Genomic DNA, 72089 nt, shown 5'->3' on the forward strand with positions numbered 1-72089 from the left:
AACTGCCAATCTTAGTTGGCAGTTAACTGCCAATCTTAGTTGGCAGTTAATTTGCATATAGCCCTGATTAGCCAATGAAAAGGGTATCCTTTTACCATTTTTCTCTTTTATTAGTGTAGATGTTACATTACATACACATATCGTGTTAGGTAGAAAAATATATACACTTTTAAGGAGATTTTTCAAAATAAAATATCCTTTAAAGTTTTCTAAAAGTATTTCTAAACTTTTTAAAAATTGCATTAGCTTATTTAGCTTTATATTTAAGCAAGTTCATCACTGGTAATTACAACTAGAAATGGCCAAGCTGTTGTGTTTATAGCATTGCTATATATAATATATCTTTGACTTTTACTGAGTCTGGCAAATTTTACAAACAAGTATGCTAGGCACATCTTTTCATTACTGCCTAAGGCATACTAATATGATTATTTTGTCAAACATCTTGACTGACAACTTAAATATTACTGTCACATACATGTGAGAATACAGCAGTGAAGGGGGAAGTTCTTTCTTTTGTTCTAATTAAACAGGATATTATTTTACCATTGTTGTTTTCAAGGTACTACATGCTTTTCAGGGGCAGTAAAGTAATGTCCAACTGAAAATAGCATGCTTTACTCCATGTTTAAGCTCTATGTGCAAAGAGAATATGAATTATTTCTCCAGCCACAACCACATTTTATTGTGTCAGATGGTCCTGGGATCAAAGCTATATTCTTACTAATAAACACTCACAGGTCTGCTATGGTACGGATGTCAGATAGTAACTTATTTAAAATAAACGAAAATCAAGATTCAGCTTAAGTCTAAGAAAAATGTCTATAGAATTATGCTCTATAAAAAATGTCCTATTTAAGATCATGTATTACACGGTGTACAGCAATGATCTACTTTGGAAGAATGATCAGTTCTTTAAAAATCAATATATTAATGTATCTTGTAAATGTATTGCTTCATTTAGAAAATATAAGAAAATCTATAATGATTTTTGTTAAATATGAAATTATCCATATATTACTAAAAATATTAAATAGAACAAATCCTATCTAATAAAAGAGAAACATGGTAATTAGCGTACGACCGCTACCCTTCCCATAGGCTAATCAGGGTGATATGCAAATTAACTGCCAGCCAAGATGGCGGCCGGCAGCCAGGCAGCTTAAACTGAACATGAGGCTTGCTTGCTTCAGTGACAGAGGACTCCAACGTTCCCCGCCTGCCTTGCTGGCCTCTGAGCTTGCAGTTTAAGAAACATTGTAACAAATATAGAAGCTAAACAAAATCCCCAGAAACCTGCTTTCAGCTGGCCAGGATCTCAGAGCAGGCGTTGATACAGTGTTTCAATTATAGAAGCTAAACAAACCAGATACCTGCTTTCAGCAGCTGAGGCCTCAGAGCTGGAGCCAGAGCTATAGCTGGCCCAGAATAAAAAAAGAAAAAAAGGAGCAGTTGGGAGCTTCAGTCACCCACCAGCCTGAAAACAGCCCTCAGCCCCTCACCCAGACTGGCCAGGCATCCCAGTGGGGACCCCCACCCTGAAGGGTGTGTGACCAGCTGCAAACAGCCATTATTCCCTCATCGAGGCTGGCCAAGCACCCAAGTGGGGACCCCCACCTTGATCCAGGACACCCTTCAGGGCAAACCATCCAGGCCCCACCCATGCACCAGACCTCTATTCTATATAGTAAAAGGGTAATATGCCTCCCAGTCCCGGGATCAGCGGAGCTGCGAGGCCTCCCGGCACCGGGATCAGCATGACAGGGGCCAGCGCCCAAACCCCCTGATCGCCCTGCGGCTCTGTGTGTGACAGGGGGCAGGGCCATAACCTCCCTATCGGCCCTACTCTGTGAGTGACAGGGGGGAGCTCCTCAACCCCCTGATCGGCCCTGCTCTGTGCCTGATAGTGGGGAGCTCCCCAGCCCCCTGATGGGCCCTGCTCTGTGTGTGATAGGGTGCGGCACCCCAACCCCCCCCCCCCCCACGGGCCCTGCTCTGTGTGTGACGGGGTAGAGCAATAACCTCCCCATCGGCCCTGCCCTGAGTGTGACAGTGGCGGCACCCCAACCCCCTGATCGGCCCTGTTCTGTGGGTGATAGAGGGCAGCGCCCCAACCCACTGATCCACCCTACTCTTTGTGTGATAGGGTATGGAGCCCCAACCCCCCTGATGGGCCCTGCTCTGTGTGTGACAGGGGGCAGTGCCCCAACTCCCCTATCAGCCCTACTCTGTGAGTGACAGGGGGGAGCTCCCCAACCCCCTGATTGGCCCTGCTCTGAGCCTGACCAGGGGCTGCCCCTAGGGATTAGGCCTGCCTTCTGCCACCCAGGAGCAGGCCTAAGCCACCAGGTCGTTATCTCCCGAGGGGTCCCAGACTGCGAGAGGGCACAGGCCTGGCTGAGGGACCCCCCCTCCCCCACGAGTGCACAAATATTTGTGCACTGGGCCTCTAGTTATAATATAACTATAGAATTTCAACTCCAAGTATGGAATAGAATGTGCCTTAGAGGTTTGAGTATACATTCCTATAATTTTGGGATTAAATAAACTAGTGGCACCAGACAAATCATTGCTAGAATTGGGCTCCTCTCCATCCTTTCTTGACATTTCTCTTTTTATTTTAGCAACACATTAACATTTACACATTATTATAAAATAAAAGTATGTAGTTTTATTTTTATTCAGAAGCATAAACGTGCATAATAATGTGTAAACCAAGCATTATTTAATTTTATGCTATCAGTGCCAAGGGATGGTTTTGAGGGGTTTTAGCATTTCATCAACATCAATCTTACTCAATCTCTACGAAACCTAGGTTGTGTTTCATGTGTAAACACAGTTCAGTACAAGTCATTTACTAGTAGTAGTGTTCCCACAACCATACTATTTCAACTGCATCTCCTGTGTGAACACCTGGAAATTTAACTGTTGTTTACTAGAAAACTGGTGGTCAAATGTGTCTTTGCAGAAAAGAGGGTATTGAATTTGGGTGGCCTTAGAAATAATCCCACAATCCCATTCAGCCCTATTTGCTGATGGAGAAACTTGCCACTTGTGTTTCACCTACCACCTGTTATATTTCAGGATACAATACTCTCTTTAATTGCAAATTAGAATTTTGTTTGACTAATTCTTTTTAATAAAACTAGTTTGATCCCTATTGTTACCAAACCAAACAAAACAATGCAAGACAAAAAATAATTAACTAAGTTGAAAGTTTTCCATATTGGAGTGTGGACAGAATAATACAAAGCTCTGAAATAGGTCTAAAATAAATACCAATGTTAAATTCAATTTTCATGCTTGAAACATATTATGCCAATGATACCATGATGTTAATCACATTAAATTTCTACAATAATAGCTGATATTTATTGTCAAGCACTGGTGGAACATTTTATGCAGATAGTATATTTTTTATTAAATGCATTAACATTGGTTAATACGATTATATAGATTTCAAGTGTACATTTCTATATTACATGATTTGTATATTGCATTGTGTGCCCACCACCCAAAGTCAAATCTTCTGTTACCATATATTTTACCAACTTTACCCGTTACTATTCCCTCACCCCCTTCCCTCTGATAACCATCATACTGTTTTCTCTATGAGTTTTTATTTGTTTTTCTTGTTTGTTCATTTGTTGCTTTCAGCTTTATATCCCACATATGAGTGAAATCACTGAATTATTTCATTTAGCATTATATCCTCAAGGTTCATCCATGTTGTCACAAATGGCAGTATTTCATCTTTTCTTATGGCTGAGTAGTATCCCACTGTGTATATGTACCAAAGTGTCCTTTAATAGATAACTGGGTAAAGAAGATGTAGATAGTATTTTTTAATCTGACCCTATGAAATCACTTCAATCATATTATGCATCTGTCAAAGGTTGTGCTTATTTAGTATTAATAGCTGATTTCTAATGCACTTATCAGTAAGCCCTCTTCCTATTTTAACTGTACATATACTAGCTAATCACCAGAACACCATGAGGTTAATACTATTCCTATTTATAATTGAGAATGCTGAAGCAAAATAATTTTAAGTGGTTTGTACAAGATCACCTAGCAAGAAGATGGCGGTCAAATTTGAACTCAAATTTCAAATTTCAATGTCACAGTGCTCAGAAACATCATTTTAGTAAAGTACCCTTGAATTCTATAGTCAGCCACAATTCACAGCCCAGCTACAATACATCAAAAGAGCCCAGAACTGCAATCATAGGGGCTGGGCAACTTCTCTTTGAGTCACATTCTAATTGAGTCATCTTGAATTAGACACTTTCCCCAAATATAATCTGGAGAACATTTTGATGAGTGAATGAAATTTTCTTTTATGTGAACAAGACCAGCACAGCATCATGAATGTAGTAGCTGCTTAACGATGTTTATTTATTTTAATCGATAATATATTTGCTTGCCCAAAAGGAAATTAAACTATTTGGATGGACCTGCTCACTTGTTTAGAAGACAAGATGTTGATTTGAGAGAGGTCATACACAAAAGCAATATAAGCAATTAGATGTCATGCTACATTATAAAAAATTAAATGTTGAAGCCATATCTTATTCCCTGTATACTAAGGCATGGAGCCTATCTGGCATATGAAGACATATTCAGTAAATGACCACTGAACTAAACTAAAATCTCACTATCATGCATGGAAGTTTTGTTATGTGCAAAATCTAATATTTAAACAAATAAAACATACTGCATTTATTTGATAAAATTAGAACAGGTTAAGTCTGTTCTTCAAACAGACATACATATACCTAAACTGAGTTAGTTTCTCTCTCCTTACAGCAGTCAGAACACATCCCGCAGTTCCCACAGAAATCTGGATTCTGGACATAGACAAAACCTGAGTGACAGAAGGGCCACCGGGGGAAACAAAGGGCAGAACTGGTCCTGGACTCCCTGTTCCCCTTCATTCCATGAAGCTAGTGTTGCCCCTGCAATGTCACAATCAACTAACTCCTACGTAATACTTACAGCTTTGTAAGAAATGTTTCTCTCCAAATGCCACACAAAAGACAGGTTTTCAGTCTTTCAGGGAGGAGATAAAAGATTTTCCTGTCTTTTTCAGTAGCCTATTTTTCTCCATCTATATATCATTCCATAGAACTAGAAAATAGTAAATGAGTGAATACATTTTAAATTACTAGTTACGTTTTCCTTACATTTAACCTTTACAAAATTCCATAGAACAGTTAACCCAATATGTGATTGTAATGGTCATGCTGGGTGGCCATGTAAGTACAATGTAATCCATGATTCATTCACTAGAAAATCCATTTTTGTTCATGTCCTACAACTTAGAAAATAAACTATGTATAAGTATAGTTGAATTTACATTTTAAAATACCTTCAATTTTGCTCTGATGTGTTGTTCCTTCTAATTTTTCTTCTCTAAATTTTGCACACACACAAAAAAAATAAATCAACATTTTTCTCCTGGTCAAATGCTTTTTTTTCTTTTTCATTACATCTTGCTTATTAGTATTTATTTTATCAATGGTTGTTCTGATATCATTTCATTCTTATGATTACAATAAAGATAAGCTAATCCTAGCCACCCCACCCCACCCCACCCCCCAATTTACTAGTACAGATGAGGATACTTATGTCAATGGAGTTTCAGTGATAATCGTACACTCACCAAGTTATTTGGCCAGTTAAGTATTTAGGTGAGTAATGGCAGAGGCATGACCAGACTCCATACAGCCTAACTCTCATTTTTTCTTAGATAATATTAATGATTAAATTTTATTGCCCTGGCCAGTGGGCCTCCGTTGGTTGAGCGTCATCCCACGCACCAAGCACCTAGAGGTTGTCCGTTCAATTCCTGGTCAGGGCACAAGCCAGTCGTGGGATCAATCCCAGAAGGGTGTTGGAGGAGGCAATAGATCAGTGCTTCTCACTCACCAATGTTTATCTCTCTCTCCCTCTCCTTTCCTCTCTCTTTTTCTCTCTTTCTCTCTCTCGCTCTCTCTCTCTCTCCAATAAAAACACATTTTAAATTAAAAAAGGCTGGGGTGGGGCAGAGGCCCAGTGGAGAGAGGCAAAAAGGGAGAAAATGAGAGACAACTGTAATAGTGTGAACAATAAAATAAAATTTTAAAAAATTACCAAAATGATCACTAAATTATAATACTTTAATGAAATCATGAGGCATGTTATATTCATTTAAAATATGAATACATGATTTCTCTCATAAAATTTGCTATGTTAAACATATTGTATTTTGAAGTTTTTATATTTTAATCTTCCCTAAAATAACAAATTGTAATCATCAAGATAGAGTAGAGTTAAATAGGTTCTCCATAATTAACTCTAAATCACTTTATGTGATTTTAATGAACACTTCTAAGAAAATATATCCCATGCTGACTTGATGGAAATTATGTTAATATATATTTAGAATATGAATCCACATAAGTAAGTTTGATAATATTACTTCAACAGCATTACACAGGGTATATGTGCACATGTGTATGTATACAAATGTATATATCCTCTAAAATTAAACAAATAAATAAGAATTGAGAAAATTATGATTTGAATGGTTATATCAAAATGTATTCAATTCTTTCCTTGCTCATATTAAATTATCAGAAAATTAATTGGAAAGTTTTTTTAATATATTTTATTGATTTTTTACAGAGAGGAAAGGAGAGAGATAGAGAGTTAGAAACATCGATGAAAGAGAAACATCGATCAGCTGCCTCCTGAACATCTCCTACTGGGGATGTGCCCGCAACCCAGGTACATGCCCTTGACCGGAATCAAACCTGGGACCCTTCAGTCCACAGGCCGACGCTCTCTCCACTGAGCCAAACCGGTTTCGGCGAAATGGAAAGTTTTATGCAAACTCTTTAGTGAAACTTTATAGAAAAATCTTAGGAAAATAGAAGTGAAGATAGAAATGAAGAATCAGAAATTGTCAATTATAAATTTGTATTGAAGACCATAGTTGTTATATGTCTACAAGGATTAACATCTGTGTACATTTGGGTAAACAAATAACAGAAAAATAAACAAAAACAACCAAACAAACATAAAAAATACCTCGAATCCTTCAGTAGGGTATGTGTTATTAATTCTAAGAGAATAATCAGGTGATTTATCAATACTGTTATCAGAAAAGTATAAGAAAAATCATACAACAAACCATACTGTTGGGTGTAATTTTTCTCCTTAAAAAGAGCATATCTTCCACTTGAACTGAATTCTGTAGAAGAATTGAGGCATCTGTTCACGTAGGGAATCTAAGGGGTGTTTAAAATGGCTTTTAAATAAGCCAGAAATAGCTACTATATACTCATTTGGGGAATGGATAGGTATAGAAAGATGGTGATCAGTGCATATGTTTAGCCACAAGTGTACAAATAAAATCATCCAAAATGAGAAAAAAAATTGCAATATATTTATTTTTAATTTTGGGATTTCAGCAACTATATTCAGTGTGTATTATCTTACACTCAAACACAATTCACTAACTTTAGCTGAGCAACCTAGGTAGAAGCCTACAACCAATAATGTTAATGCACACATTCATTTTAAGTAGTTATGGAATTTTACCCAAATAAGCTATATCTTAGGAAAAACAGGTCAAAGTAATCATCAATCTATGGTGACAAAAACCATAATAGCGGTTACCTTTGGAGGAACTTGAAAGGGAAGGAGCACAGAGGAGCCTATAAAGGGTCCACATTTTCTTATGAGTAGTGTTTATATATTAGTCTACAAAGGTATACATTCTTGACTTTGTGCAACTAAGATTTGTGTGATTTTCTGCATGTAACTCATACCACAATACCAAATAAACAAACTAGTTATTAGAAAACTCAACAAGAATTTAGAATTCCACCCACATTAAAAGAAGTTGTTCACGAGACACTGAAGCTGCCCCATCTCTCCCCTATTCTTAGATATTTATTTAAGAAACTAGAGGCCCAGTGCACAAAATTTGTGCATCGGGGGGGGGATGTCCCTTAGCCCAGCCTGCACCCTCTCCAATCTGGGACCCCTCAAGGGATGTCCAACTGACGTTTAGGCTTGATCCTGGGGGGATCAGGCCTAAATGGGCAGTTGGACATCCCTCTCACAATTCAGGACTGCTGGCTCCCAACCAATCACCTGCCTGCCTGCCTGATTGCCCTAACTCCTTCTGCTTGCCAGCCTAATCACCCCTAACCACTCCCCTGCCAGCCTGATTGCCCCTAACTGCCTCCCCTGCAGGCCTGGTCACCCTTAACTGTCCTCTCCTGCAGGCCTGGTCGCCCCCAACTGCCCTCCCCTGCTGGCCTGATTGCCTACACTGCCCTCCCCTGCTGGCCATCTTGTGTCCACATAGGGGCAGCCATCTTTGACCACATGGGGTGGCCATCTTGTGTGTTGGAGTGTGGTCAATTTGCATATTACTCTTTTATTAGATAGGATAATGAAATGATAGATGATATAAATAAATTAACTGCAACAAATTTTGACTAAAATAACCTATGTTATTTGAGGAGTCATCTCTTGAGCAAGGCAACTTTATGTGGTTGTCTATTACACTGTTGGCTCCAAATAAACCATACCTCTACAAATTCCCTTTGATTTGAACTGAGACTGTGACTTGCTTTAACCAACAGAGTGTGGTGGAACTGACACTGGCCTACGTAGAAGTTTCTTGTCAATGCTTTACAAGGGCCTGCTAGCTTTCCACTCTACATGTGTGAGAACTCTGATAAACCAAGGCCAATTGTTCTGCTGGGGAGACTATACGGAACAAGTACAGAGAGGACATTTAAAAGGGAAGAAGTCTGTAACCACATGGAGAGAGAGGGAAGTCCAGTTGTTCTAGAATCCTAGCCAAGTACAGTCTCCAGCCAACCCACAATCTCAATACAGCCACACAATAGACCACTAGCAAGCGTGCCAGCAAAACTACCATTTAGCTGAACCTAGACCTGATTGCAGGGTTGTGAGCACATAAAATAGTTGGTTTTTAAACCACTAAGTTTTAGGGTGGTTTGGTATGCAGGAATAGATAACTAAAACACTGTATCATTAACTTAGCTTGGGTTTGATATTAAGTATGATAATTAGGCAGGACTGAAATGGAATTAGCTTTGGGGTTGCCAAAAGAGTGACTTTTATGTTCACCTCAAGTAAGAGTGATGAAGCATATAATGGATTTTGAGTGTTTTAAAATCTAGCCTGAATTTCTATCAAAAGAATTCTCTTTATCTTAATTGGAGTTGAGTTAGTATTATGTTTGCAAAATAGCCACAGGGAGGCCTACTGACCCAGCTTTTGTATAGACTATCAAAGGGTGAATCTTAATTTCACAGGCATTGAGAATTTCCTTGCTTGTGTTTTAATCCAGAGGTTAGCATATTTAAAGAACTTTTATATGGTTTTATTAAGATAATTTAAATGAAAGTAAAATATTGTACATTCCACAAAGGAGAATTTATTTTAATTACTCAGATAATTCAGGGAGAAAAATAATCTCAAATTGCATAAATAAGAAATAGTATAGGTTTACAAGAAAAATACCTGGCACCCAGCTAAATTTGTTTTTCAGATAACAAAGAATTTTGTTTACTACAATATTTGGAACATACTAAAATCATTATTTCTTTTATATAATACTATAATTTAGATACTAGCTGGTATTTTTATTGGCTTAATCTGGAAACCTTAAAATAATAAAGTCAACAACTCAGATGGCGGAAGGAAGAATAGAATTAGGGGAAGTGGAGTTAGGTGGTAGAAGAGGAATTGGAGAGTGGTCAGAGTAAGGCTGGAGTAACAAAGTTTGAGAAGAGAGGTAGATATTGTAGTATCCTTATTTTAGAAGTGGGAAAATAAACATGTTAGCAAATCTTAATAATACTTTAGGCAAGGTAAAATGTGTGATCAGGAAGGTATAAAAGTATCTCTTGATTATTTTCTATCGATGATTGCCTTGTGTTCCCAGGTGATGGAGAACAGTCTTGACAATTCCTGGGATCTCATTTCTCCCCCATAGTTTAACCTGCCTATTTGGCTGAGAAAATGATGAATACTTCAGAGTCTATCTCTTATTCACCTTCCTTGTGATGGTGCTTAGGGAGATATGAGGATCAGAGATTGGTGGGGGAGGGGAGCACCTATACACTGGCCTTGACTTGAAACAACTATTTCCACTTATGTCTGCATTTGCACATTGGCCTTTATTCTCACCAAATATGCTGACAAAGCTAGGAGCCCTACCTAGAAAAGTGCATGGTACCACAGCAGCTGAGGTTTGGCTATCACCTGCTGCTTACCCAGTCACACTGTGGGATTCTCTCAAATATCTATACACAGTAAGAGAATGCGGAACCAGGATTTTTATATCCCCACATTAGAAAAGAAAAGATTTGGCAAGCAATTTCTGAAAGATAATTTATCTGTAGGCTCACTTTTATAAAATAGTATAAACTGAGTGGAATTATTTTGTATTCTTTATTTGAACGACATAATAATTCTATGAAGTAGGCAAAGATAAAATATTTATGAAAATGCAGGTAATTTTTTAATGTCTACTGACAGATGGCCTCTGTAGATTCTGTATTTACTATCTGTGCCTTGTTCTCACCAATCTTCTCCATTCCATACAAGCTTAGTGTTTACCTGGGGGTATATCAATAGTTCATGAGTTTGATTCTAAATGAGTCCCTGTATTGTGGCACAGTTAGACTTATTTTTCTGCTTTTTAAAATGTAATCAGTTCCCAAATCAATATCACTATTATTTTCAAAGGTTAAGTTGTTATGCTCAGAGAAAGTTGATGTTTTATTAGTCTAGAAAAATAACTGCTCCTTTTGAAACATTAAAAAACATAAATGTCTTAAAAATGCATTAGAAACTATTGATACTGAAGGGATATCTGGCTCCTATCTGTTTTGTATATCATAGCCTCTTGCTTCTTTTGTTCACTTTGTGAATCTGCACAAAATATTGCAGAATTTTTAGGTATGAAAGTTAATTTTTTTTATATTTAAGTTATTAAAATGTGTTTTCTTATTTAGTAGTGAACATGTATCCTCTTCATAGAGCTATACCTATGGTCTGCCAGAGTTACTGTACACACACTTTTAGGATATTTGATTAAATTACTGGGTTTATAAAAATTAAGTCCAAGGAGTTATTAAAGAGTAGATAAGGTAATGGTAATTATATTATTATATGGAATATAATTGAAATTATATTATTCTCAGGAGAGAAATTAAGTAGTAAAAAATCATTGAAATGTTAATACACTATTTTACATTTTTGCTCAAGAAACCAAATGAAATCAATTTTAACAAAATAATAGGTGATTTAAGAATGATAAGACTACTTTTTAATTGATTTCAAAGAACCTTTAAATTAATTATATTATTTGATTTTTACAGTAGCCCTACACTTGAAAAAGAGGAAGTATTTTCCCCACTTTAATCTATAAACTGATTAAACCTCAGATACATTAACTTTATAAGAAAGGCCAATAAATAGATATAAATGTTAGGGGTAAAATGGGCTCCAGCTTTACCTTGCTCTCTGCCTAGTACTCTAAACGCTACTTCTATTTTTATAATAGTTGTTAGTCTTAAGTGTCTCCACTTACGTCTTTATTTTGTTCAAGTCCCACCTATAGTGTATTGAGAGCAAGGGCTATACCTAATTCCTCAGGTCTAATCTCTACCAATAGATGTTTGGTGAATTGAGTTTCAACTTTAAGGCCAAGATGGAAATGATCTTATTATAGAAAATGTAGATGAAAGTTAGAACTTCCTCTGTTTGAACTTCAATTAGGAAGAACAACAACAACAACAAGGAAACTAACTTCCTAAGCTTGGTAGAGTATTCTTTTCAAACACACTACCTAGTATGCATAAAATATTAGCACAGGTAGAACCAACAGCCAGAAGTCACATCTGCCAAACTTGGTGAAATAACAGTTATGTCTTTCAAATCAAGACTAGACTCTGTAGTGGGAAACTTATTTTGAAATAAACAGAGTCCTAAGGTATTATGCAATTGGCAAAATTTACTATGCATTTGTGGTATTATGAGTTTACTGTATTTGGGTTTGTTCAAATAATTTCACATACCTCGTAGAAATTGTATCTTATGTGATGATTTAATCTAACCACAGCTGCAGCAATATAAATTACACTTAAGACTGTGCTGATTGATTATAATCAGTTGTAATCATGTCTTATAATCACATTTCATTCTAGAGGCAGAAGCTATTTAAGCTTACTCAGCACTGAGCTATATAAAGAAGATTATTTGTTATTTCTGACAGACTCAGTCAACATTCAAAATTGCCTGCAAACAATAAGTTTTATTAAATTTATTATCAAGGCATCAAATAAGTTTCTTCATTTCTTGAAGTTGAAAAGAAATTGCAAATCAGTCTAAAGCTTATTAACTATGATTTATGTAAAAAATAATTTCTTTTGTTGTTATTGTTGTTTTCAACTTCTTAACACATTCATAATTTAGGTATGAGTTACACGGATGTACAATTTTTCAGATACTCTATATTTCAAAGTATGTAGATTTTACCTAAAAATAATCGAGAAAGTGGAGAGCATGGAAAGATATAGGTAAAAAAAAAAATTGCAGAATATTTATAATGTATTGAAGCAGAATGATGGGTGTCTAGAGGTTTGTTATTCTAGTCTGTTTAATGTGTATGCTAGACATTTCTATGATTAAAAGTTTATATATAATCACCTCACTCCTGTCAGAATGGCTATTATCTATGAATCAAGAGGCAACAAGTATTGGCCAGGATGAAGAGAGAAGGATCCCCTCCTGCATTGTTGGTGGGAAGGCAGATTTGGTGCAGCAACTGTGGAAAGCAGTATGGAGTTACCTCAAAAAATTAAAACTGGCACTGCCTGATGACCCAGTGATTCCAGTTCTGGTTATACATGTCTGAAGAAATACCAAATACTAATTAAAAAGGATATATGCACCCCTATGTCCATTGTAGTGTTATTTACAATAGCCAGGATTTGGAAGTAGCCCAAGGGCCCATCAGTAGACAAGTGGATAAAAAAATATGGTACATTTATACAATGGAATACTACTAGGCTATAAAAAGGAAGGGAATTTTACCTTTTGCAACATTATGGTTAAAATATGGACCTGGAAAGTATTATGCTAAATGAAATAAGCCAGTCAGAAAAGATGAGTACCATATGATTTCACTTCTATGTGGAAACTAATGAAAAAAATAAACTAACAAACAATAAAATATCCAGATATGTATTATAGAATTGTGCACCTGAAACCTATATAATTTTATTAACCAACATCACCCCAATAAATTAATTAATTAAATAAATAAAGCTAAAACTAAAAACTCACTGAGATCAGGGCTATGTCCTGCACTAAATTTGTATGCTCCACACTGCAGCATGTGTAAAAGGTCTTCAATAAATACACAGAGGATGATGAAAAAAGGCTTATTTACATATATATATATAATAGATATATTTCCTATAATATAATTGAACTGACAAATGTGTGTGTGTGTGTGTGTGTGTGTGTGTGAGAGAGAGAGAGAGAGAGAGAGAGAGAGAGAGAGAGAGAGAGAGAGAGAATGTGTTTTATATCTAAATGCAGTAATGACAAAAGTGTTATTTAATACTTAAATGTCTAAGTCTCTGTGTTTATTTCCCAAAACTCTAAAGGACTATTTTTTAAAATTAATTTCATAGAGGAAAGGAAAAGGAGAGAGAGACAGAAACAACAATGATGAGAGATAATCATTGATTGGCTGCCTCCTGAATGCTCCACATTGGAGATGGAGCCCACAACCAGGGCATGTGCCCTGACCAAAAATCCAGCCATGACCTCCTGATTCATAGGTCAAAGTTCAACCACTGAGCCATGCCAGCCAGGTTAAAGGACTTTTTTTGAACACTTATTTCTCCTAAATCTAAAGCCCATACTTTCTTATTTTAGCCAAACCTTTCCCAATTCCCCTTATCACAGTGCCCACTTTTCACCTGCACTCTCAATAAACCTTTGTAAGCAATCATGCAGGAATACTGTGTTACCCTATCATCAATACCTTACTATTAAAGATGACTACACTTTATACAGTTAACTACAGCTCCCACAAGAAACATATTAGTATTATGAACAAGTTGCACATAATTATCAGTCAAGGTTCATTCTGATTAGAATTCTACCTGTCTTATGGTAAATGAAAAGCTAAAAAGTAAGATTTAGATTTCAGATTATTTACTAAAAACATTTCTTTAGATTTTGGCAACTTAACCTTCTTAGATTTAATGGTTTTGTCTTTTTATATTTAGTTACTATAAATGTAAACCCATATGGTAAAAGTTTGATCTAGAAAATTAATACGGCTCAAATATTTGTTGTCTTTGATTTTCCATCCACCCTCACTACCTAATCTTTTAAGCATGTGAATAAGGATTGGACTATGATTTTCCAATTCACTTCTGGAACCAAAAGAAGTAGTGCTGATCTAGAGCACTCTTATTAATATCAACACTTTTACATTTCTTTGGATTTCCTTTTATTGCTTGCATAACAGGATGACAAAGGATCTTTTTCTTGATTTAGCATTTTAGCTCATGTCTCAAAACTGAAGGCAATCAATAACAAATTCCCACATATTCAAAAGATAACAACTAGAATCCCTTAACCCTATGACGTTAAGATATAATACAAAACTAATTTGTCATCATAGCTTCTCATCCCCCTTTTCCTTATATAAACAAAGCCAGGTTTATCAGGAGAGGGGAGGCTTGGAGTGGAGAAATTCATTAGAGAGCTGTGTGATTCTCCATACTCTTCTTGTGGTAAAGAGGAGAGGGACTCCATTTCCCACTCTAAGTCATGAGAGGACAACTTCAAGGGTTTGTGGGTCACAAAGACAGGTGACTAACATGAAACTGGAAAAATCTAAGGGAAAGTTGCAATATGTGGCTGTGATGACAGACGAATGGCAGTGAAAGCGAGATGTCCCTACACAGAAAGGGTACATGTTTTCTCTAGGATACCATAGAAAGTAGGGAAGATAGGCACAGGTGAGGAATCCTGAAAAAACTCAACTAACAAGACTCTCCTCAGCATACATTGTTTGTGTGTGATAGAGTCACAGAAATGACTGATGGGGAAGTGATTTATAACAAAGGGTTCTGTCACTTCGCTGAGTGGAAATTCAGAAACCCTCAAAAGGGGAAACGTAGGGCTGATCTGTGAAAAAAATTGATAAATATTTTCCTAGAGGAAAACACTAACATTTGGTGATCTGACACTCCAAAAGTCCCATTACCATACATATTACAACAGTGCCTATTACAAAATTGCCCCTTTTGCATCTATGAAATGCCCAATAGGAAAAGGAGGTAGAGAGGGAGAAGGAAAGAAAGCAATCTCCTTCACCGCTCTTTTCATCAGTTGTCTGAGTCTTGAGCTAGAAGGATAGGGGGTCTGGGTAAGGGTTGAACTGATGAAAAAATAAGAATTTAAACCTGAAGTGATTCTGGTGATTTATGACAATTCTATAATGCAAGGGTGTGCTTATTTCAAAGTATCAATCAACAGCTGGTACTATGAGGGCAATCATCCCATTAACCTATAAAAAGTAGAGAAAAACATCAGTTTTCTTCCATTTTTTTCCTTACAAGCATTTTTTTTTCAGAAAGAATTGATGATTTTATTTTGAAACTTGTGAAGGAATAATCATGTCAAGAACAGGGAATTATGGAACAATAATGCATGACAATAGAAGAAAGACCCTAATCAAATGTTTACTATAATCATAATAATTATTTCCTCATTTATTCCCATAATAATTTAAATGAACATGAAGAATATGCCTCAAATTTAACTTAATTAGAAGAAAAAGAAAATCTTGAGATTATAAAACAAACTTTACCATTGATGAAATCTTCATATTCATCTGCTTTGCATACTTGATTCTCCAATTTTTTTTAGAGAGAAAATAAGGAAAAAGTAATGACTTTGAGATATGAGTCTGGTGTTCTTGTGGTTATGGAAATGTGGAAGGTAGATGCTGAATTGTTTAGAGCTAATCAAAAAAGTCCCCATCTGTATAATACATTTTTTGAAAGAAATAAAAAGGAGCTCAGAAAAATTACAACACATTGTAATAATATATTACAAATGTTGGAGAGGTTGTGGAGAAAAAGACTTTCATTCATTGCTGGTGGGAATGTAAACTGGTACAGCCATTATACAAAACATAGTATAGAGATCCTTCAAAAACTTAAGAACAGAGTTAACATATGACCCAGCAACTCCTTTTCTGAGTATCTACCTGAATATTTTGAAAACATTTATTCACAAAAATATATGCACATATGCACCCCTTTTTTCATTGCAGCACTATTCATGGTGGCCAAGACATAGAAATAAGCAAAGTGTCCCTTGATGGATGATTGGATAAAGAGGATGTGGTACACATATACAATGGAATACTACTCAGCTATAAGAAAAGATGGAATACAGCCATTTTGCACAACATGGATGGGCCTTGAGAATATCATGCTAAAAGAAATACCAGACAGAAAAGTTAAGAACCATATGATTTTTTACTCATATGTGGAATATGAAACTGAAAGCAACAGATGAACAAACAAATAAACAAAATCTCATAGACACAGAAAATAGTATGATGTTTACCTGAGGGAAGGGGAGTGAGGGGTAATAAAAGGTAAGGAAGGTTGAATATATGGTGATAGCAGAATGTGTGGTGGGCACAATGCAATCAATATACAGGTCGTATCATAAAAATATACATTTGAAACCTATATAATCTTATTAACTAATGTCACCCAATTAAGATAAAATAAAATAAAAATGAAAACTACCATACAAAATCTTAGGTTATATTCAACATGTTTCAGTATAGTTTTATTGAGTGAATCCATCACTAATTTGTTTCATGTCAGTCATTAAGTGATTATCAAACCTCCTTTGTAAATACATTTCTTGACTAACTCAACCATTAAAAATAGAAATCATCATAAGTCACTAAAAAAAGTAGATGAAAAATTAAAAATTAAACTAGATTGAACTATCTAAAGACTACAAAGAGGACTGTCTGTTAGTAGATTAAATTTAGCAAAATTTGGCATCCTCTCTAGATGTCCCTAGTGGTGGGGGAGATCAGGTTCAGAGAACCTGATACTAATCTATAATAATAAAAGCATAATATGCTAACTAAACCAGACAGACAAACGACCTTCCAGACATCATTCCAAACGTCCTTCTGGACTAGGCCGTGGAGGCGGGGGGGATGAAGCTGTGGCAGCGGGGGCCAAGGCAGAGGCGTTTAGGGGCAATCAGGCAGGCAGGCGAGCAGTTAAGAGCCAGTGATCCTGGATTGCGGGATCGGGCCTAAACTGGCAGTCAGACATCCCCTGAGGGGTCCTGGATTGCAAGAAAGTGCAGGCCGGACTTAGGGATTCCCGCCCATGTGCACAAATTTCATGCGCTGGACCTCTAGTCCTATATAATAAATGGCTAATATGCGAATTGTCCCCTCAACTGGGAATTTGATTGGGAGTTCAGCCAGGGGACAGGGCCAGCAGTCCAACTGCCTGTGCCCCTCCCACCCCTTGGCTGACCCCACCTTCAATCAGCTCTCCCCACCCCAGTTGGGTGTGGGGCTGGCCAACCGCCACAGCCCCTCCCCCTGGCAGGCCTCACCCGATCAATACCCAATTGGGGCAGGTCGGCTGGACCCCACCTGTGCATGAATTTCTGCACCCAGCCTCTAGTTTGCATATAAACAAGAGGAACATCTATATTTATCTAAATCTTATCAAAGATCTTGATAGGAAAGAAAACCTTTAAAATGTATGAAGGGATGTGTTAATGATTAGAGAATCACTTAATTATTTTATTAGATAACTATTCATTGCAAATAACATGTAAAAGAGGACAATTATGAAGAATGTGTCATCTGCCTTCAAGATACTTGCAATTAACAAACTATGATGATCAAACAAAAAAATTCTAATACATGGCAGACAATTGCAAGTATTACTATATCAAATATAATTGCATACTTATCTTGTCTAGAGGCAAATGAATGGTTGAGTTCCCATTAAAAACCTGTACTTACAACTTTTCAAATTAAAACAGTAAGAGACTTACAGCTCCAAGTGCTTACTCATTGGTTAGTGCTGTTACAGCTTTGGCCTTCTCATTGGCCACAATCTATTTTCTGAAAGTTTTTTGTTGTTTGAGCTTTATTATTATTGTTATTATTATTATTTTATTTACGGATGACAAGTCTCTTGCCAATTCTAATTGGTTAAAAGAGTTGCCTGCAGAGCTGCATAACATATGCTGAAGATCATAAGGAAGGTATGCTAGATCCCCAGTAATGCCTGAGAGAGAGAAGCAGCAGAACACATCACATAGCTTCATCCTGGGTCTAATAGCATGACACAATAGCACTTCCCATCTCTCCTGAAATTGAGATCACATTCGGACATAGAACAAGTAATTGTAACCACATTCAAATTGATAGCTGAGACATTAAGGTTGCTGAAGTTCTTAGTTTGGGGGGAAAAACCCACAATGTATTGTTTTAATAACTGATATATGAATAGCTGAAAATTTAAAAAGCATCAACATCACATCCTAGAAGTTATTTTAAAAGTTATTACAGATTTTCTGTGTTTTTTTTAATATATTTTATTGATTTTTTACAGAGAGGAAGGGAGAGAGATAGAGAGTTAGAAACATCGATGAGAGAGAAACATCGATCAGCTGCCTCCTGCACATCTCCTACTGGGGATATATGCCCGCAACCCAGGTACATGCCCTTGACCGGAATCGAACCTGGGACCTTTCAGTCCGCAGGCCGACGCTCTATCGACTGAGCCAAACCGGTTTCGGCCAGATTTTCTGTTTTTGATGGAAACTATCTCATTACTGCCAAACAAATATATTCATGAAAGATCTGAAGCCATAGAACCTATGGTGTTTCATGCATGGCTAATATCATCTCCAACTGCTATTTGCTAATTTTTGCATTGTTTTATGAACTGAAATTGATATGCTACATGAAAATGTCTTTAAACATATTTAAATGTATAATTATGTCCAAATATTTTTTTTAAATCTTCTTATTTTAATCCGTGATATAACCTGGATTTCCTCATAATTTCCAGAGGTTACAAAAAAATTACTTGTAAGTGAAATTAGGCAAAATTACTTATTGTCATTTAATTCTCTATAAAGTTCATTTGGAAATTAAAATTCTGTAAGAAGAAGACAAGGGAGGTTAAGTTAAAAGGATCCATTAAAGTTCCTCTAGCTACATTCTAACATTACCACATAAAACTCTTAACATTTCACAGTCAGACGACCTGAGTTCCAATCCCAGCTCTGTTATTTCCTAATTGAGGGGCCTCGGGCACATTTCTTATCCTCTCCATGCTTCAGTTTCCTTAGCTGTACAAAGTAGATGTTAATACTGGATAGAGTTGAATAGGGGTTAAATGGTTACTGTATTTAAAGTGGTTAGACTCAGTGCCTGGAACATAATAGGGACTTGGTTCAAGTTAGCCATTTTATTAAAATCTATACTAGGCCGAAACCGGTTTGGCTCAGTGGATAGAGCATCGGCCTGCGGACTGAAAGGTCCCAGGTTCGATTCCGGTCAAGGGCATGTACCTGGGTTGCAGGCATATCCCCAGTAGGAGATGTGCAGGAGGCAGCTGATCGATGTTTCTCTCTCATCGATGTTTCTAACTCTCTATCTCTCTCCCTTCCTCTCTGTAAAAAATCAATAAAATATATTTTAAAAAAAATCTATACTAGGATAATTACACACACACACACACACACACACACACGGTAATGAGGTGAAATCACCTAATATTCAGTATGCATAAATAAACCACGTATATCTACTTCTCAAACTATAAACTATTCCTAGTTTTTGTATAAAAATTTTTGTGAACAAGAAACCTGGATTTAATATTTTACTACTTAAGTATACACAGTGCTATTAATATACTCTGTTGGTGCCAAAACTGTCACATCCCCAAAGCATGTATTTGAGAGATTTTGGTAAGTGAAAACCATGCTGAGATAGGCATGAGTGCATATGGTTGTGCCTGGGCAGTCCAGGTAGAGTATAAGTAGAAGATAATGCAATTATGATCTAAAGATATTTTCTTATAATTGGTTTGTCTGATAATTTATATATGGGTACTATTTATGGGAAGTGTTTGCATTTTGTTCTACTTGGCAATTCATTATACTGCTGTGACACTTTACACTAATCACTAGTAACAGATTATGACATTTTTCTGGCCAATGAAAAATTTGTTCTGTACTGTGAGCTTAGAAAACATTATACCTGAAAAGCACACTTTTATTGCAATATTGAACTAATGGTAGTAAGCTGTCATGATCCAAAACTATCTCACTTTTTTTTACAGTTGTGAGTACACAAAACAGTTATTTATTTCTAGTAGTTATTATTATATTATCATACAACTACTGTATTTTATTTTTTTTATTTTCTTTATTGATTAAGGTATTACATATGTGTCTTTATCCCCCCAGTGGCCTCCCCCTGGTGTCTGTGTCCATTGGTTGGGCTTATATGCATGCATACAAGTCCCTTGTCTGATCTCTCCCCCTTACCCCCAACCTCCCCTGCTTTCCCTCTGAGGTTTGATGGTCTGATCAATACTTCTCTGTCTCTGGATCTGTTTTTGTTCATCAGTTTATGTTGTTCATTATATCTCACAAATGAGTGAGATCATGTGATATTTATCTTTCTCCAACTGACTTATTTCACTTAGTATATGCTCTCCAGGGCCATCCATGCCGTTTCAAATGGTAGGAGTTCCTTCCTTTTTACAGCAGCATAGTATTCCATTGTGTAGATATACCACCAGTTTTTTTATCCACTCATCTGCTGATGGGCACTTAGGCTGCTTCCAAATCTTAGCTATTGTAAATTGTGCTGCTATGAACATAGGGGTGCATATATCCTTTCTAACTGGTGTCTCTAGTTTCTTGGGATATGTTCCTAGAAGTGGGATCACTGGGTCATATGTCAGTTCCATTTTTAGTTTTTTGAGGAAACTCCATACTGTTCTTCACAGTGGCTGCACCAGTCTGCATTCCCACCAGCAGTGCACGAGGGTTCCTCTTTCTCCTCATCCTCCCCAGCACTTGTCATTTGTTGATTTGTTGATGATAGCCATTCTGGCAGGTGTGAGATGGCACCTCATTGTCTTTTTGATTTGTATCTCTCAGATAATTAGTGACTTTGACCATGTTTTCATATGTCTCTTGGCCTTCTGTATGTCCTCTTTCAAAAAGTATCTATTTAGGTCCTTTGCCCGTTTTTTGATTGGGTTGTTTATCTCCCTTCTGTTAAGTTGTATGAGTTCCCTGTAAATGTTGGAGATTAAACCCTTATCTGTGATAACATTGGCAAATATGTTCTCCCGCGCAGTGGGTTTTCTTGTTGTTTTGTTAATGGTTTCTTTTGCTGTGCAAAAGCTTTTTATTTTGATGTAGTCCCATTTGTTTATTTTATCTTTAGTTTCCATTGCCCTAGGAGCTGTATCGGTAAAGATATTGCTTCAGCATATGTCTGAGATTTTGCTGCCTGTGGATTCTTCTAAGATTTTTATGGTTTCCGGCCTCAGTTTAAGTCTTTTATCCATTTTGAGTTTATTTTGAGTATGGTATAAGTTGGTGGTCTAGTTTCATTTTTTTGCATATATCTGTCCAATTTTCCCAACACCACTATTGAACAGACTGTCTTGACTCCATTGTATGTTCTTGCCTCCTTTGTCAAATATTAATTGAGCATAGTGGTTTGGGTCGATTTCTGGGTTCTCTATTCTATTCCATTGTTGTATATGTCTGTTCTTGTGCCAGTACCAGGCAGCATTGATCCTAAAATCAGTCTAGGACCATGGTCAGCAAACTGTGGCTCGCGAGCCATATGCGGCTCTTTGGCCCCTTGAGTGTAGCTCTTCCTAAGCCTTAGGAGTACTCTAATTAAGTTAATAACAATGTACCTATCTATATAGTTTTAGTTTAAAAAATTTGGCTCTCAAAAGAAATTTCAATCATTGTACTGTTGATATTTGGCTCTGTTGACTAATGAGTTTGCCGACCACTGACTCTAGGACACCCATAGGAACATGGCGTCTGTAATCAGAAGGCCCTAAGTTAGAATTCCAGCTGGGTATATGCTCCTGTCTCTCATCCTGATAAAGTGAGGTACCAAGCCTATGTAAGAGTCATTTGTCTTATCTGGTCAAGAGAGATTCAAAGCAGAGATGTGCTAAGAACCGAGAAAGAAATACTTGAATGCTTGGTTCCTTCCTTTTACAGCTGTTCTAGAAAACAGTTCTGGCTGATATAGATAACCGACCTGCTCAAATGAGCCGGGGCTGATTAACTTAAGTTGAAGTGGAGAACTGAAGTGATTCTTATAATTTAACCAGAGAAAATAATCTCAACTATTTAAATATTTCAGGCAAAAGAGTTTCTTGGGCCTGAATTATGAGTGGTTGCCCTGTGCTCTACTCTACCTCACATGAGTAAACACAGCCCAAGTGTGTAGCAGCGATTTTAATGGGCTCAGTCAGGCTAAAACTCTAATGAAATGGTTGCAAGATAAAAAGCCAATAGCATTTTAACTCCAAGCCAATGCATTATGGGAACTAAAAAATGACTTGGGAAAGATCAGTAGGACCAATTAGATGGACAGAGAAATTGCTAATGATCAGCTAAAATACATGTTCATGCCTGGGATGTTACTGTACAGGTGTGGGATTCAATTTGACATTTCTCTTAGATTTAATGCCTGACATTTGTGTAACTTCTGATTAAAGCAGAATAATGATAATTAGAAGAGAAAGAATCTGTTGTTTAATCTCTAAAATTTTACTACATTCCTATATACCATAAACTTCATTACATTGACATTTAACTATTTTTTTTCTTCTGGCTCTATGAAACATGTATCAACAGAAGCTAATGAACCGTATTGTAAATCTGCACATTTTTGAGATTGATAGTCTAGGCAAAACATGAATATTAATAGTCCCATTTTAAAAATACATACACAAGGCTGATATACAGCCAGTATGTACTAATGTGGCACTACTATATTTTCCATACCAGTGTCCTTTCTGATGCATCAGTACCATTATCTTATTGGTTGATGTCTCTGTGGTACAAATTGATAAAATTTCAATTATCACCCTAGTTCACAAATATCATAAAAATAACTCCTTTTAATGGTATTTATGCCCTATATTAAGGGTTTGGAAATGGTTTAAAATGTAATCATCAAAAACCCTTTTAACATGGAAAAATTAATTTATCTGAAATAATATGATACACTTTTATTAAAATGAGAATTTCTAAATATTATTAGTTACTGGTTTGGTATCCACCTCACTGATACAATTTAATTAATCATATAAATATTTTCAAATGAATAAAACTTCACTGAAAATATTCACATATGATCAAGTTATTTTGATTTGATTATTTAATTATCCAACTTAGGTTGCAAGAATACAGATGCAGTGCAAACTTGAATACTTCAGTTTTTCTGGGTCACCTTTTCATAACTAGTATCTTTTATTTTTCATAATTTTTCCTCTGGTTTTTATTCTGTATGTCTACTAAGTCACATTTAAGAAATCTGGCTGGGGAATGGGAAGAAGGCACTAATTTGATCTATTAACTCTGAAACACATTTTAGGGGCAAGGTTTCTCTTTTTGGAAAAGTTTACTTGAAAATATAGTTGGGCAAAGTTGGGGGGTGGACATGGGGGATATCTATAATACTATCAATAACTAAAAAAAAAGGGAAAGTAAAACAGGGTGTCTAAGCAACATGGCGAGAACCCATGGGCTTGATGGTAAGAGGTGGCAGCAAAATATTACCAGGGATGGCTGAGGTTCAAGGGTATTAAGTCAATTCTATATCATGTAATGTGCTTCATAACCATTGTCATTATCTTCAAACGTTTAGCAAAATTCACTAATGTGGAAGGGGAAAAAATAAATAATAATACAAAATAATAATTTTGAAAAAAGTTGCCTCATATTCAATAGAAGTGCCATTTGTTAATTTATCATTTACTGATAATTCCTTCTCCATCAGCTGACATGCTTCTAAAATACAACAGAGAATTTTACTGACTCATACCAGAGAAGTAGCTGAGAAAAAAAATACAATTCATTGATGTTTTGAAGTAGGAATCTATGTCACTTCCATTTGAGCAGTTAGGGAACTACTCTCCATGCTTAGATTTAGAAGTGAGAAAGAGAAGCAGTCAAGATCCAAGTGGCTAGTAAAGATATATAAGGACACTTCACTGATAGTATCCACCAGCAAATGCTAAAGTTGCATGTGGCTATATTTATTCAAGGATGAGTAAGTACAAATATGGAATGGGGGAAGGGTAGATAAGTACATATGAAACTACACTATAATTTTGCAAAACTGCCTGTTTTGGATGCTTACATTCTAAACAACACATATATATTTTATATTCCTTTACTTATATGATCCTATGAAGTAGATATTATTAGTCAGATTTCACAGATAATAACTCTAAAATTCAAGTAGCTTAAAGTGCTTCCCCAAAGTCAAAAAGCTGATAAGTGACAAGGATAACATTTGTCTGATGTCTGTCTTTATCACTCTTCTAATGCATTGAAGACTGAGAATACCTCCAGAGTAATTTTTTTTATGCAAAAAGTAATACAGATTCAGAAACATACTCCTGAGATTATTTTAAAGTGTGAAATATATAATGTTTTTTTTCTATGAACAGGGATTCAAGAAAAGAGAAGAGATTAGTATGGAGACAGATGTGCCAAGTAAGTAATGCAAAGAAATTCAAATGTAGTAAGGCAATATAAACCTCCATTGCAGATAATAAGCAGCCAGATATCAGCTTTAGAAAATGAAATCAGTATGTTGATTTGATTTTATGTTCTTTTTATTTTCCAACAATGCTCCCAGGTCTGATGTTAAGCTACAAGTTAGCCATTTTCTCAAGTCCAAGCAAATTTCTTTCTTCTTCCTTTCTTCAGATTAAATTTGGTTTTACTAGATCAGGATTTCTTAACCTTGGCACTATTGGCATTTGGGGCCAGTTAACTCTTTAGGAATAGGGCTACAGCCTGGCCTCTATCCACCTGATGCCAGTGGCACTGGCACTGCCCTTCCCGTTCCACAAGTTGCAACAAACAACAATGTCTCCAAAATTGCCAAATGTCTTGGGGAGCGGGGAGCTGGGAGGACAAAATTGCCAAGGTTGAAAACCACTGTATTAGTTCAACAATGAGGAATTAATCGTTCTTTTCTTTTGATTCACTTTGAGTGAATTGCACAAAAGTTATAAGCACAAAGTAGAAACAAAAGCAAATTTATTTTTAACACAATTAGGAATTCCTCCACACATGCTGTAGCTTTCCTGTTTCAACTGTTGCCTGTACATCTCTGGATCTAGAGAAATTGGAATATTTTGAGGAAATTGATAGAGTGGGATATAACAAACAAGGTAACATACTAATTTTATAATAACCAATGGTACTAAGAAGATCCTCTAACATATACTTCCTATTGGGTGTGCACCAAGACAATTCTAAAAGTATCAACAGAATCACTGTATAAGCCCACCTTTCTATGGAGTTTTAATACTATTTTCCACATTCTATGTAGAAAAAGTTGTACTTGGGACAATGTGACATATCAAGTGATATCCTCTGTGCCTAAATTGCTTTAAATTTTTTTATATATTAGTTTTACTATTGCTTCTATAGAGATTTGCTCCGGACTACAAGTTACCTTGGATAATATACACATAAACCCCTCACATCTTCCATTCTCTTTGCTATATTATACATATTTATGAGTTTTCATCTTAATGGATCCATATCTTGCTCTAATTACTCTGGAGGAGTGATGAGTTTAACTAAAGCTTTGCAAATGGCTTTTTTTGTAGCCTCTTCTATACTTTCTTCTTTATTGTTCTTGACATTTTTTAAACAGAGACGATAGATTTTCATCAGTAGCCCCAAATTAAAGAAAATTAACTTAGAGGTTAATAAAACACTTTTGGAGAAACTCTGAGTCTTCTTAAAGCAGAGAGAGCCCAAAATATTAACTGAAATTAAGTTTTGCATTTTTCTAAATATTCAGAGCAATGGTTTTATTTATTTATTTTTTTAAATATATTTTATTGATTTTTTATAGATAGGGAGGGAGAGGGATAGAGAGTTAGAAACATTGATGAGAGAGAAACATCAACCAGCTGCCTCCTGCACACCTCCTACTGGGGATGTGCCCGCAACCAAGGTACATGCCCTTGACCGGAATCAAACCTGGGACCCTTCAGTCCGCAGGCCAATGCTCTATCCACTGAGCCAAACCGGTTTGGCCAGAGCAATGGTTTTAAATGAATATGTACCATATACCATGATATATGCATAAATAGTCCGCTTATTATGCCTTTTGGGTCAATTACTTAGCAAATAAAACAAAAAGCCCTTTCAGAGTTACACCATAGACTAACTCTGAAGCCTACATTTATTGGAATTAGCTTTATTCTAGATCTTACTGAAAGCAAATGTTATTATTCCTAATGTTTATAAAATAGTGCCATTTCTTATTAAAATGTCCAAAGATTTACATAATTTTTCTTACATTCACATCTGCACATCATAATAGGATAGAGGAGCTATATCCCAGCAGCACTGATAATCCCCACCTCTACTCTAAAATACATCATTCTCACCAGATCACTAATAGTTCACAGTCTTTGAATGAATCCTTCTTTATAAATTAACGATGTATTTTGCAGAGAAAAATCCAAAGCAATCTCATGTTTCTATAAAATTACAGTACAAGTAAGGTGCTGTGTGCATGCGCACGTGTGTGTATGTGTGAGGGAGAGAGAGAGAGAGAGAGAGAGAGAGAGAGAGAGAGAGAGAGAGAGAGAAACATCAATGTGAAAGAGACACATAAACTGCCTCCTGCATGTGCCTTACCCATGACAGGTCGTGAACTGGCAACCCATATACATGCCCTTGACTGGAAATTGAACTGGAGACCTTTTGTTGCTAACCACTGAGCAACACGGGCCAGGGCAAAGTGGAATTTTTAAAATGCCATATTGAAGCAAGTTGCCCTTTCATCCAGAATCTATGATGATGAGTCTCTGTGAGGACTGATGAGCTCCTTCTGCGGTTGTAATGAGCACTAGGGGTACAAAATGGAAGCCACAACTATCTTTTGAGAGAGAAAAGAAATAATTTCAAATCAGAACAAATGTCCTGAAGCTGCTCCATTGTATCCAGGGATTTGCAAGTTTAACTAGACCTTTCTAGACTTAAATAGTCAAACTACTCAGAGACGAGGTCAGTTTTCTCTGAAGAATTTTTGCAGGATAATAAAAGCTACCATATATTCAGAGCTTATCACGTGTACTCAGTGGTACACGCTCTCTTTACAAACCAGTGAATTAGGAGTAAATATGTTCATTTCACAAACAAGGACCTGATGTTTAGAGAGGATAATAAATAACCTGCCCAAGGTTACTCATCTACTAAGTAACAGATGTGGAACACTAACCCACATTCTTCTGACTCCAAATTTATGCAATTAGGGAAAAAAACCCAAAAACCTACATAAATATTTGGGAAAAAAGTTAAAAAAAAAAGAAACTTCAGGATATTTTAAAATATATCTTTGTTTAGTAATAGCTTTGGGTTTTGGTACAATAATAACAACAGAAATGATACCTAAAATCTACTCTGTCAGTCTTTTCTACTAGTAAGTAATTTACATGCATAAATTCATTTAATTCTCCCAACACCTTTTGTTCTGGGTCCTATTACCATCTCCATTTTTAATACGACAAAACTGACAAAAGTAAAAGTGTAAACACTCAAATAATAGTTTTGCTTCAATTTTAACCTTCAAAATAGAAGCAAAATTTTGCATTGCTATAATTAGGGTTCATTTTTTTAGTGTGATTTGACTAAAATTATCATAAAACAAAAATAAGTACATTGCCAGTAGAATAACTATATTAAACTAGAGGCCCAGAGCATGAAAATTCATGCATTGGAGGGTGTGGGGTGGGGGTAGTCCCTTAGCCCAGCCTGCCCCCTCTCACAGTCCGGAAGCCCTCAGGGGCAGGACGTGACCCAGCGATCAGGGGAAGGTGATGTCCCATCGCAACCGACAGTTGGACATGCCTCTCGCAATTCTGTTGCTGCTGCTGCTGTTGCTCTGTGGCATCTCTGTGCTGTGGTTCATACTCGCCACGCTGGGGTTGCACCCCGGGTTCATGATATCCAAGGCCTGGCCCTGGGGGTTCAGGCCTCCCATTGCTTGCTGCTGCGGAGAGACAGCAGGTCGTGGCCCTCTGGCTTGCATGGCGTTCAGATTCATCAGGCTGGGCTACACTGAAGGCCGGGCTGGCTGGCCACTTACTTGGCTGTGTGCAATTTGATGAGAGCTGCCATTAGCTGAGGGTTTGACATGTGCTGCTGCTGGGGAGCTGGGAGACTTCAGGGTCTGCAGCCGGTCCTACAGGACACCTGGAGAGATGTTCTGAGGTGGCTGCACCTTGGGTCTGCATAGACATCACGGGTCTGGGCATGCCTCACATTGACTGTTGCTGGGGGATGGGTGCTGGCTGCCACTGCCGGGGCTCGGGGGGGCAGAATAACAGGCCACTGACCTGGTGGGGTCACATTCAGGCCCATGGGGGCCATCTGACTCTCAGGGGTGACTGTGCCTCAGGGGCATACCGTGGTTGGTGCTCACCCAGTACAGATGCTGCTGCTGCTGCTGTGCCTCACGTGCAATCTGCCGGGCGCCTCCACTGCTGCAGGTGGGCCTGGGTGGGGGCGGTGGTGCTGGCACCTGGTTAATTGGCTTCCCAGTGCAAACTGTGGTCGGGGGCTGAGTTCTGGCCACGCTGGAGAAGCTGGTTAGTGACATGCTCACAGGCAAGGTCTGGGGCAGAGTCAGGGGCTGTGGTGTCCAGGGTGTGGTGGGATACAGTGTGGGGGGCCAGGGTGGTGCTGAAAGAGGGGAAGGCAGACTCGGCTGAGGAAGGGTGTGGGTGTTGATGTTGGCATCCACTGGCGCATGAGCTATGCATGCTGCTGGCAGTGCTGTGTCTTCCGCTGGCAGAGATTCTGCCTGATGTTGAGGTAGTAGGGAATGGGGCATGTGTTTTCTTGGCAGTGTTTAGCATGATAGCAGCAAAGGGCCATGAACTGCTTGCACACTCTGCAATCTCCATTGGTCTTGTGCTGGCAGCCCTAGGTGTGCTGCACAACCCACCTCTTCTTCTGGCAGGACGGCTGCGGGCAGTTGGTGTCGCGGTACTGGCGGGCATGCCTCAGGGACTGGATGCAGCACTGGATGGCCTGCTGCCACCACTCCCGGAGGCTCCTGAACTGCGGCTCACCTGCCACCCCTGCGGGAGCAGAGGCAACCCGCCTCCTCCACTTCCACTCCCCCACCTCTTCCTCTCTGGCTCCGCAGTGGCAGTTACCGCCTTCTCCCCAGTGGCTCCCTCACCTCAGTGCTGTTTCCTGAGCAGCCAGCAGAAGAGCTCCCAGGACCCTCTCCTGCCTGGACTTGCCAAGAAACAGGCTGTTTTGGAGCCAACTTTTATTGTACTTGCCGCGGCGACGAAGCAAGCACTCCGCCAGGCCGCTCATGCTGCCCTCTCTCAGTGATCAGCCACCTGGGACTGGAGACTCTTGCAGGGCTGAGAGGACTGGGTGCCGCCATCTTTGTGACAGAGTGACAGCTAATTTGCATATTACTTTTTTATTAGATAGGACAGTGGTCAGCAAACCTCGGCTCGCGAGCCACATGTGGCTCTTTGGCCCCGTGGCATGGGCCACGAAGTTTCAATTGCACTGTACATGCGTGCCCACACATGGTATTTTGTGGAAGAGCCACACTCAAGGGGTCAGTTTGCTGACCACTGAGATAGGATGTGTCTTACTGAGTAAGATAAAACAGCATTTAGAGCCAATAGTGAAATCCCCTTTCTCTCCTGAAATCTTGAGAAGAATGTAAGCCAATGAGAAGTAGGAGAGGGTCTCCACTTCAGTTCTGACCTGACAGCTGGAGGATCTGCAGTGTGAGACGGCTTTCTTTGGTAGAAGGAATATGTGGGAGGAGAGAACGAGAAAAATGGAAAAGACCTATGCTCTGTTATTGTTCCTCACTTCCATTTGTCGTATTAGATCCTTGTTCTGTGATGAGGGTCTACAAGTCTGTCTCTCTCTGAGAGAAGAGGTAAAGATCTGAGCAGCCTGAGGGGTCTATGACTCTAGGTCCCAGAGACCTTGAGGAGATAATGTTAAGACCATGAGTATCTTGACCCTAATATCAAAGAACAAGGCAGGCCAGGGCTGAGTCAATGAAACCATTTCTAATTTTTTTTATGTTTCCCAGGTAACCAAGGAATGGGTCTTTTTTCATTTCATACATGCCAGGCATGAAAAAGCACCAAGTACTTGAGCAATATGAATGCATTACGCAGACACGTATAAATTACAGGAGTTATCCTAGAAATCACCCTGTAATAGAATGTAAGTGACATAACTAAAGCTAGAGAAAGGAGCAGATAGTGTTTGGTCCCACAATTCTAAAAGGGCAGGTAAGTATTACTGGGACCCAGAGTAATTAAGGCTGGTAATTAAGGCAGGCCCAGAATTGGTGTGTGTGTGTGTGTGTGTGTGTGTGTGTGTGTGTGTGTGTGAGTGATTTTTTAAAAAATAAGAAATCAGGAGTAATCACTAGTTAGCAAAAAAGTAACTGGAGTAGTCACCAGTTAACAAAACATATAGGTAAGTTCTAACTTACAAAGCAGTTCATGGTACATGAAAAGAGAGTAAGAAAAAAAAAAATAGACCAGAAGCAAAATACAGATAAGAACTCAATAGAAGTGAATTTCAGAATATATGGAACAAGGTAGATGATTCCAAATAAAAGAAAAAAAACCTGCTCAGAAATGTGAATTATTTTCAGCATCGTTGGTCCTGTCCTTTCTTCCAGGAAGGATTTACCCAAAGGCTTCCGGGCCCCTTCTGGCCACAGTTAACCCTGAGGCCACCCACAGGCAGTAGGTGTTATAAAGTCAGGCAGAGATCAGACATCTGTGAAAGAGAATCAGAGCTCATCTATGTCATGCCTAAAAATGCCCTTTCCCCCTTCTGCCTTCCCCAACTCTAGGTCACACTTTTCACACCACAGCTGATTCCACAATTCAGTCTGCCTAGGGCAGTGGTTGGCAAACCGCAGCTTGTGAGCCACATGCAGCTCTTTGGCCCCTTGAGTGTGGCTCTTCCATAAAATACCACGTGTGGGCGTGCACGTACAGTGTGAAGTTGACTTAAAACTTTAAGTAAAGTTTATTAAGTTAATTTTAGGGAACGTTGTGGAGTGAAAGAAGATGTAGTGTCGAGGATTGAGAAAGGTGTGTTGAGATGGTTTGGACATATAGAGAGGATGAACAAAAGGAGATAGACGAAACAAGTATACAAGACGAGTGTGGATGGGAGAGTTGGAAGGGGTCGACCTCAGTGAATGTATCTCAATCAGGTTGAGGATGTTTTTAGCAAAGGCCAGCTTAGGAGTACCCTAATTAAGTTAATAACAATGTACCGACCTATATAGTTTAAGTTTAAAAAATTTGGCTCTCAAAAGAAATTTCAATCGTTGTGCTGTTGATATTTGGCTCTGTTGACTAATGAGTTTGCCGACCACTGGCCTAGGGCAATGGTACACGCCCTCCTTTGCATCCTGCACCAACCTCCAGAATTTGTTTGTTTGCTTCTTACCTTCCTCCCATCCTTCCTTCCTATGGAATAAGACATGATTTCCATGACAACAGGAACTACTTTTGGGTACTCCATAAATATTCTTATTGACTGAATGTATTCATTCATGTATTCAGGAAATACAGTTTGCACACTTCAACTCTCTGTGCTTTATTATTTTCTCCTCCATGTAAAAGTAGGAAAAAATAAGTCTACCCCAGGTTATGGTGAGGGCTTATTGGGATAAAATAAGCAAAGTGCTTAGCACAGGTTAAGCATTATGGAAGGTTTGCCATCGTAATGATTATCACTACAGGTTGCCGATCAAATGGGTATGAGATCCAGCCCCACAGTCTTGCTACAGTTCCTTCCTCACTCTCATCGATCAGTCATGCAGGCCCAAAGGTAGAAGACCTGTAGGAACTGAGGGGTTGCTGTTGAACAGAAAGGACAGATAGCCAGGTCCTATCACCAGAAAGCAGCTTTATCACCGAGACAGAATGTTGTCGATTTGCTTGGCTTTATCTTTCAGATCAGAATCTGTGAATATAATAAGCAATCCCAGGATGCCCCGCCTGGCAGAAATAGTCATTAAGAACACCTGGCTCAGGTGGAGGGCGCCAAGTGTGCAGAGAAACAGCTGATTCCAACAGGCAGCCATGATGTTGGTAACATTAAGTTGGGCATAGTTGAACTATTCCTAAAGCTATTCCTGTAATATGCCCAGTCTTCCTTCCCACTTCATGTTGTCCTGAACTCAGTTATGTTCCTCTGAATGTTTTACTTTTGATGGCATAAGACTGGTACATGAGGCTTCTTGCCGGGAGCCGGTCCATGCTTGCTGTTTTAAGGGACCTGGCATATATGGCATACGGTTCTTAATATGTTTGCTCACCTTCTTGGCACCATGTGTTTTAACCAAGGTCTCCTCTCTGAGAAAGGTTGTTTCCCCAGGTAGGGATTTTCCCCTGAAGTTAGGGAGGGAATAAAACCCCTCAACTAAGTGCCAGGCGGGTAATTAATCACTTTAACTACGAACAATCATGCTTAAGCTACATAATCTTTACTCCCTGGAATGGAGATAAGAAACGCCCTAACCTTTGTAATAGAGATTGATAGGATTGAATCAACTGGTATAAATACAGATGTAACAAGACAGCAAGACACAGAACTTAGGAGACAGAACTTAGAAGACAGAACCTACACAGAACCTAGAGACAGAAGAACTTCACTGGAGAGAACATGGCAAAAGATCCTGGACTGAACCTGACTACAGAAATTGGCAAGAGAACCTGACTAGAACCTGGTGACTGAACCTGGCTGGAGAACCTGGACAGAACCTGGCTGGAGAACCTAGCGAGGGAACATGGACACAGAACCTGGCTGGAGATCCGAACCAGAACTTCGCTGGAGATCCAGACCAGAACTTGGCTGGAGATCCTGGCTAGAGATCCTGGTTAGGCTGCTGATCAACTGAACGCTGTCTCCGTGTCAGTCCTTCTTCGCCGACTCCGTCTACACCTTTGGGACCCCTGGACCTGTTGGGGCAGGACCCCGGTATCTTCTCTTTTTTTTTTTCTTTTTGCTCAATCCCTCCACCACCACCCTTACCTAGCCCCCACCTCCCCAGCTGTCAGCCTGCTCTCTTATGTATGAATCTGTCACTATTTTGCTTGTTAGTTCATTTTGTTCAATAGCGTGGTTATTGCCAGGTGGTGGGGGGAAGGGAGGAAGGGCTGGAGGGTATCGGGGGTATAAATGATGATGGACAGAAACTTGACTTGGGTAGTGAATACACAATACAGTGTACACATGATGTGTTGTAGAATTGTGCATCTGAAACTTGTTTACTATTGTTCACCAATGTCACCCTAATAAATTCAATAAAAACAGAGAAAAAGACTTTACGATGAGGACACCTCTCACTTGACAAAATTCATTGCTGCAGGTCTAATGACTGAGACGCAAGTATCAGGCTTCTTTCACTCTGCCTTAGAGATCCCTACAAGATTTTGCCGTAAGAGCCCACTCCTGAAACTGCTACCCGTTCTTTGTTTGTTCTAATTACAGTAAATCCAACTCTGTTTCACTTCCTTATTGGACCCAAGACCTTGCTTTGTCACATGTGACTCACAGAAAAAGTAAGATTACCTTGTAGCCCTACCTGAATATCATACAAAACAATTACACATGAATTATTTAATTAATGATCAGCTAAAAAAGGTGTTAATCACACAAAGGGATCTGGAAAAAGAAAGTATGTGTAAGCAATATAAAAGATTTAGACATTTTCAAGATAAGTAAAAATGTGTATTATGTTTACTCTCTGTATACTGTGATTTTTATAATTACATAGCAGTATAATTACATAGGAATTCAATTTTTTTCTTGGTGACATTGTTATTTTACAATGTCACTTTAAAAAAGAAATAGAAGTGTATTAAAGTAAGAAAAGATGGAGATGAATTTCTTATTATTTAAGCTCTGTAAAATTCTAAGAAGAGTGAAGCAAAAAGAGTGACCTGCACCTAGCCTGACTGAGGAGTTCTTAAGTATGAAAATAGTTTCTGCATCTCCTTCTCAATGCTTTCATACTGAAAATGAGGTGTTTCTGAGTGGAGAGAGAGTTTAAAGTCTCAGGTCTCTGATAGAGAAAGCTTTCCTCTCTCTTGACAGCTTAACCCCAGAAGCAGGATGTTATAGCCCTGGATCTCATAAAACAAAAGCACTAAATGCAGTGCTAGCTGAGTTTGGGCATCCTCACATCACTCCCTATCCAAGGATTTCATTTAAAATAAAGTCCAAATGATATCTTTAGCAATTGTAGAAAATAGAAGGTAGAAAGGCTATTTGACCTGATTCTTTGAGTGAGATAGAAAGAAATCTCCTCTTTCAAACTGCATTAACTTTTGTCAAGTACCCAGAATCCTTTTAATAAATTGTTTCTTTCCAATGACCAGAAAGAGTTAAGATACCTCTAAATGGCAAGCGGTTCTTAACATTGTGGGCAGAAATATGAAGTACAGCAGTTAATACAGAAGTGGGTCAATTATCCAACAAATTCAGTGATAAATATCACCTCATAACATGTACTTAACTATCTATATATCCTATATAATAAACCTACATAATAAAGAAGCAATATGCAAATTGACCCTCATGCCCTCACATCACAAGATGGCCACCACCAGTCATCACAAGATGGCCAGCAGTCCAACTGCAGGTTTAGGCCCAATCCTCAGGATTGGAAATCCACCAAGGGGTCCAGGATTGGAGAGGGTGCAAACTAGGCTGAGGGGACCCCACCCCCATGCATGAATTTTTTCCACCGGGCCTCTAGTACATATATAAAAGCCAAGTGACCGGAACAATGGAACGACTGGAGTGACCAGTCCCTATGACACTCACTGCAACAGCCAACCAGTCCAATAGAAGCCCTAATTGGCCCCTCCCAACCTCCTGTATCCCCCCCACCACCAGCCTGGCTCTGATTGGCCCCCATTGGGGCAGTTAGCCAGACCCCACCTATGCACAAATCCATGCCCCGGTCCTCTAATTAAAGCAATAATGGGCCCAATAACAACACAAAGGGACCTGCAACATAAAACCAATGATTATTGAAAACAAAATGACACAGTAAAGAGAACTACAAAAAAAATCTACAAGTGCATTATTTCCATTATGGTGCACTCAGAAGTTATACACACTCATTTCTTTTATCTTTTCTGGGGTGTCCCTTCCACTCCTTTGAAATGTAGAGGGCAAAGGAGACCTGGACACTAACCTGTCTTAGGAGGAATAGAGGAATGAAGGTCATTGATGGTCAACTCTATGGACACAACCAAACATTGCTTCTCCCACTTTGGTGGTCAACCTACTTCTTATAATCTGAAATGATTAGCTGTGATGACATCTAGTTATACCCTGATTATATCAAGTCCTTTCTACAAACCCATCTTTTTAAATATAAAATAAAATAAAAAAGACACTAAGCCCTTACCAAAGCAATCAATAAAATACTGATAAATCATTTTATAAAATATATTCTTATATTCTATTTTCATCCTTAGCCTAAGTAAGTTTTATATAATATATAAACCTAATAAAGAGAATAATTATTACTGTTTAGTTAAGTTAGGCTTTTATCTTATCATCTACTAGAGGCTCAGTGCACAAAATTCGTGCACTCGGGTGGGGGGGGGTACCTTCAGCCCAGCCTGCGACCTCTCAGTCTGGGATCCCTCTCTCCTTACTGCCTGCCTGCTCACTGCTCCTTACTGCTCGGCTTGCTGCTCCTTAGCGGAGGCAGGAGCGGCTCCTACCACTGCAGCTGAGCTTGCCAGCCGTGAGCCCAGCTTCTGGATGAGTGGCACTCCCCCTGTGGGAGCACACTGACCACCAGGGGACAGCTCTGAACTGAGCGTCTGCCCCCTGGTGGTCAGTGTGCATCATAGCTACCAGTCATTCTGGTTGTTCCACCACCATAAAGGTCACTTAAGCTTTTATTATATAGATATCTCATCATCGGGAACCTACAAGGTGATTAAATATGTTCTTATTAACAATAGTCACTATAACAAATTTATGCATTAATAAAAATATTTAGAGACTTTTTTTCCAAGAATTTCACATAGTATTAAATATATAACTGTAAAAAATATAGTATGTTTAACTGTATTATTAATGCACCATTTTGAGCAGCTCAAACTAATGAGCTGTTATTGGACACCCACTGCCTAGTTTCTAGTATAATGTACATGTTCAATAATCATATCTGCTTTTTATTTCAGTGGTGTGTACTTTTTATTATGTATCTTTTAACATAAGAATATTAAGAAATATGAAAGGCTCTTTTCACTCTAAAGAAGCTAGGAAGCAGGGGCTCTTATAAAGGACTAAAAATTGTGAAAGATTGCAAGACAACTCTTTTTTTCTCATAGCACAGTTAGAATGTTTAATGTTTATTTTATTTTTTTTCTATCACCATTTATCCCCTCTATGCCCTCTTTCACTTCCCACTTGCTACCTCCCCTCCAAAATCCTCACACTGTTGTTCATGAGTTCTTTCTCTTTTTGTTCTCTTTTTTGTTCAATCCCTCCTGTTCTTAACCTCCCTCACCATTACTGCCCCCCCCAACACACACACACACACACACACACACACACACACACACACACACACACACACACCAGAACTGTCTGCTGGCTCCCTATCTATGAATCTGTCTCTATTTTGCTTGGTAGTTCAGTTTTTTCATTAAATTCTACACATGAGAAAATCATCTGGTCCTTGTCTTTCTCTGACTGGCTTATTTCACTTATATAATATTCTCCAGGTTCATCCATGAGGGTCTTAAAGGGTAAGTTTTTCTACCTTTTTATGGTGAGTAGCATCCAATTGTGTAAATATACCACAGCACTTTTATCAACTCATCTATTGATGGGCACTTGGGCTGCTTCTAAATCTTGACTATTGTACTAGTAAATAATGCTGCAATGAAGATAGGGGTACATATATTCTTTCAAATTAGTATTTCTGGATTCTTCTGTAAAATCCCTATTTCTGGTTTCTTCGGTAAAATCCCAAAAGTGGAATTACTGGGTCATAAGGAAATTGCGTACTGTTTTCCACAGTGGCTACACCAATCTGCATTTCTACCAGCAATGCACAAGGGTTCTCTTTTCTCCACATCCTTGTCAGCACTTGCTTATTGATTTATTGATAATTAGAGGTCCCTCAGCCCAGCCTTCTCACAGTCTGGGACCCCTCGAGGAATGACCACCTGCTGGCTTAGGCCCGATCTCATGGGGATCAGGCCTAAGCTGGCAGTCGGATATTCTACTAGCAGCCTGGGAGCTCTCGGGGGATGTCCACTTGCCAGCGGGGAGCAGGCCTAAGCTGCAGTTGGACATCCTTAGCGCTGCTGAGGAGGAGGGAGAGGCTCCCACCACCACCGCTGTACTGGCAGCCATCAGCCTGGCTTGTGGTTGAGCAGAGTTCCCCCTGTGGGAGCACACTATCCACCAGGGGGCAGCTCCTGCATTGAGCGTCTGCCCCCTGGTGGTCAGTGTGTGTCATAGTGACCAGTGATTTCCAGTTGCTCTGCTGTTAGGGTCAATTTGCATATTAACCTTTTATTATATAGGATAGAGGCCTCGTGTATGGGTGGGGGCCGACTGATTTGTCCTGAAGGGTGTCCTGGATCAGGGTGGGGTTCCCCGCTGGGGTGCCTGGCCAGCCTGGGTGAGGGCACTGACGGCTGTTTGCAGGCTGGCTATAGCCCCTTCAGGGGGGGTCACCCCTTGGGTGCCTGGCCAGCCTGGGTGAGAGGCAGAGGGCCGTTATTAGGCTGGCCACACCCCCTTCAGGGTGGGGGGTCCTGCTGGGGTGCCTGGCCCGTATGGGTGAGGGGATGATGGCTGCTTTCAGGCTGGCCAAGGCCCCCAGTGGGGACCCTCACCCCATGAGAGTGTGGTCATGCTAGGTGAAGAGCTGGTGGCTGTTTGCAGGCTGGTCACAGCCCATTCAGGGTGGGGGTCCCTCCTGTTGTGCCTGACCAGCCTGGGTGAGGGTCTGGTAGCTGTTTGTAGGCTGGCCACAGCCCCTTCAGGATGGGGGTACCCCCTGGGGTATCTGGCTAGCCCGAGTGAGGGGCTGATGGCTGTTTGCAGGCTGGCCACAGCCCCCAGCCATCCAAGCTCCCAGTGGAGGCTGGCTGGAAGCAGGTATCTTGGATTTATTTAGCTTCTATAATTGAAACTTTGTTGCCTTTTGTGGAGGCCACAACCGGCCAGAGCAGGCAAGAAGCTTGGCTTCCTCCATCGCCGGGGCAACCAAGCCTCCTGCTTGCTCCAGCTCCGTGGCTGCCAGCTGTCATCTTGGTTGGGTTAATTTGCATATATTCACTCTAATTTGTGGGTGGGCATGTCTTGGGCCTAGTGAAGGTACGGTCAATTAGCATCTCTGTCTTTTATTAATACAGATAACCATTCTAATGGTGTGAAGTGATATCTCATTGCCATTTTAATTTGTATTTCTCTGATGACTAGTGACATTGAGCATCTTCTCATATGCCAATTGGCTATCTGTATTTCCTCTTTGGAGAAATTTCTATTCAGGTCTTTTGCCCATTTTTTAATTGGATTTTTTTTGGTGTTAATTTATAAAAGTTCTTTATAAATTTTGGATATTTACCCCTTATCAGATGTATGATTGGTGAATATGTTCACCCATTCAGTGGGTAGTCTTTAATCATATCTACTTTGAAGGACATTTACTGGTAAGAGTTCATCTTTCTTATATTACCTTATAATACACTAGTGCCCCATTGCATGGATTCTTGCACATTGAAAGGAAATTAATTAGAGGGTGGCTGGCAGGGTGGAACTGGGCGAGACTGGCCAGAAATGCCCTGGAGCCAACTTCCTGTGGTCTCTCCCCAGCCGGCTGCACCTCGGGCGGTGGCTAGTCTTGAAGGGCGTCTCCAGAGTGAGAGGGGTCCCTCCAGCAGATGGGGGTCCCTTGGCCTGGCCTGCAGGGATCAGGCTGAAACTGGCTCTCTAACATCCCCCAAGGGGTTCCAGATTACAAGAGGGAAGTTCTTGGGTGACACACCCTGAAATTGGGCTCCGTCCTCTCTGGTTCCAGGGTGTGTCACACAAGAACCACCACTGCCAAGTCACCACAGCTCATAGCTCCTGCATTGAGCATCTGCCCCCTGATGGTTAGTGTACATCATACCTACCGGCCAGTCAGATGATCAGACAGTCGCTTAGCCTTTTATATCCTATTAAATAAAGAGGAAATATGCAAATTGACCATCACTCCGCCACAAAGATGGCAGCGCCCAGTCCTCTCAGCCCAGTCGGAGTCCCCCATTCCTTGGGGTGAGGGGGTGGCTGCTGAGAGCAGGCAGTGTGAGCGCCCTGGCGGAATGCTTTCCTTCATTGCCATGGTGACGAGGCAAATTTTCCAGCCCAGCCGCCAAGGGCCTCTGGGCAGGCTGGGCGTGGAACACTTGCATTGTTGCCCCAGTGATGAGACAAGCATTCCGGCCCCGCCGCGGAGGGTCTCTGGGCAGGCCGGAACTACTTCATCATTGCCTCCGTGGATACTCTGACAACAGGGAGGAGGAAGTTCCACCCCAACAGAATCAGCCATTGGTCAGACAGCTCTCAGAGGCCTGACAGCCAGGACTGTCATTCACCTGCATCTCACACCATGACAGCAGGGATGTGGGACTATGCCTAAAGAGCAACTATTGATACAACATAGCTCTGCAGCTGAAAGAAGCTGGCATTAAGGACAGAAAATCTCTGAAGACTAATGTGCGTCTGATGTTGAAAGAAGGCAGCACCTGCAACAGAATGTATCTGAAAAGCTGCTATTGGCAAAACGTAGCTCTGAAGCCTAAAAAAGCCAGCGTCATTGACAGAAAATGTCTAAAGACTAATGTGCCTTTGAAGTTGAAAGAAGGTGGTGGCCACGACAGAATATGTCTAGAGAACAGTCATCAAGTACTACCAATACTGGTAGTAACTGCTTTCTCAGAGAAAATGGAATACATGAGTATGCAATTCTCGAACATAGTTGTGGTGGAATGACTGATAGATGTCAGTTTTGCCTCTCACTAAATTTCTCGGATGTAAAACCATCCGATGGTAAATTTACTCGATGTTGTAGCAAAGGGAAAGTTTATCCAAATCATATACATTTTCCAGAATACCCCCCATATTTAAAAAGATTAATGACAAATAAAGATTCTTACAGTAAAAATTTCATGGAAAATATTCGTTCCATAAATAGTTCCTTTGTTTTTGCTTCCATGGGTGCAAATATTATATCACCATCAGGATATGGGCCATACTGTTTTAGAATACACGGACAAGTTTATCACTGTATTGGAACTTTACATCCTTCTGATGGTGTTTCTCGGAACCAGGGGAGGGTAGGTGGAGGGGACCAGGCCTGCAGGGGAGGGCAGTTGGGGAGGACCTAGCTTGCAGGTGAGGGCAGTTGGGGGCAACCGGGCCACCAGGGAGGGTAGTTGGGGGCGATTGTTCCAGAAGGGGAACAGTTAGGCGTCGATCAGGCTGGCAAGGGAGTGATTAGGGGGTGATCAGGCTGGCAGGCAGAAGTGGTTAGGTGCAGTGGTTCTCAACCTTCCTAATGCCGCTACCCTTTAATACAGTTCCTCATGTTGTGGTGACCCCGAACCATAAAATTATTTTCGTTGCTACTTCGTAACTGTAATTTGCTACTGTTATGAATCATAATGTAAATATCTGATATGCAGGATGTATTTTCATTGTTTGCAACCCACAGGTTGAGAACTGTTGGGGGCAATCAGGCAGGCAGGCAGGTGAGCAGTTGGGAGCCAGCAGTCCTGGATTGTGAGAGGGAGTTGGACATCCATTGTGGGGTCCCAGATTGGAGAGGGTGCAGGCTGGGCTGAGGGACAACTCCCCCCCACCATAGTACACAAATTTCATGCACCAGGCCTCTAGTATATAAATAATATAGTTTTCTTACATTAGTAATTCTATAAGTTCTTCACCATTTTAAACTTTGGATGAGGGTCCTTGAGGGCAAGTGCCACTAGTATCATTCAAAAGAATTTTTCAAAGTTTGAAAAAGATAGTCATGCCCAGGTTAAGCTTTTAATAAATGATACCTGAATTGAGTAAAGGATTCATTGAGCACATTTTAAATGCCTGGAGTTTCAGGATCTTTAGCCACAATATACGAGGAAGAGATCTGATGACCCCAAATGAACTAATTGAATAATTAGACACTATTGGAATAACCTCAAGAGGCATGGCAGTAAAATGATGTGCACAATTCTTAACTGTAATACAAAATTAAAATTCTATATCGGGCTAAACTTTGCAAGAAAAAATATAACTCCTTTCCTTTGGAGTTGTACTTCTTGTAAATGTCATTTCTGGTACCTTTTAAAATGTGGCTTCTGTTACTTTGCTTAACGTATTTTAAATATTACTCACACTCACAGGAACATTGAACTCCCCATAACTGTTTGATTTGAAGAACTCAGGGAGTTATTGTGATTATTGCTATTACTACTACTGTTATTTTATTATTTTGCTGAACATGAACAAGTTAATGCCATGCATTTTCACCTTAGTAGTCACAAATTCATTTTAAAATTGGAGAATATAAGGGTGCTACACTAGGAAGAGTTGCATTGGGTATTTTGTTTCTACATCTGTATAGAATGATAGAAAAGTGTTAGTTTCTATGTTTGTATGTTAACCTATAGATTCATTAATTCCACTTACTATACATTTTACAAGATTTTTGGACCATTTCATTTTCTTAAACAAGCTACAGAATACCATATTTGATTTGTTCAGCACTGACTCTGTAAATTGTCACCATGCTATATGGAAGTGTTAGTGAAGTATTCCACTGTGGTGCTGTTCTGAGCTCTCCAGTAAATACTGTGGATGATTTAAGCAGTTTTTATATATTACAGAGATTCATACATTTTATGTGGTTATACATATTTATAAGTCTTTTAAAAAATCATTTTGTTTACTTATACAGTTCAAGTTTATTGGGAAATATATATTTATGAATGTTTTAAACCATGATATAGATTATATGAACACTCACTTAGTTACTTAGCCTCAAACTTTTGGAAATTTCTTTGCCACCAGTGATTGTATATTTTATTGATGATGAACACTTTGCAAACTTCAACTTTGTATATATTTTTTCTTTTTATATAACAACACAAATTTCCAGATAATAATTTATATGTTAAATAATTAGGAAACCTTCTAAAGAAGCACATAGGCTAGTAATAAAATAGTTTCTAATTAGAAATAATTTGAAGCTACTGGAAGGTGAGAATTTTTAAGATGCTCTGTCTGCTCTTTCAATCATAATCCTGATGCTAAGCTTCATTCATTCACATTAATATTTATTCTGTGCTGACTTTGCTGTAGGTAACTGTGCTAAAAATAATGGGGATACAAGAAAGAAAAGTATATTTATCATACTCTAGCTGTATATATTTAAATATTATAAAATTGCATATTAATGTGATTCACAACATTATAGTGTTATAATACATGTTAAGTTATGACATCTATAAACACTCTACTATTAGAAGATATTTAATTATGACTTGGAATAGTCTAGAGGAATGTCCCACTCTAGTTATCATTTTCTTTTTTCTCTCTCTTCTTTATTGTCAAAAACTTAAAGGAATTTTCGTTACTCGTTATTTTCATTGCCTCACCTTCCATTCATAAGTCATCATACTACTATCTGAATTCCATTATAAACATCATCAAAACAAGTCCATCTAAAGTTTCCAGGGACTCTAGGTGATTAACCCATTAGTCATTTACACATCTTCCTTAACTTTTCAGCAGCCTTTGATAATATATATGCTTAGACATAATCATCCATGAGAATTATAACTTATACTTAGTTTATTATTTTTTTTTCTATTTCTGAAATAAAGAGGATGTACTTACAATTAAAATTATCTAAAATATATATATACAGAGGTAACCAGATAATTATCTTAAATCTGGTGAGCCAGCTTTCTTGAAAGCTAACAAAAATTAAATTAACCTAGACTAGCATATGGACTTCTGTTTCCACATTTTTAAGTTAATTTAATGCAGCATGTGAACCTAAAGAAATTTTCAGCAAAATATAAACATACCATTATTCTATATATTTATAGCTAAGATGTTTATGTAAAATGTACTAACTGAAAGTCATTTGATACTGATGAGATTTTTTAATTGGCCATCTTTGTGTAAAACTTTTAAATAATATAAAATCAAACTACTCATTTCCCATTAGCTGGGTGAGAAAATATTGAATATTGAAATATAAGTCATTTCCTAAAAGAATGAAAGTAAAGTATTTCAGAATATTATTGGTTCTGGCCTATTTGCTGTTTAAAGTGGGCACAGCATAAAGAATTAATTATAGAAGCTGACCTAAAGACAGCAAATGCATTATCCCTTATTGGGAATATTTTTGCAAATGTCAATTGGAAGTTCTCCCTTTTACTTGTTGCTACCTCTGCTTCTTTTTAAAATTGCAGACACAGAAATACATATAATTATATATGTGGCTTAATGAATTATTATTGTACCTTTCATCTTCTACCAAATTAAGTAATAGAATTTTGCCACTCAATTCAGAAGCCACTTGAAATGTGTGATCCCAATTGCAGCCTGCTTTAATTCCGCCCTCTCTCTAAGCATGCTAACCTTTATAGTAAATACTTCCTTGAATTATTTTATGGCTTTATTACTTAAAGTGTCTTATTTAAACACAATAGCTGAGCCTGGCTCATTTAAAAAATAATTTAATATTTTAGTTCTCTTTCAATCTACAAGTCCCCTTTCTTTTGCATATAATAGCAAGCTAGCCATTTTTGTCCATTGATGATCCAAGGCCATTAGAAATTCTAGCTTTTTATTGATTATAATTGATTATATATTCTTTGAGTCCTCACCATGATCCTCTGCCCTCATCATTTCCTACCAATTGACAGCTGAATTCAGAGGCTTGATTAGACTCAGGTTTAACCCTTAAGCAAGATTCTATGGCATTGTGTTCTTTCAACAAGAAGTATACAGTGGGGCCTTGACTTACGAGTGTCCCGACTAACGAGTTTTTTGAGATACCAGCTGTCTCTCGGTTGATTTTTTGCATTGTGTTGATAGAGTAATTTGAGTTAATGAGCTCCTTAACGAGCTCGGTCTCCGAACGAATTAAACTCGTAAGTCAAGACCCCACTGTATAATGATTGCTTGTCTCTCTTTTTGTGATGTTTACAGCTGACAATAGTTAAGATACAGATTCATTATTTTATTGGAGATTGCAAAATTGTGATATTTTAATTCTATAGTTTATTTTCTATATGTTAGCTAGAATAATTTAATAAGTTATAGTTATTTTTATTGCAAAATGATATTTTAAGATCATAATATGAGCATTCAGGGTGTTCATTGTTACAGAGTCGGTCATTTTGTCATTTTAGCAGTCTTATGAAGCTAGTACTGTCAGTAGCTATATTTTAATGATAATTATACAAATATACCAGAAATAAATAACTTGCAAAATGCCAAATAGCTACTTGTACCTCAGGCTGAATTGTAACTTGGAACATCTGATTCCACAGTTTACATTTTTTAGCAAATGTAATATGCTTTTCAAAAGAATAATAAAATGATACACCTATGAATCAAAAGTAATGAAAAAGACAGCTGGTCAAAATAATACTTGTGGAAGTGCATAGTACTGCAAGAACGTCCCCTGTGGGAACAGATCTTATTGGCATGAAACAGCATTAAAGCATTGAGCATAGGAAGAGTGGAAATGAGGAAGAGGTAGTGAACACAAAGGAAGCTCAGTTTTTACTTTTGTTAGATACAGTCTGTAACTGGAACTAGGGTTCGGCTGTTTGATGCCAGGAAAGCCAACCTCATAAGACAGATGCTGGTGAAAAAGGAAAGAGGTTTATTCAAGTACCAGTCACCGGAAAAGAGGGGGGACTCTTGTCACAAAGCCCATCTCTCCACCTCAGTTTAGGCAGAGGTTTTATAAGGAGGGAGAGGAAAATCAGAACCAAAACCACACAAGGGATGGGGGTTGAAAAGTTTTCTACTTGAAGTCTAGCATTGTCCATTCAGATAAGGATCTTGAAACTTGAAGCAGGGGGTCCTTCGGGGGTGAGGACGATGGAGCCCCAACGTGCTAGGGCATCTGTATGCACGACTCCGGAGACCAGGTTCAGCCACGCAAATCCGTTTTATTGTGGGACTACAGGGGTATATATAGCATGAGGGGACCAATCAGAGGGAGACACGTTGCTACAGGCGACCAATGGCTGAAAGGCTGGGGTACTGTGCACGTGGCTCTAGGAGTTCGTTCAGGAGGGCGTTGCTACTTCCTGGTGTGCCAAGGAAGCATGTCATGGTGGAGTGTGCTCACACCATTGCATCAGCTGCAGCGCTGAGACATACTTCCCGAGCTCTACGTACAGAAATTGGTCAAAAGATGGTCTGGTGTGCATAATCCTGGTCTTCATCATCCTGACTCTACAGTTGAAGGTCATAAAAATCTCCTGGAAATAGTATAATTGAAGGTTGGAGTCTGCATCTTCTGAAATTAGTTCCTAGGATTCAAACATGATGTTTATCTACAAGCTACATATAAGTTAGAGTCAGCATTTGCAGAAACAATGGCAAAAGAATGGTGGGGTGGGTTGCAATTCCCCACTCTTTTTTACAAAATATATTTTTATTTATTTCAAAGAGGAAGGGAGAGGGAGAGAGAGATAGAAACACCAAACAACACCATTGATTGGCTGCCTCCTGCACGCCCCCTACTGGGGATTGAGCCTGCAACCCGGGCATGTGCCCTTGACTGGAATCGAACCCAGGACCCTTCAGTCCGCAGGTCGATGCTCTATCCACTGAGGCAAACCAGCTAGGGCACCAATTCCACACTCTTGATATTTGGGATAAAATTAGCCTGCAGGAATTGCTAAGTATTTTAAAGAATTTATCTCTATTTTACAAATCAGGAACAGAAGATTTTTAAAGTAGAGGGAAAAAGATAAAGGTCATTCCTCAGATTTAGTAATGGAGTCAGAGGAGGAAATGGGGGAAAAAGAAAAAATTGTAATAGGAAATCTTGGACAATGGTTTCAGGAGGCAGGGTGCAGAAAAGCTCCAGAGAGCATACCCAAGGGCTGAGTAGATTGCATCCATTTACACTTTTATAGGAATAAGGAAAACAGATCATCTGGATTCCCAGACACTCACAGTGACCTATGTTGGTCCTTAAGCTTTTCCATAGTACAAGGTTTTCAGTGTCCTTTAGCAAACTGTTCTTTACTAATCACCTCCCACTGATCATATTTGAGGTGAAGTTATCCTGAAGGTCACACTTGGATGTATATTAATCAGAGCTGGTATCAGATAAGATGGCTTGACAGTTCTGTATCTCAAAAACTGCCTTGTAATGGAGGCATAAAGATCCTTTTCAATGGTAATAAACACAATCCTGCTGTCAGAAACCTCGGAAAAGTATAAAAGAAAGGACTCAGGTTACTGAATAAATGAACTATATTAGATCCGGGTAGGTAACTTTAGACCCCATTTTAATATCCTTTTGCACAAGAAACAATTCCACAAGGTAGAAGAGTCATGATGTTGTCTCCAAGGAAACAAAACAAAACAAACAAAAAAAGGGGGGGGGGGGAATGAATGACCGTTGTTCTGGCATTTCAAATGGAAGCTTAAGATGTTTTAAATATAGGTGCTGGCCACAGAAAACATGCCCTCACTCTTCCTAATCTAAAAATTGTTTCCTATCTAAAAAGTTGAAATGCATTGTTTTCAAAAAATATTTTTAAAGTTTGTATCCTCATGAAATGCAGTTATGCATTTAAGGCTGCGCATTTACATAGATATTTGTATGTTCATCTTGTGTATTTGCTGAAATGCATAAATGGATACACATTTTACCTTTAAATACAATTAAAGCCATGGAGAAAATACTCATAGCCTTAAAATTAGTTTTATATTCAATAACTGACCAAAAAAGTAAAATGTCAATCATGTTTTCTAGCTGTATGCTATAATTCCAATCAAAAGAAATTGCTGTTTCACAATTTGATTTTAGGAGAGTGTTAGATCAATGTTATTGACTTAAGAAAGTCATTCATTATTTATTTTAAACTTTGTTTATTACCCAAGTTTCATATAGAGACTAATTATTTAGATGGAAAATTGCAACTGTCTAAATTAATGTTAGGAAAATTGAGCATTTACCCTGAGGCAGCAAAATTGGGCTTTGTCAGGAAGCCGAACTGAGGTGGTTGCATGCTACGAAACGCTTAAAATTGGCCATTAAAGGGAAAGCACATACAGTCATTATTTCCCACTGGAGCATAATTAAATACAAATAATAAAGGCTGCATTGTCCCAAGTTCTACATTTTATATTTGCAGAAAATGGATTCATGAATGGCAGCTGTCAGAGGGTTCTAACTGTATAGTCTTGAAGAAGTAGCACTGTTCATTGTGGGATCACCTTGGACAAAAGCAGAGGATTTCTGTGACCAGGGGCAACTCAACAAAAATGCAGCTTGAAAACAGAGCTAGATAAACAAAGGCTCTGGACGAAGGAGGTCATATGAAGAACAAGCTCTCTTTTCATTCATGAAAGCAGCTCTCACTACTGCTAACGGAAAACCAACAGAGGATTGATACCCATCCTTTGGAAAATTAGCTAGGAGGGCTGATGGGTCACATAAGAATAATCACTCAAAAATGTTGACAGCGGCTCTCATTAGTAAAATCTTTTCCTATTATTATGCTGACATTTACAAATTCATTTGATGACTCCAAATTTTTTTCTAAGTAAATTTTTTAACTTCCTATTCAAAGCATGAGAAGAGAGCCTGGAGCCTTGAAGTAGCAATGTGGTAGACATGTAGTGGAGCCAACTAACGAATTTAATAAGTTAAAACTCATTCTTGCCTCAGCTGTTTTGGCTCAGTGGATAGAGCGTCGGCCTGCGAACTGAAGGGTCCCGGGTTTGATTCCAGTCAAGGGCACATGCCTGGGTTGCAGGCTCTATCCCCAGTAGGGGGCGTGCAGGAGGCAGCCAATCAATGATTCTCTCTCATCACTGATGTTTCTAACTCTCCCTCTCCCTTCCTCTCTGAAATCAATAAAAACATATTTTAAAAAAACCTCATTCTTTCACTCTGTGAAAAAATATATATTTTGTTGTAGTCTGTATGCCACATACTGTATAAGGTATTTGGTATAGTATATATTAAACATATGTATTACCATTATATCCCTGCACTCCTGTCTCCAAAAGAATTACATGTATATGCATTTCTTAGTGAATATTTGACTATTATTTTGTGACTCCTACAGATGGTGTGTCTAGACTTTTGTATAACCCTATACAAAATCATATAATTGAGAAAACTATACAATATAAAGCATTACGGATTATAGAATCTCAAAAGCAAACACTGATAATCAAATACCCAAGTAATTATTAAATAAAGAATGGTCACATAGATAATTTAAACCTTGCTTATGGTTAAGAATATAATAATTAGCACTGAAATTAAAAGTAGGATGGAGTGCTGTCATAAAAAGCTGCCTTCTTTTCCTTCCTCCCTTCCTCTTCCTTTTTTTCCCTCTCTATCTCCTTCTTTTGGTAAGATTGGTAAGATTTTGCTTTCACTAAATTTTACGTGAGACTTTGTTTTATTCACATATTATAAATTGTTTCATAATTGCTTCTTTTGGTTTATATAAATAACTTAAAATAATAGAACTTCAAACAAATGCCATGTAAATATGTCAAAATATTCTAGAGAGACATAAAGCTTTTTATATTTATATTCATAAAGATATTATTCCTTTATATCATAAAAATATTTTAAAGAAACTAATTCGAGGATAAAACTATCATTGACTCTATTCTTATCTATTGGATATGCCTAATTTCCCACCATATTTAGGAATATGCATGGCCAACGGCATAACTGGATTGGAGATAGATGAGCTATGCATTTTCTACATACATTTAAAATGTTTTCTCCCTCTCAGGAGGTTTGTAGTCCTCACCAAATGATTGCATCGAAGAGCAGCTCCAGCGTAATGCACACTCCAGCTGTTCCTCACGCTTCAGTTTTCTTCGTCACTCATTCCCAGGCTGCTCTTATTGCCCCCGCTGACCCTAAGCCCCCTTTTCTCTGCACATAAAAATCATTAATATGGGAAAAAAAAAGAAATACAGATATTTATTATGAAACTAAACTTTTTCTCATCAGGATACTTAAAACCATGCAACTCATATCAGGTAATCCATTTTCTCTCTAAGACATTCAAACCTATTAGAATTTGACTGATTCCTTTTTTAAAAGATGTTCTTGAAAGGCTTTCTTATAATTTTAAAGGAGCATGTTGTATTTTTGGGCAAATTCCTCATTTTTTTTCCTTATGTGCATGCCATTTCCACCAGGGATAAACTGTAAATTCAACAAGGGCATAACATTTTTAAGGTCCCATTTAGTAGAAAATTCCAGTTCCACAGGTGCCAGGTGTAGAAGATCACCGATACCCATATGTTAATGTGCGTTGCAGATTTAGACAAAAACATCTGTTGCTCTTCCCTGAATGGCTGAGCAGCAGCTGAGAGGCTGAGCAGCACACAGAAATACTATTTCAACCTGGGATGACTGTGGTAGGGGAAGACCTGCTATACTACAACAGGATTTTGCAAGGCTTTGTCAACTTGTTTTTCCAATCTGTCCTAAATCTAAAAAGCACTCTGAAAGAATTAACATTTATTTTGCAATAAATAAAGTAAGAGAAGGAGGGTTACCTTGACTTAAGATATATTTTGAAGATATATATTATGTATAGAGAATGGTATTGGGTACTAAGTCAGCATTAGGCAAACAACAAATTCAAACTTTATCTTTAATTTCACAAACAGACATACCAACCCAAAAGCTTAAAAAAAAATCATATATGAAAATTTCCATGTAAACAAGTAGGCAATGTGTGCCATAGTTAGGGGCAGTCAGAAAAAGCGTGAACAGGGTGTAGGTTTTTTTTTTTTTCATTCCACAGGATCCTTAAAGAATAATATTATGTTATTAAATGGATTATGCATTGCTCTGTAGCCTAATAACTGTACCATTGAAAGTATAAGAAATATACTTTTAATAATGTGTTAGTAAGTTGATCAATGGCTGACAGAAAATATTAAAAAGCTTCACAAACATTTAAGTATCATTAACAATTTTTAGTATGTCGGATATTTGAAATAGATTTCCAAGGTTTCACAACAGATTTTTAACTGTCTATATTGGGTATATATTTTTTAAATAGGGCAATTTGGGGGGGGGGATGTATTAACAAGCTCTTTCCAGTAGTTTTTAGGTCAATAGAACGTAGATTACAGCTAAATGGGCTAGGTTCTTCCAACATAATGGAATCTTGGAGGGTTGAATGCTAACAAATAGCAAATCTAATTACTTTTTTGCCTTCTTTGGAATTTTAATGAAGAATTCCAGTAAATAATTATGAGTCAAAAAGAATTTGGAAGGCAATTTGATCAGTGTAATTGACCAACACATTTGACATTCCTTCCTTACAAATATTCTGCAGCAGCAATTAAAATGGCATCAGCCATAAAAACAAATCCATAATTTTGAAATAAATCCAAAAGCATGCATTTTTCTGAGTAGCAGTAATGACTACAGTGAAGGACATTTCCTGGGGATTACTGACTGCTACAGCTTTATTGGGCTCAGCTTTCACAAAACCCTCCGATTTTCCCAAGCAGTCATTATAACCCTGAAATTTCCCTGCATGTTCATTATTTTTACTTAATTGGCTTTCTATTTTGGGGGGAAATCACAAACAATAGGATATAATAATATAGAGTATAGTTAATTTTTCACTTCATGTAATTTTCCTTGAAGTTGATAAATGACGCACAACATAAATTTCTTTCCTGATAATTCCATGATAGTATTTGAAGGAAAAAAAACAAAACACACAATTATGACTATTGCTTCTCAAAAATCACCAGAAACCTCATATTGGTATTTGAAGTGGCCAGATCTTATTTAAGCCATTTAGGTTCCTATGCACTAAAAATGATAGTGCCCTAATCCATGTAATTCAAATAGAAAGATTGCTAAATTATAATATGTAAAAATGTCCAAGAAACTTTTGAGGCTTGCCAAGGTTACTTCTGGGAGAGAGAGAGAGAGAGAGAGAGAGAGAGAGAGAGAGAGAGACCCAACCAGGGCTCAAAATATATTTTCTTGCATATTTTTTGGCATATGGCCTCAGCAAGTACTTCACCAATCTGTTCAGAGGGCCTTCAATGAAGGAAGGTAATACAGTGTGAGTAACATAAAGAGACCCATACATGGGGTATTTTCCCATTAAGGATCCGTTTCTCCGCTGTCAGTAAAACAGGACTGATTTTCTTACCTTTGCCCAGTTTCCCATTGTAAAGAGTGGAACCAGGGTACAGTGATTACAGTCACAGGCTCTAAAGCCAGATGGAAAATTTTAAAATATTTTTTTCCTAAATTTAATAGCTGCATCACTTCAGATAAATTGATGTAACATTTCCTTGCCTCATTCAGTTTTCTCATCTGAAAAATGCGAATTGTGATATACCTACAATTTATAGGGTTGTCATATGGTTACCTGAGTCATATATGTAAAGGGCTTATAACAGAGCCTCATATATAGAAAGCACTGAAAGAATGCTAGCTGTTATAACTGCCAAACCTATCCTGTAAAATCAGAAAATTTCTCGGCATCACCGCTGCTACCAAAAACTTGAGTGAATTAAAATAAAGCCCTGGATAACTGTAGCCACCACCCGCATTTAGGAGAAAATTTCACTCTGCTCCTGAGCGGGCATCCTAATTAGCAGCTGATGTTATTTAGGAAATGACGGGTTCAGGAGACAGAGGTTGTCACAGAGTTTGTCGTGGGTAAAAGTGCGTCTCTGAGTCATCATTCAGTCCTGGCAACTGTGGCTGCTCCTGCCACCTCAGCTGTTGCTGCTGCCGCCTGGTCTTCTGGGTGATTAATATAGAGAAAAGCTACTTAGGAGCCCAAGGCCAGACAGAGCAAGCTTCTCCCAAGGGCTTTGTAGCTGAGTCTGTAGCCCCAAGTGCTGCAGCTGCAATCAGTACAGATAACTCCTGGGCCTCCCCACCTGAGGGCTGCAGCTGAGCCCGCTCCTGTTCCAGGACCGGCACCTGACTCCGTGCCTTCCAGCCCATGGATCACTGGTCCTGCTGGCACTGCGGTTGAAAGAGCCTGGGAGGACGTATAATGACTATTCATCTCTTGTGCTGACAGAAGTCTTATTTCATCTTAAAATGGTAATACTTGTATTCTAACACTTTCATCATTCCACATGTGGAGTAAAGGGAAAGAAGGAAAAGGCTTTTATGAATGTTCTTCCATTGAAATTTGTTTCTACCAATTAACTTTATAAAATTTGTGAAGCCTTTGATTACTCTCAGAATGTTCATTTTTAATCAATGTTTTGCATAAAATAAAAGCATATTTGTTTTAAACTGACAAAATATTATTCTCAATCCCTTTAAACACCTAAAAATAATTATCGCCTTGTTTATTTGGGAATACATGGTAGATGTTTGATGTATGTCTTTCCTCTGTTATTTATTGCTGTTCATAAGAATAAAAATAAAATAAAAAGCATCTTTCACATTCTAACTTAATTTATTGTTCTTCTGTTATCCACACACACTTGTTCCTTCTTGAAGGTTACTGCTACCTTCACAGTTAAAATCATGATGTGGATAACCAGTGATAATTATATGCATGTAGATAAGGCTTACAGTTTACAAAGTCCTTCCACATATGTGTTTTTATCTGAGTGTTATAACCACCATGAGGTGGGCAGAGTAAAGAATATTATTAAAATTTTAAGACTAAGGAAACCAAGGCATAGAATAGATTTAGTAACTTGTCAAAGACCGGTAAAGGTAACATGCTTCATAGGCTCAGGAAGCAAAATCATCAGCCATCCCACTCTTAGTCCCAAGGCATGGTGAGCTAATTGAACAAGTATGTTCTTTAAAGTCAGAAATACCTGAGTCTCAAATCTGGTTTTGCCGCTTCCCAGTTATATTATGTAGGGTGACCAACATCTCAATCTACTCTCAGACTGAAAGTAGAAGACACAGCTAATTAAACACACACACACACACACACACACACACACACACACACACATACACACACGATGGAAGGTTATAAGTAATTGGTAAAATAACTAGCAGTTATGGCTTGAGTATTTTCTCTTTCTTTGCATCTTTATATATGGGCCATTGTTCAAATAAAAATACAGTTTTTGATTGAAAATGTGACACTGCAAAGTTTCAAATAGGAAATGATCCAGTATCTGCAATTGCATATGATTCTATCTAATTCTTAGAGGCTTGAACCTGTCATGCTGTCTTAAGCCTTGATGTTTTGATTTTGGTTTTTGTTTTAGATTTAATATCTATTTAATTTTTTCTGAGTAGGTTATATATACATATTTTAGAAAAAGGTAAAAGCTTGAAAACACAATCTAATAGTCGCTTACTCATCACTGTTTTCTAGTCACTAGTTTTCTCCCCTTGAAGTAGTCACAGAAGATACTTCAGATACATTCTACAATACTTTGTTCATTTATAAAAGATACATAATGTTTCATTTTTATATTTTTAATCAGATGTTTGCCTGGTATTTACATTTTACCCCTTGACCAAACAAGGCAGATACAAATTGATACTCCTCATAGACTGCAGGCCCAATGGAAAATTGCTACCATGTTCTTCAGGAAGAGAGAAGGGATGCTATGTAGGCAAAAACAACAGATGTTTACTCACTAACAAAGGCCCCAGGCTGAAAAGGTAGGCCCAAGTCAATGCTCCCAGAGCTTCCTTGGTAAAATGATGCATTATAACTTGTCCTCACGCTGTGACTAGACAGTGAGCTCTCAGAAGGCAGGAACACAGATGGATTCATCCCAGTATCCCCAACAGGAAGCACGCTTAGTCCTTGACAAAGAGAAGACACAAATACTTTTTGAGAGGATAAATGAATATTTTGCTACTTAGTGAAATTTTTCTCAGACATTTCAGCAAGACCTACTTAACATTGTCACAGTATTACCATCCAATGTTTATCTCTCCTAAGCAGGTGTTTTCCCACATGTAACATATCTGTTTTGCAACCCTTCTTATTTCTCTAAATCTTGGTAAACAATCTAAATTTCATGCACTTGAGTTAGAAGACTAGAGTAGTCATTTCTTTTATAAATATGCCACTAGAAGTAAGGTTTTATATGTGGGGAAATCCTATTTTAGACATTTTTTTGTTAGCATAGCAAAAAGTAGAGTGGAACATGAAGCCTGGATGGCTATTTGTCCAAGTAATTGAACAATCGCTATTGTAATCCATTTGAAAAGAGTATAAAGTATATATTTTTGGTGTTAATTCTCACCAGTGGATATTTTTCCATTGAATTTTGGAGAGATTGGAAGGGAGCGTGGAGAGCCAGAAAGAGAAACATTCATGCGAAAGAGTCACATCCATTGGTTGCCTCCTACAAGTGCCCTGATCAGGGCCAGGGATGGAGCCCGCAACCTAAGAATGGGCCCTTGACTAGACTTGAACCCGGGACCCTTCAGTCCTCAGGTGGATGCTCTATCCATTGAGCTAAACCAGTGAGGGCTAAAGTATATTTTTAATATTAAAAAAATCAACTGTAAAAGAACACACAAGGAGTCTTTTCTGTGTAAAGCATATGGACTATGTCTACTGGAGAGACTGGCAACCAGCTCTCATCCCCAAATGTTTCACTAGCACAGACCTGAGTATCACTGAAGTGAGAGAACTGGGAGGAACTAAAAAGTGAATGGGTCAATCTGTTCATTTCCTAGGTTTACGTTCCCTTCCCAAGGACAGGAATAAATCCTCATCCCAGGACTGTACACTCGGATTACAACTTTTAAGTTCAATCGGAGAGGAGCACAGGGCAGTAAGTCAAGAGGTGCTTGACTACTACCCCTGATGGACGGGCAAAGCCTCAAAGATATAAGCAAGCACATTCCCCATTTCTGCAAGGCCGGGTATTCTGCGCCTCAATATCGGGGACTGACTAAAGAAAGAAGTTGCTGAAAGGGGGTTTTAAAAGAGACCTTAATGGGAACTAGCAGTAAAAACAAAGACAGAAAATAAAACAAAGAGAAACAAACTTCACTGAGTTCTTCTATACATGATAATTCGAGCCTTAATTCAAACTGTTATGAGTTTCCATATTTACATCTACAAACTTGAAATTGTTACTAGGCTTAAATGAAGCTGTGTAAACTGAGAAGAATTATTTTATTATTATGTTCTCTATAACACCTATACATGCCTTAGGCTGAATAATATAAAAGTTTGACATTAATTATCTTAGAATGGAAAAATCTTCTGCCTCCAAATTTCTTACCTATAGTTTAGAGGTTTAAATGGAGATGGAATTTTAAAATGATACAAATTTAATCTATTAGGAATGCTTTTTGTTTATAAATGTGGATACCAACCAATAGCTGTCCATCTAATTCAAAACTCAACCTCAGTGCCTAGAGCAGTCCCTTTCATATTGTCAGGATAAATATTTGTGGAAAGGTGTTCCAATTAATAATAGCAGGTATAGTTATAAATTAGCAATGTCCATCTATTATCAGTCAAAACCTTGAAAAGTACACGGTCTATAAAGCATCTTGAAATCAAGCTAAGTCACTATCTCTAGCTTTTTCAAATCCAACCACTGTGAACTAATAATAGAAACCAAAATTATCTATTTTATGAAGAGAAAAATCCTAATAACTGATTAGACTTTGTGCCTCAATAGCAGCCAGAATTTGCATGTATAATTTTTTTGCCATTCTAATTGAATCTGTCCTGCCTAGTGCTGGGCACTTAAAACACACACACACACACACACACACAACAAAAAACAGTCTACTCTTTGTTGAATTAAAATGACAATGGCATAAGCCCAACCGTAACTATTGCTGCAAGCTGTAATTTGCCTGCTCCATAATGTCAATGAGGCATCTGGTTCCTACTCTGTCACTTTCCCCAAGGGCTTCAGAATGAAAGCTATAGAGGAAAAAGTGGAATCATTATATATGTGGCTAGAACAAGAATTATGCCATATAAGTTTTGAAACATATTTCTGCAATTTCATAAATGGCCTGTAATTCAATAATAACCATCAAAACTTTATTAGTTTCATTTTACTTTGGCTCAGAATGAGTTTGTTTCCTACTAAATCACTCATATCCATATTTCCCACTATTTTAGTGGTAGTTATTATAATGATGATGGCCTTTCTCTGCAACAATTATATATTAGACAAGTTCAAACCATTCCTGAAACTAATTAATATTTTTTTTCATAAGACAAATTATTTCTTTTCAAATAAGCTTCCTTTTTACATATAAAATAAGAAATGTTGCTTTGCATTGTTTTTAGTTCATCTCCAAGATTTGTCAATCCATTATTCATGACTTTGTTATTACAGGAGAATTGTTGGGACAGTTCCTACACTGGGTCCCCCAGCCCGCTCACATACAGTTATAATATAGTTTAATAAATTTATTGATTATATTTTAAAATACAATACTGAGGGGAATGCTAAAATGCTAGCAACATAGCATGCTTAATTGACTTAAAAGGTAAAAAACAGTAAAGCTTAGTGTCGTGTTTGGTGATACACTCTTTGTTTGACTTTAAGCTTGTTTGTTTACCTAAATAATATTTACTCTCAGGGCTATGTGCATTTTTGTGATTTGCAGTACATAGAAAATTATTTCTAATGGAAAATCTGTTCTATTCACTAAAGGCAAGATTAACAGATAATCACTATATAATAATAATAGTAATCTAGGAAGTGCTGTTAGATTTTTAAATAATGTCATAATATAGATATCATAAATTGAGCAAAATGCTCATATGCATTTGTTCTTCTGCCACCATAACAAGTGACCATAACAATATCTAGAATAAAACATTTTTAAATAAACCCTCAAGCCCCTAACAATAAGCAGGAACTTATTTTGACATGTAATTTATCAAGCTTTGAGGTTTCTGTTATAAACAAAACAGGAGACAAAAAATAAAGTAGAAACAAAAATAAGTAAATAATATGACTAAAATCTTGATGGAAGTTCAAAAATATGAGTTTGGGTGTTTATGTCATTGTTATTACAAACTATACATATTAGACTTTTTCGGGGGGTAAGGAGGGTTAAATACTTGAAAAGCAGTAATTGGGAATAGTTACAATATTTTCACTAAGTGTAGAAAAAAATAAGCTTTTTAAAAAATATATTTGTATTGATTTCAGAGAGGAAGGGAGAGCGAGAGAGAGATAGAAGCATGAATGATAAGAGAGTATTATTGATCAGCTGCCTCCTGCACTCCGTCAACTGGGAATTGAGGCTGCAACCAAGGCATGTGCCCTTGGCCAGAATCGAACCCAGCACCCTTCAGTCTGCAGGCCAACACTCTCTCCACTGAGCCAAACCAGCTAGGATGAAAAAAAATTTTCAGTTTTTGACCATGTATTTATTTTGTTAAATCTTTTAAAAATACTAATATTTTTAATAAACCTCTAAAATTAATCCTTAACACTCCAAAGTGTTGAGACTGGATTGGCATAGGATTTCAGGTAGAAGAAAAAGATTATCTTGCTACAGCATGTATTGTTTAGCACACCAAGTATTTCCGTGCTGGCGTTTATTCTTCTCTGCTGCATAGTCTACCTTATGGCTAGATAAATGCTGATTTTTTTGTTTGCTTGTTTTAAATCTCCATTAAATGATTTAAACCTGCAGTGGTAGCCTATTTAAAGTTGCATTATGTCACTGCAGTGGGAAGGTGTAGTGGAAGGGTGGGGGTTCTACTTTACTGTTTGCTGGTCTATTTTTTTTTTATTTAATTCTAGCTCTTGCTTAAAATCATGTGATCTCTTCTTCAGGAATATCCTCATTTTTCCAAATAATAATCAAAATGGAAAGCTATTATTCTTCATAAAGTATCTATTGAATGTTATCAGCCTTGAGGAATGGGCTTCTTACTTTTCAACAATTCAATTTCTTTTTCTCTGTCAAGCAAAGCACTACTGGACTAACACTTTATGCAAATAATTTGTGGATTTGGAGACTTTTCTCTAAATATATTAGTCCTCCACTTGAATCAAATTCTAATTATTGAGCACATGTAATATACAAATGTCCCTTCCCAGTCATTTAGTGTTTTGATGAGCCTGCTAAATTTGAGTATGGAATGATCCATGATATTTTCTTTAAATCCCAGACCATGAGTGTCTGGGAAAGACTATTTTTTGCACTTCCATTCTTCAGAATGAGCCCAGTAAAGATCTAAATTAGACAACTCTAAAGCCTTTGCTTTAACAACCACCTTTAATTTGATAAATTAACACTCCTGGATAACCCAGATGTTGTATTTGTGTGATTTACATCAATGAAGAAGGTGAGAATAAATTGACCCCACTATTAGAAACAGAAGCATTTCATGGCTCTCTCCTGTTATTGCCTATTTGTATGCAGGTCTATATATAAAGCTCAATCTAATAACCACAGCTGTTGGAGAAGCTTAAAGATGACCCGCCTGTGTTGTGACCCCAAGCAAATATTAGCAACCTCTCTCCAGGTTGTGAAACTCATACTTCATCTAGTGTATCAAATGGTGAAAACTAGAGGCAGTGGGCCACTAAAAACAATTTTCCCACTCTGTAATTGGGTATGGGTGTCCATGTCATGTGGATTTGACATTTATTATTTCCGTTTAAATCTATCTGTGCAATAGATGTGCCCATCCCTATGCATGGACACATTAGTGTTACTTATTCAAATAAAGCAAAATCAAATACAATCATTTCTGAATCTTAATTTTCAGAAAATACCAGTTTGTGCAAGTTACTTTACGTAAGCATCAGGAATTTTGGCATGGCGCCTGGCATTACGTAATTCCTTATTTAACAGAAGAAGAAGAATGCATTTCCAGTAAAATATTCACAAATTGTCAGCACATCTGTTGTTAGTGCCCCTGGGGCCACATTCATTTAAGCTTCCTATTTTCCAGACTTTTTCTATCTTCAAATATATACTGTACTTTATTCTGGCACATAACCAATCAAGCTGCCTTTTATAACCTGGCTACACCTGTTCCTGCAGGTGTAATAACTGAGAGAGGACGTTTTCAGGATGGAGTGAAAGGGCTATCTAGGGTTCATTTTGAGCCAGTCATTTTCTCACAGCAACCCATCAGGCAGGCGTGGGGGATTTCTCATGGAACACACAAGATTTTTCTCTCTCATATCAGTGTGGCTACACTTAGAGTAAGAAAGTCTTTCAAGTTGAAATTATTTTTATAATATTTTGATGATTTTACCTGTTTCTATTAATTTTGTCTTATGTGAATTTAGATGCTTGCTAATTATGTGTTAATAACTTTACAGTAACATTTTATTTTATATCATGTATTTCACGTATCTACAGTCATGTAACAGTTAATGATGGATATATGTTCTGAGAAATGCATCATGATGCAATATAGTCATTGTGCAAACATCACAGAGTTCACAAAGCTAGGTGTTATAGCCTGTAATACATCTAGGCGATATGGTATAGCCATTGCTCCTAGACTACAAGCCTTTATGGCATGTTACTGTACAAAACAACAAGAGATTAAGCCAAATACAGGAGAAATTGATGCAATCAAGAAACAGTAGACACGAGATATATGAGGTGGCTGATAGTGTAACATAGCCCATGGTTTTACAGCAACCTGTTAAAATATATGAACACTAAGATAACAATAAAAGTATACCATAATAAATACATACCAGTAACATAGTTGTTTATAATTATTTTCAAGTATTATGTACTTTACATAATTGTATGAGTTAATTTTTTATATGATGGGCAGCACAGGTTTGTTTACACAACAAACATGAGAGTAATGTCTTACTTACACTATGACCTCATGATGGCTACCATGTCATCAGGCAATAGGATATTTCCAGCTCATTCATAATCTTATTAGGCTAATGTCATATATGCAGTCTATCAATGACCTAACTTTCATTATATGGAGTATAACTGGATTTACTTGATTTTTACTGAGGGTGTGCAATCAACAGTGACACTCCTAGCACAATAGGGCTGGGTTTCTTTTTATTTTTTATTTTGTTTTATTGCTTAAAGTATTACAAAGAGTATTACATATGTCTCCTTTTTTTCTCCCCTTGACCTTCCCCTGGCCTCCCCTACCCCCCAGTGTCTTGTGTCCATTGGTTATGCTTATATGCATGCATACAAGTCCTTACGTTGATCTCTTACCCCTGACCCCAACCCTCCCCGGACTTTCCACTGTAGCTTGACCTGACCTCAATTAATCTGTTCACCCAATATAGGGCACACTTTATTCCTCTTGTATACCATGCTCACAGCACATGAATATCTGTAACCAATGTACTTTCTCTAATATGTCTGTGGACATGTGCTCTCCACCAATTGAATTATATGCTTGTCAGGTTTCACAACCTTTTATCCCATTCAAACTTGCTGTTGTAATTAGGTAATATGTTTAACTATTGCATAAACTGAAAAAAAAATAGACTGTAAAAGTATTTGGCATTTTACCCATTAAAAACTCGAGTGCTTTGGAAGAACATGATGATTCTTGCAACTTTCTGAAATACTATTGAATTTAGATGTGAACAATGAAATGGTAAACTACTTGGTAGGTGGAGGGTTGATTTGGGAATATATAAATCAATACAGCAGCCTCTAGCCACACACAGGTTTTCATATTCAAAGTAATTAAAATTGAGTTAAATTAAAAATTCAATTTCTCAGTTACTCTCTGTTTAATAGCCACAGGCATCTTGTGGCCACCAAATTGAAGAGCACTAATACAGAATATTTCCATCATCAAAAAACATTTTATTGGACAGTGCCAAAGAAAGATTCTACACTCAAATAACGTTTGCAATAGTCTAAGTCCTTTCCATTACAGACATCAAACTTGAAAATTGTAGATGAATAATATCTCTGTGTTTTAAGCCAGAAAATGATCCATAATGATCCAAATCAGAAGTCTGGAAAACTATACATGTATATATCTTTCATTTAAAATGTTAAATATATTTTTGATTCCCTATTTTAACCTATTTTTCAACTAATTTATTCTTTACTCTCCCTACTACTCTCTGATAAAATAGTTTTACTTTGGTGTGTGGGATAATGATTAAGTGTATTTTCACCAACAAGAGTATGATTGCACAGGACTTTTCGCCAATGCCCTTTGGGAAAGTCTTGTTTCCAAACTCTTGTTTCTTTATCTAAAAATAAGAATTTTAATAAAACTTAGATTATAAGGTTTTATAAGGACTGAATGAGTCAATGATGTTAAACTATTTATGTCTGTGATGGGCACATAAGAATAGTAAGTTACAGTATCAAATATTTGTGAGACAATTTGCAAGATTCCTTCATGTAAATTATTTCATTTAATTATCATTTAATTATTTTTCTTATTTAAATAAGAAAAAAAGAGCCATAGTGAATTGCTAATGGTTGGTGATTCAAAACTTATCATTCTATCCTTCCTATGTAATACTTTTTTTAAGAAGCACTCAAAACAGCACGTGGGGTACAAAATTATTTTTATTGTAATGAAGTCTCCTGGCTTATTGTTTGTTTACAGATTTTATCAATAATAGACACCATGGCAAAATGTCATGATTTGAGACACTGAAGCCTAGTAGATCTATTTCACTTGATGTGTGTAGTCAATAGAACAACTCATTTGTGTTTTGGCACAGAGAAAATAAAAAAGTCATTTTCCTCCCGCTGAGCATTCATCAATGAGCTCATGTAAATTTATAGATGGTTAGCAAACAAAGAGAGTTGGGACCCATACTTTTTATCTTCACTCTAAATCATATACTAGATCAAGTTTAAGGTTTTTCATACCAAGTCACCTAGGCCCTTGATTATTCAGATTATTCTTTACTATAAATAGCATCAATATCACAATGCAGGACAAAGACAGCCTCTACAAGTAGCTAAAATGTGTATGCTGATTCCCTATCTAATATATTGCATGGCAGGCACAGAGGAATGCATAAGCACTCATAGCTTCCTACAGCTTCTGATCTGAGTAATGCCACTCCACCTTTTTGCTCCTGCCAACAATTTTGTACCCCAGTTCTCCTTCTGCTTAAAATACCTAAGTAGATTTCTGTTTTGCTGATAGAATCCTTAATGACAGAACTAGAGAGAAACAAAAACAAACAACAACAAAAGTACACATAGAGAAGTTGGGACATGTTTTGGGGAAAGAAACCACTATAATTGTCCTAGTAATTGGACTAGAAATGCACTTCAGAACTGCCTTATGTATTGTACTGCTTGACAGTTCAATTTGCAATGCAGGGTCACTGTCCTACATCTCTGGCCATTTCTCTTTAGAGTAAGTGCTTTACATAGTCACCGAAGTTTCATTTTATTTAGGTTTGAAAGTTGGGAACTCATCAAATCCACATTTTTTTTTTTTTTTAGAAAAAAAACAGAGATGATAACAAATTAATGCCTATGATTTAGCTCAGTGAATTTATATGCTAAGCTGTGGATACAATAGGGTTGACAAATGTCATAAAAACATTGAGGCCCAGAGATGTGAAGTAAATCAGTGTTGAAGATAAACAAAAAATTCTAACAATATCAAAATTAAATTCCCAGATAATATCCATAGTGACTTGTAGGAAGGGTAGAGGAAAGAGCCAAAGTAAGTATAAGTATTCCACACATCTTGTCTTGGTAAGAAACAGCTATACATATGCATTAATATTTAATGTTTAAAAAATGCAAATTTAAGTGTGTTATTTAGTTAGGGATATATAATAAATGATTAGAAGAAGGAGGTATACCATTCAAACATTAGAATTGAAAATCATTAGAAAGTGCACTCAATACTCAAAAAATAACAAGGAAATTAAAATATTCAATAAGGTAGGGAAAATAGGAAATTTAAAGTAGGTATCAGTTGGGATAAATAAAGCAGTAAATATTGAAATTTTTAATGTTATAAAACAAAAACTGCTCAGGTTAAGTCAAAATAGAACAAAACAAAAAATATAAAACCAAATTCAATACAAAATGCCCTAATACTATGAAGAGACATAATTTATATGGATAGAACCAACAATATACCAGAACAATATAACAGACACAAATCTTCACATAAATAAAATTTTTAAATTACTTTATAATTCAAAAAGTGACAACTGCTAAATGACAAATCTGAAACTTCAGCAAGATAGTTTATTACACCTTTCTCAGAAACCACAGATCAAATATTTCAATAAAACAATTCAGTTGTGTACGCTAGTAAGTGGATATGCATTATTTCAAAACAAGTAGAGATTTTACACTTTTTAAAAGCATCCATAGAACATCGTTAGACTAACCATTTGTTGATTCTTTTCAATTAACAGCAATCCATTCACTGGACAGCTATTAACTGAATATATTCTCTGTGCCCACACTTTTCCCTCCCTGGGGGTCCGAAAGTGCAGTGACAGAAGGCAAATGCTATGGAGAAAAGACTGGGGAAAATGGGATCTGATTTACATTTCAAAAGATCGATCTGCTACAGTAGAGAATCTTATAAAAACATCATTATAACTTATAAAAACGTCACAAAATTATCTCAGCATTGTTTGTATAAAATAGGAGACTAAAAAAGTTAGCTTCTATCACTTAGCTCACTCAGTTGTGTCTCAGTTAATGATACGGTGCTGTGCTTCTGACAAAATTTAGTGTAAAAAAGAAAAATAAGATATGAAAAAAATGTGCTGCCCTTGATTTGCCATTATGAATTAAATAAGAGTCAAACTATTTAATATAAATAGATTAAGGATAATTTAGAGAAACTAATAAAATTTCTGTAGTGTTATATATACAAATCAAATATATTTTAGAGGCAATTTTTAATTCATGTACACTACTGTTCTCTTCCTCGGTGAGTTTAGAATTTAACCATTAAAAATATGTTACCCCATTGAAATATCCCATTAAGTAGTATGGCAAAATATTATATTGTTTGAAATATTTACCAATGAGGCTAACTGCTTATGAAAAAAATGGAACTCCTTTGGAGGGCAATTTAAAAATATATTTTTTTATTTAAAATTACAAATGGGAGAGCATTATGCTAAGTGAAATAAGCCAGTCAGAGAAAGATAAATATCACATGATCTCACTCATTTGTGGAATATAATGAACAACATAAACGGATGAACAAAAACAGATCCAGAGACAGAGAAGCATTGATCACAGCGTCAAACCTCAGAGGGAAGGTAGGGGAGGGTGGGGGTAAAGGGGAGAGATCAATGAAAGGACTTGTATGCATGCATATAGGCCTAACCAATGGACACAGACAACAGGGGGGTGAGGGCATGAGTGGGAGGTGGGGGGGCAAAGGGAGATAAAGACACATATGTAATAGCTTAATCAATAAAGAAATTTTAAAAAATTACAAATGATAGAGCAAATCCAATTCTTGATATTTACCCTAGAAATGTACTTATAAACATGAAGGCAGGGAAACATCTACAAGAATGATCATTCTAAGATTGTTTATAATAAAAAGTTAGAAGCAGCCTAAATACTTCTTTTATATATTTTTAATTAATTGTTTTTAATTTTGACATTATTGCAAGTGGCCCTCTCCTGCCCTCTGTCCACCTGCGCCCACCCCTGCCTCCCCTACCCTTGGCCTTCACCAAACTGTTGTCCAAACCCATGGGACACACATATATGTTTTTTATCTAATCCCTTCACCTCTTTATCCAGTCCCCCCACCCCTCTCCATCGGGCACCGGCCAATCTGCTCCAGGTATCCATGCTTCTGGTTCTATTTTGTTTGTCAGTTTATTTTATTCATTAGATACCATCTTAATAGATAAATACTCAAATTATGGCATTTCTTGTGATAGGTCAGTATGCAATAGTTAAGAATGAGGAGTAAAATGTAAAAATCTTTAAGACGTATAGAGCAGACTATTCCACATAGTGTATTCCACATAGTGTATATTTAAGTTAACATATGCACTTATGGATATTTGTAAATACATAGAAAATATCACAGTGGATAAACACCAAACTAGTACCAGCACTTATTAGAAAATGATCTGGTTTAATAGCATAAGGTAGGTTTAGAGAAGAGGAGAGAGAGGACTTAGGTTTTAGATTTAGGCTACTTTCAAAAAAAATTTTTTTTAAGTAGTCACTCCTATATGAATGAGGCATTCACAGCTTAGAAGGAAATAAAACAGAGTTGTCAAAGTGTAGTTTCAAAGGTTAAAAACATGACTCTCATGCAAACATTCAGTAGACACATGTCAGATTATTTTACTTAACTCATTAATTAATTTAAAAAATAGTAATATGATAAAGCTGGTTTTAAAAGATTTTGAGGATTAAAATTTATATAGCCCTCAGACAAGACATACTTTCTTTTTCAGTTTTGTATTAATTTTTTAATGTTCACATTATTGCAAGAGTCCCCTTTCCCTCCCCTTTGTTATGCATATTCAAATAAGGCTGTTAAATTACATAAAAGCTTTTTAATATTCCACAAGGCGTTAAAACCATAACTGTTGGGAATATGTCTTCTACTCGGTAGATATCAACAAATTAACATGTGACTATAGTTAAATAGAAAAACCAAACACAGGCACATTCTCCTGGAGAATAAAAGAGTCCTTGAGTGTCCTTGTAACATAATGAACCAATATGACATTAAAAGTGTATGCCAAACCCTCTTTTGCTTACTTACACCTGTTATATAACTTTCTTAATGAAGTAAAAAAAAAAAAAAAAACAGTAAGAGAAGACACCCCACTCTTAAGAACAATGGTTGAAACATATTTTAAACACACAAAACATATTGGGGAAATGTGAGTAATTCCTGGAAAACTGTAACTGAATTATCCAAATACACATGGCAGAAACATAAAAATATGAAGAATATTATCATTGTAGAAAGAGAGAATCAAAATTTCTTGCAGTTTGTATATAAGCCCTGATGCTAAAAAATAGCCATTCAAATGTTAATGGAGATGTAACTAAAAAAGGATAAAGTTTTCAGGTAAGACCAAGGCAAAGACTGTCATAAGCTGCTTGCGGCTGATTATTCCCAGTTAATAAGGATCACTGCCACGATTGGATATATTCAGTATATCATTTTTAGTTTAAATGGTTTTTTTTATATTGGAACTAATTACATATAACATTCCCATAGGGCATTTCCTACTTTGTGTGTATATCTGTGTATGTAACTGTGTTACACTTTTTTCCGGTCTAATCAGTCACTATAACTCTCTCCAGTTAAAGATAAAGCTGGATAATTCTCAATTACAATCAAGATTCAGGTGACTACTGTGAGTGCCAAGTAAGTAGCGTGATGAACTAAAAAATGTATACTATTCTAGGTGCACTGTTTGTCATATAAATAAATGTAAAACATTTGTTAAAAAGGTTATCCCAGCCCTGACCTGTTTGGCTCAGTGGATAGAGCATCAGCCTGCGGACTGAAAGGTCCCAGGTTCGATTCCGGTCAAGGGCATGTACCTTGGTTGCGGGCACATCCCCAGTAGGAGGTATGCAGGAGGCGGCTGATCTATGTTTCTCTCTCATTGATGTTTCCAACTATCCCTCTCCCTTCCTCTCTGTAAAAAATCAATAAAATTTATATAAAAAAAGTTATCCCATAATTTACACAAACCACTATTTTCAAATCAGGGTTAGCCTCATGAGATACTTCCTTGTACATTTTTATTGAACTAATTTTTTCCTAATTGCTTGAAGAGATTTTGTTTAATAGACTGTCACACAAATATAAGTTGACTGACTATGGAAAGAGATAAAAAGAATCCCAGAAACCCCTGATAACAAGGCAATATTATTGTCTTTACATTTCATGATCTTAGTTGCCCTTTCTGATATCTTTATCCTGTCTGTTGGAAATCTAGCAAGGGAGGCTAACACAGGCAGTTAATAAAAACAGCATCAGTTTCTATCCTAAAATTGAGGAAAACAAAGACTGAAAGTTAATTAGAGGGCTTAGAATTTATTGTTATAGGGTTACTTAAGTATCAAAGGTGATTCTTTTCCACTAATATTGGAAAACCAAAGTGAAATAAAGAAACTGTATTTTTGAAACTGTATTTCTTTTAAGGAATCTAGGGCATGCGTATTTATATGACTTTTCATTAAAAAAAAAGAACACCAATTAACATAAATTTGCATGTGCTACTAAGTACTGTATGTGAAATTCATTAGTACAACTGAAAACAATGTATTCAGGATTCACATTTAAGGTCATTCAAAGAACTGTAGTCAACCATGGTTTGCAAATTAGGAAATCTGACTCCACTAGGGTATTTCTCCCAAAGCAGGAATCACTTTTCAAAGTGCTTTGCCTAAAGACAAAGGCTTCCAAGCTGATGATTCTGTAAAAACAAATGTCTGTGCCCCCAGTGTTAAAGTAGGGGCCCTCTAAATATTTTGAGTGTGCTTGGGCTGCTATCCTAATGGACTCCTTGAGTTGAGCGGGTCTGATACATCATTCTGCTTGGTAGCTGAGGAGACTTATCCTGATCAAACCCATGATAGGAAGCAGGCTGTACAACCTCAAAAAGAGTCTTTAAAAATTGTCAGCTCTGCTTTTAAACCTTAGTGACTTAAGCTTTGTATAAAGGAGTCTAAAATAGGAAAGTTTTCTGTTTTAAAGAAGATAACCTATGAAGTTTTAAAAGGTGTAACATTTTGGGCATTATATTTTCCTTGCCTGAGTTTTAAGGGAACTTTAATAAAAAGTGTCAGTAATCTCACATCCATTTAAACTTGCTCCCTGGGATGTTCTGATTTACAGAACCATGATATGCCTGTGAGGGATCATAGCTGATCAGGTTATTTACTGATAAACATATTTCAGAGGATTTTCTTTCTATTTTCTGTTGATATTCTTATACTGTAATAGCATGTCCCTGCAGAGTCTACTCTGATTCCCAACTTTTTTTTCCAAGAAAATTCTATTTTCTGGTAATACAGCTCATCCTGTAGAACTAGCTTTGCTATTTATTAAAGAACTGGACTCTGTCAACTAAATAAAGTGCTAAGTATTGAGATAAAATACAGTTAATTAATCAGTCAACTTTTTGAATTCATAGATACTCAATTGTTGGATACTTGCCAACATCAAGGTACTTGGTGGGAACTTTCCCTTTGCTAAAGATTTTTTTTTTCCTTCACCTGGAATTTGAGCATGTGTTCTCTGTTGACGTTTTAAGATGGTTCCTTTCACAGTTTATTATTGACACTGATACCATTGTAATTAACTAGTTATTAACTATAGGAAAGGAGCAAGAGAGGCCAGGCATTATCGGTACATCATTTTGCCAATTTCACCAGGAAGCTGCAACTTCACACTCCCCAGGGAACCACCGGCCAGCCCATGGCCTGCAGTCACTGGGGGAAGTGGTCCAACAAAGGGGAGGTAGACCATGCACAGTGGAGGGGCGTGACTAAGGAAGGTGCCTGTCAGTCAAACCTGGCAACACAAGGACACATCCACTGCAATTTGTTGGTCAAAGCACAATACAAGGCCTTACCAGGTATAAGAAATAGAGAATGGACAATGATATTTCCTTGTATTAATGTACTAATAATAATGTAGCAGCTTTTGATGAATGAAATTTATCAAATATCATTGCATTATGTACTTTTTCAGGGTCTTGATTTGGCATAATGTTGAAATGCTCCATTCTTTAAAATTTCACAGTGGAATATTTTCTAAACTTTATACCTAGAGCTTAATAGTTTCTTTGATCAGAGGTATCTAAATCTTTTTAATCAGGGGCCATTATTATTTTTTTTTATTTTGATCCCGAACAAAATATGTAAACATATTTAAGAATTATATACTACCAGTGAGGCATATGTTAAATAGCAGTAAAGGTCTCTTTCTTTGAAATAAAAAAAAAGATTTAAAAATAAACTTGAAAATTTTTCATATATTCTCAAAACCAGTAGATTCTTAGATGGCTCTCCTAATAAGCTAAGCTTTAAGTGAGTGTATTATTAGGATAAGCTAACTATGGTTAACAGTGAATCTGAACGTTACCAAGAATTAGCACAACATTTTTTCTAATTCACATAACAGAACAAGTGTTTGGCAGGTGGTCTACATAATAATTTCAGGGTGCAGGCTCCTTCTATCTTATTGTTGTGTCCTCTGCCATGTCTTCTGACTTACTCTCAAGGCTATCCACTTTTCCAGTGGATAAATCAAGGGGCAAAAATGATACTCACACAGGAGAAGGTCGAGCCCTGAAAGAAGTGCATACCCCTTGTTCCCAAATTCCCTTGGCAAGAATTAACTTATGTGGCTACATCTGCATGCAACAGAGGCTGAGAAACGTGGTCCAGCTCTATACCAGGAGGAAAAAAGGAAATGGGCTTTGATAAACACATGGCATTCTCGGCCACAGTGAAAAATAAGTGGCAAATTGTTCTTTTACTCAAATTTAATGGTATGTAAAGCTATTACTGCATCCTTGAATCTTGTATAACTGCTCAAGTCAGTGAGTAGAATGTTTTAGAGACAAGACAGGATATAAGTCTAGCCACAAAGAATTCCCGTCCATGTATGCTTCCCGGGACTTGTTAAACCAGACCCCAGCTGCTATTCTTTAGACTATAAAGTAAGTTTCTCATTAATTCTGCCCCTTTAGCAGCTGACAGGCCATTTGAGTGCTTGGAAAACACACTGGGTTTTTATGACCCACACGTAAGTAATCATAACCAGCCATATGTAAAACCACAAAGCATAAACTGATGGAGCTAATACAATTTTAACCAACAATATTTGAGGTTATATTTTAGAGCCACCACATCCTTTTTAATATTTTAGAATTGTCTTATAGAGTGTAACTGCATTTTAATTTTCTGTTTTGTGTTCAAGGATTGTTTTTTTAACTTATTGTTACTATGACAAGTAGGTCACATGTTTTATAGATTTTTCATGTTGGCTTTAAATAAATGGTTTTAGAACAAGGAATTATTCATAATAGGTTAATAGGGCCTTGTGCCCTATATCTATCTATTTATATCTGAACTGTGTGCCCCCAAAATTTGTGCCCCAAAATTTGTTTTGAAGCCCTAATCTCCAGTACCTCAAAATATGACTGTATTTGGATATAGGGCCTTTAAGGAGGTGATTAGGTAAGATGAGCTTGCTAGGTGGGGCTCTAATACACTCTGGCTAGTATCCTTATGAGAAGATGAAACTCGGGCACACAAAAGGACTCCAGGGATGAGCACACACAGAGAAAAGACCATGTGAGGACAGAGCAAGGAGTCTGCATCTGCAAAGCAGGAAGAAAGTAAACCTCTGACAGTAACAACATATGTTAATTAAATATATATGCATAAATATATACATATGTACTTATACACAGAGTTAGTAAACTGTACAGTAAATGGTTAAGATGGTAAATTTTCTTATATGTATTATACTACGATTAAAAACAAAACAAAACAAACTATATGCTATCCAAAACTGAATCTACATGATGGTTAACAGACCTGGAATCCTTTAGACATTTGCTCTTAAAGAGTGAGATTAAAGATTTACTAATACCTGCACCTCATTATAGTGTCTACATTAACATTTAAGAATACCTAAAGTTTCATACCATCCACTGGATTCTGCTTCCAATACAAAGGGAAGAATGCAGTTGAATTATTTAGAAACAAACACAATTTATTTCTCATGAAAATAATAATATTTAATTAAAAATTAAAAACTACTAAGTTCAATTTTTAAAAAAAACCACGTGGATGAATAAAGTAAGGCTCAGATAGGTGAAGTTACATGAGAAAAATCTTAAAAGCTAAGTCTCCAGACTCACAAATTCTTTCCACTATATATCACTTTTTTAAACAATAAAATAAAATAAGAATTAGGAGTTTATATGTATAATTTAATTTGTATTTTAGATTTGTAGTTTTTTATTAATGTTTCTACAATCACTATATTTTTTTTCATTGTACTAACTGGAATGTTAGCATAGTGGAATTTATGACAAACTCTAAACTACTTCCAGATATATTTATGGTCCTATCATGGAGTCACTGAAATTAAAAATAGTTTTCAAGTAATTGATTATCAAAGAAAAATAATAACAATGATAATAAAATAGACCTGAAATATAAACCTCATCATTCTTAGAGCTCTAAGTAATAGATATGATTTATATAATTTCTATACCCAATTATGTGTGGTTTTCCTTTTTGTTCAATAAAAATATCTGAATGTTACCTTCTCACAAAAAAGTGTATCTTACAGATTATACTTTTTGATATTTTTTCTTTTTCCTTTTGAATGGATAGTTGTTGTTTTGTTTGTTTGTTTTTTGTCATCCATCATTTAAAATCT

At 37.3% G+C, this 72089-nt stretch overlaps 1 pseudogene; it reads right to left on the reverse strand.

Annotated features, from left to right (window-relative positions):
• Nucleotides 1–25488: 25488 nt before the first annotated feature.
• On the reverse strand, nt 25489–32741 carry LOC132229739 (CREB-binding protein-like; annotated as a pseudogene).
• Between the last annotated feature and the right edge of the window lie 39348 nt (nt 32742–72089).

Source organism: Myotis daubentonii, chromosome 3, assembly GCF_963259705.1.
Source record: "Myotis daubentonii chromosome 3, mMyoDau2.1, whole genome shotgun sequence".
Classification (NCBI taxonomy): Eukaryota; Metazoa; Chordata; class Mammalia; order Chiroptera; family Vespertilionidae; genus Myotis; species Myotis daubentonii.